The sequence below is a fragment of the Dasypus novemcinctus genome, chromosome 21 (assembly GCF_030445035.2).
Source record: "Dasypus novemcinctus isolate mDasNov1 chromosome 21, mDasNov1.1.hap2, whole genome shotgun sequence".
NCBI classification, from domain to species: Eukaryota; Metazoa; Chordata; class Mammalia; order Cingulata; family Dasypodidae; genus Dasypus; species Dasypus novemcinctus.
Window position 1 is genome coordinate 16,825,540 of NC_080693.1, and position 72,089 is coordinate 16,897,628.

The following is a 72,089-nucleotide window of genomic DNA, read 5'->3' on the forward strand; positions in this document are numbered from 1 at the left end:
TTTCACACCTGTGGCCTTTAGCCCAGGCAAAAGAAAACCACATAGTAATACAGACTGCTTCTTTATTTAGCACTGAAGAAATTTGAAAAAAGTAAAGGAGTAAAGGAAACCAAGGTTTCCTCTAGACTCTGAAAGCTGCCTGCCTGGAGAACAGCTTCTGTGCCTCCAGGACTCTTGCAAGAATAGATCTAAGCGAAGCCACACTCAGCCTATTTATGACCAAATTGATCCTGTTTTTGGAGGCATTTTTAGATAACAGACCCTTCATCTCATTCCTTTGTGAACAAATAAATACCTGAAGAACATTGGGCCAGATCCTCATCTTCAAGAATTTGTACTTTGGATCTGGAAGTGTAAAGAGGAGCTTGCACCTTGAGGAAAGGCCTTCTTAGTTAAGTTTATTTACATATTTCCCATGCAGACCCAGAGCAGAGATTGAGATGTTGCTTTCAGACTAATATTATGATTCTTGCTATTTATCAAATATCTCAAACATGTAGCAGGGGATCAATTTTCTTAGGGATCTGAGCCCAGGACAGGGTATTTTGGTTGGAGGGAGTGGGGTTAAGCAAACACATGGCAGTCTGAATCTTCTCTGAAAGTGAAAAGGAAAAGTGGCTCATCGATGACTCTGTATGTGTTTGATACCCTGAATGCTCACAGGAGTGGCATGGATTGTGGGGTATAACTTCTTGGTGCCCCCCCCTCTTTCCCTCCTCCCTTGATTTCCAGTCCCTTTCTCCATTAACAGAAGCAGAATCTCTTAATCTCTACAGGTAGCTCCAGTCCCCAATGTCCTTTCTCCTTCACCTCTGGGATTTCATGTGATCGATCACCTGCTGCTACTTCATCTATTCTCCTGTGTTTACTTGTGTCTTACTCAGCACCCACATGTTCCACCCCTGCTTTTCTGACAGTTTCTTTGTATACATCTTGGCCATTCTATCTATGGCTACCCAACCCCTATTTAGAAGTCTGTGGGATAAATTCCACATTCCTTAGAGTGTCATTCAAGACATTTCCGCCTCTCCCCAGCTGCCTTTTCCAGTCTTTCCCTGCCCTGTAGCCTAGTATGGGCCTCTCCTTTAGCCAGCCTGCTGGGAAGGGAAGACTTATTGTGATGTGCCAGGCTCTGTGCTCAGCACTTGGCAAGCATTATAGCATCAAATCCTCCCAATAACCCCATTAAATGGCTTCTGTTTTTTTTACATAGAAAAATATGAAATTTGGAGGAATTATACAAATTTTCCAATGTCACCCCACTTATAAGTAGAGAGCTAGATTTTCAAGCCTGTGCTCTCCCCTCTGCAATACGCTACTTCTTACTCCTGGGACACTCTGAAACTTTGCTCACTATATTATCCCTGTGGAGAATGACTCTTCCTTCTTTTCACTTCCCTAAATCTTACCTGTCTTTTGAAGTGTAGGTCAAGTTCTCCCCTTTCACATAGAAACAACTGGGCAGCGCAAAGTCTATGAATTTTGAAGTTAGACAAAAGGTGGCTCTGCCTCTTACTAGCTGTGTGTCCTTGGACATATCAGTGATCCTCTGAACCTCAGTTTTCTCATCTGTAAAGTGGGGATTATTACATTGACTTCTTGTTTTTTTTTTTTTTTTAAGTCAAAGGCTTAAAAGGGGAAAGACAATAAGAGATGCAAGAAACCAGGGAGCTGAGGTGGCGTAAGTGATAGCGCACCTCTCTCTTACTCCGAAAGGTCCCAGGATCGGTTCCAGGTGCTGCCTAAAGGGAAGAGAAGCAGACACAGAAGAATGCACAGTGAATGGACACAGAGCACAGCCAGTGAGTGCAAACAATGAGGTGGGGATAAATAAATAAATAAGGAAATACAAGGGGAGAGCAACAGGCTACTACAGAGGAGTGGGACGCCCAGGGCAAGTTTTTTCCACTGGAAAGCAGCTGACAGTCGATGCTGAGACTGGAATCCTCAGAGAAGTCTTGGCTTAAAAAAAATCTGAATCATTTAACGTTTTCCTATTGTCTCCATCATTTTTGCCACTGATATGAAGTATCATCCAATGTAGTGAAACTGGAAGAAGTTAAAGTGTGGCATTTTAGTTCTGAGTCCCTAACATTCTTGTCCGTGGCTTACTCTCCTCCAGGCCCAGCCCGACTTACATGGCGGCACTAGAGAAGGTGCTAGTGCCCCACCCGAAGGGGCCTGTTCCAGGACCATCCCATTCAAGGCTGCCCTGCAGGTGCTTGAGCTCAACTCAGCAAATGTTTACTGAGTGCACTTCCTCAATGCCAGGTGCTGTAGGAAGCAGTTTTGTTTAAAAGAGTCTTACGACAAAGTTCTGGTCTGAAAAGCTTGCAGCCCAGTGGTGGAGACAGCCTGGAGACAACCAACCATGGCCGATGACCCTGTCACATGGGCACACCCACCTGCTGCTGTGGAAGGAATTGCAGCAAAGGGCCTTTTTAACCCTGGCTTCCCAGGTAAGTGCCATCCTGGGAGGCCGGGAGGTACACATCCTTAGGCTCTCAGCACCTTGTTCAGAAGGACCTGAAGTCCTGCTATGAAGGTGTGGCCCCAAGAGAGCAGTGTCGCTGCTTCCTCAGGGGCTGTCTGTCCACCCCTTCGTCAGTGTCCTTGACTGTTGCTCGTTCCTCAAATTCTTTGTCCTCCTGTGTCCTAAGTCAAAATAATTGCAAGGGGGAAAGGCCATTAATGAACCCTTTTACTCTCTCTATCTAGATACCTTGCTTCTCCTTTCCATGCTGATTCTCAGCTAATTAGACTCCAAAATCTGTGATCTAGTTTTCATTCTTCCTTTCTTTAAGGACATGTAAATTCGTTTTCCAGAGCCTTTTTCTTTTGGTGGCCCTATTGTGGGTGAGGAGAGAGGAACTGCATTTTATAAACTTCTGCTTAATTCACACAGCTTTTCTGAATGATAGTAGTTATCTCAATATTGAGAGTGCTATTTGCTTACAGTTTTGAGGCTAAAAGAAAGTCCATATCAAGGTGTCGTAAAGGCAATTTGGTTTTCCTGAAGGAGACTGGAGTTCTTGGACTGGCTGCCAGGAATTCTTGGCTCCTTTGTCACATGGCAAGGCACATGATGGCATCTCTTGGCCCTTCCCTTCTCTTCCAGGTTCCATTGATTTCAGCTTCTGGCTGCTCCTTTTGTGCCTTTTTCTCTCCCTGGCAGAATTTCATTCCCTTATAAGTAAAGAACTCCAGGAATAGGATGAAGACCCCTCCTTGTTGAGGTGTGTCACACCTTAACTGAAGTAGCCTCATCAGAAGGTCCGACTTAAAATGGGTTCACACCCACAGGAATGAATTAAGTTTAAGAACATGGTTTTTTTGGGGGACGGACACCTCTAAACCACCACACCCGAGAAGGGTAGAAGTTCAAGGGCCCTGAAAAAAGGAATCTCCACGGGGAGTTCATGTTGGAGAACCACAGGAATCTGGTCTTTGAGTAAGAAGAGATTCTCTGTTTGACACTCCATCTTTCTATTGGACCAAATGGAGCTTAGGGATCAGGGATTTATAATTTGTATGGACCCATTTATGGAGCAATTCTATCCCCACTTCCAAGTCAAAATTCTGCTCCTTATAGAGTGAAAATTTTATATTTTCATTGGGCAAAAGGATTTTAGAAGACATAGTCTTAAGTCTGGGGATCTTTCAGTAACTGCTTTGACAGTATGGTGCATCTCTATATATGGTGCATATCTATCCAAATGTTTTTATATGTACTGTTACAGATATCAAGGATACATACTTTTTAGATAGAGATATAGATATAAATTGCTATATAATAAAAAATAATACAAAGTTTATGGGAGCATACCTTTCATTTTTGAAATACGTTTTTTCACTTTGTACAATACACACTTTTGCCTGTGTAGTTACATATTTTTCTATGTAATTTTAAACAGTTATAAAAAGGGGAGTGGATGTAGCTCAAGTGGTTGAGCACCTGCTTCTCATGAACCTGGGACCTCCTAAAAAACAAGTAAACAAACAAACAAACAAACAGAAAACCCAATTCTCATTGGGGTGTGGATGTAGCTCATTGGGCACTAATGTATAGATCCTCAGACTTAAGACAATGTCTCCTAAAATCCTTCTGCAAATACTTCCATTCTGTCTTCTTTTCGATCCGTATTAGTTCTATGAGGAGGTGTATCTCAGCATTCTTGTGAGCACAGATATGAGCCTTCCTCAGCTACTTTTATAATCATATGCAACTCCCTATATTGCACACTTTCCAAGAGATTGATGACCAAATTTAATTCTGTAATGTGGTTTTTTTTTTTCTCTTGGTTTCCAAGTTGAAGTATGCTTCACTTTTTTTTAAGTTAGAAAGTTGTAGGTTTACAGAAAAATCACATAAAAAATTCAGTGTTTTCATATAACCCCCCATAACTGACACTTTGCATTAGTATGGTACCTTTGTTACAGTTGATGAAAGAATATTATAATTGCCCTATTAACTATAGTCTGTATTGTAATGACTTTTTGTCACCAACATGGTGAAGTCCCATTTCCATTTTCCTGAACAGGGCTTGCAGTTCAGGACATGATTTCCCAGTTGGAGGAAGGAAAATAGGGTAGTGAGATGAATTTCAAGAGATGAGTAGATGAGATGTTAAGATTCACTGCAAGTAAAAGCCCCGGTTGCTATTCAAAATTTCAAAAGTTATCTTTCACAAGAAAGTCATCTGTCTTTCTATTTGGCATCCCTTACTTGAAGTCTTATCTCACATTATTGCATGCTGACTTCTCTGTGTCTTTTTTTTTTTTTTTTTTTAAAGATTTATTTTTATTTATTTATTTCCCCTCCCCTCCCCCGGTTGTCTGTTTTCTGTGTCTTTTTGCTGCGTCTTGTTTCTTGTTTCTTTGTCCGCTTCTGTTGTCGGCAGCGGCACGGGAAGTGTGGGCGGCGCCATTCCTGGGCAGGCTGCTCCCTCCTTCGCGCTGGGCGGCTCTCCTTATGGGTGCACTCTCTGTGTCTTGATTCTCATTAGAATCCTTAGTCTGATTCTATTCTGGGGGCACTTTCTGCCTTCAGACATACATATACATTTATAAACATTTTCTTGATTGATCTGATCTGACATTTCCAGCTATTTCTTTTTAAATTTCTTTCAGTAACTGCTTTGACAGTATGGTGCATATCTATCCAGACATTTTTATATGCACTGTTAACAGATATCTATCAAAGATAAATACTTTATACAGAGAAATATAGATATAAATTTCTATTTAATAAAAAAATAGTACAAAGTATGGGAGCATACTTTTCAATTTTGAAAAATGCTTTTTTACTTTATACAATGCACACATTTGCCTGTGTAATTATATTTTTTTTATGTAATTTTTAAAAAGTTATAAAAAGGGGAGTAGACGTAGCTCAATGTTTGAGTGCCTGCTTCCCATGTATGAGGTCCTGGGTTCAATCCACGGTACCTCCTAAAAACAAACCAAAACAACAACAAAAAATTATAAAGAATTCCATTGTTTATAGATATCATAATTGAATAATTCTCCAATTGTTTAACATTTAGGTTACTTACTCCTCTTAAGACACTTTACTGTTCCTATTCTTTTCTTCATGTAAGCATTTTTTCTCTATATTTTTCTCTTCCCAGTTCTTTCTTATTATGTGGCTCCTAAGCCCACTGGCTTTTCACTCTTCTCTGCTCTAATAGTAATTATAATATTAATAAATACCTAAATAGCATTTTACATATTATTAAATATTTGAATTCTCATAACAACTCTCTTACCACTCTGTAGCAGTTTGATATTGTTAATGAATTCCAAAAATAGATATTGGATTATGTTTGTGAACTGGTCTTCTCCTCTGGGCATATTAGATTGGATTGGATTCAGAGGTTTCAATTTTACCTGATTAAATACTGGTTAAGGCTTTGATTGGGCTGCATCAGTAGGATGTTGAGTCCCCTAGAAAATGATATGGCAGAGGAGAAGTTGGAGTTTTGATCCTGGAGCCCAGGAAGTAAGCACACAGAGAAGCAGATACCTGAAGAAAGAGAAAAGGCTCTATTAGACACGGCAGGGGCCCGGGGAAGAGAGACTAGCCATTTGCCTGACAGTTTACAGCTGGCCTTGTGGAGAGAGCAGAGCAGCTGAGCCTGGAGAGAAATGAGCCCTGGGACAGAGACAAGACTTGTCCCAGCCTGTGGCTGAGACTGGAAGAAGGTGGGACAACAGAGATTTGGCAGGAGGAGGAAGGCTGAACCCTCGCAGACATCGCCCACCATCTTGCATCAACACGTGGCAACAGGCTCTGTGTGAGAAAGTACCTCTTATAGTACCTTGAGTTGGACTCTTTAGGGCCTTGTGACTGTAAGCTTCTACCCCAAATAAATATCCTTTATAAAAGCCAACAGATTTCTGGTATTTTGCATCAGCACCCTTTTGATTATTACATACCCCAATTTCATATCTCACTCTTCCTTCAAATTCAAAATATTTAAAGGTGGTTTTGTTACTCTTTTCTTTCCATCTCCCTCCCACTTTGGGCCAAAGGAAAAACAAAAGAAAGAAAAAAAGAAACACATGACTTCAATCTTAATTTCCTCTATTTTGTATGTGGCACCTCTTTCTTTTACCCTATTCTCTTATTCCTCAAAGCTGGAAACCATAGTGCCGTTTTTAATCTCCTTTAAATTGCTCACCTGAATTCACCCTGTTAATGAGACCCTTTAAAATGTCTCTTAGGGTCTTCCTTGCTCATTTCCACTTCTATTACTCCAGGCCTCACTTCCTGCCTTATTGCAATAGCTTTTTGAGGGGTCTCTCTAGTTCTGATTTTGCTTTACTCTGGTCTTGCATTCTGGTGCCAAACAATTTTATCTCTTGCCTTTCATCATGCCACATTGTTTCATTGTCCAAGAATTCTCCCCAGCCTTATTTTCAAGACTGTCCTACTCTAATCCATTTTATTTATTTATTTATTTAAGATTTATTATTATTTTTAAAATTTATTTCTCTCTCTCCCCTCACTCCCACCCCCCGCCAGTTGTCTGCTCTGTGTCCATTCCCTGTGTGTTCTTCTGTGTCTGCTTCTATCCTTATTAGTGCCACCGGGAATCTGTGTTTCTTTTTGTTGCGTCATCTTGTGTCAGCTCTCCGTGTGTGTGGCACCATTCCTGGGCAGGCTGCACTTTCTTTCGCACTGGGTGGCTCTCCTTAAGGGGTGCATTTCTTGTGCGTGAGGCTCCCCTACGCAGGGGACACCCCTGCGTGGCACAGCACTCCCTGCGTGCATCAGCACTGCCCATGGGCCAGCTCCACACGGGTCGAGGAGGCCCTGGGGTTTGAACTGCGGCCCTCCCATGTGGTAGACAGACGCCCTATCCATTGGGCCAAGACCGCTTCCTCTAATCCATTTTAATTGTCATCTGTTCCTCACCTTGTATCTTTTACTTCCCAATCTCCATATTTTCTCATAGTTTACCTTGAGATTGCGACAACCTAAACCGCTGGTCTCCGTTTCCCACTAGAAACTGGCCTTAGCAGCATCCAGGCACAACCGTGCGTAACTGTGGTGATGGATGACGTTTTAGAAGTTGTGCCGCACCAGATACCCATTTGGAAAGTTTGAATTCGTCAATATCCCGATATCCTATTCTTTTAACCATTTCCAATCATATGTCATTAACACATACTTGCAGCTTATTTCTTATTCTTTGATTTTTAAATTTCTGCTCTTTTCTACTTACCTTTCCACAAGCCCTTCCTTCAGACTACTTTCTTAGAACATTTTTCTTCAGTTCTTTTCTACCTCGCCTTCTCCCTTATTAAATGCCAAGTGGGCTTCTACCTCCAGGCATCTCTGCTTGCTTTTCTCTCCGCCTGGAACACACCCTCACCTAAGTGCACTGTGTGCTCCCTCCCTTCCTACAGGTCTCTGCCTAACTGTCACCTTATCAGGCCTTCCCTGACCATCATTTTAAAAAATAGCAACCCATTGTCCCTCTCCACGACTCCATGTCATCTTGCCCTCCTTCCTTTTTCTCCTAGCCCCCAACATTATCTGCCATATTAGATAAATCATTCTCACTTTTATTGTTGGACTCTCCCCACTAGAATGTAAGCTCATGAGGGCAGGATTTTTGTCCATCTTGTTCGTTACTCTATCTCCAGCACTTAGATACGTGCACTCAGTAAATATTTGGCTAATGAGTGAATGAATCTTCCCAGCAACCTCTCCTGTTTGAGGGTGAGTAGAAATGGTTGATTTTTCCATATCTCTTCCTCACTGTTTTTATCCACATGTAGCTATTCAGTCTGAAGAGTTTTTCCTAAATCCCGTGTCTACATTTTGGAGAAAGAAGAGAGATCAGTCTCAGCCTACTCAGCCAGAATATCTCTTCTTGACCCCTGTTCTCTCATAATCATGAATTCCTTCTCATCCAATCACTGCCCCTTTCCTCAGGTATCCATAACACACTTAGGACTTTCTTAATGATTTTAGTTCTTTGGCCTTCCTAGATACAGTGTTCCCTTCCCTTAGTTGCATTTTGGATCAGATAATTACAAAAATCAAACCTTTCTGCATGATATCAGACTTACTACTCCATCTTTCTTACTATATCCTTACTGCATCCTTCTGACTGGTTAATCTACTCTCACCATAATCTCCTGCACTCTAATGACTCCTTCAGCTTCTTGGGTCTCCACTGCTTTCCTATCCATCCTATATGGTCTGCATTCCACATGATTAACTTTTCATTCAAAATTATTTCAGCCCCATACATTTCTTTATTCCTCTGATCTTTCTGTATGCCAATCACAAATTTTGAATGATTTTTTCCCAATATTTAATTTTATATTTGTCTTTGTTGCCTAATTGCTAAAACAAATAACCATACAATGGGTTGGCTTAACAGCAGGAATTAATTGGTCCATGGTTTCAGAGGCTAGAAAGCTTGCTTCCTTTTGAGGTGAGTATCTCCTGCCTGGCAATCTGTGGGGTCTTTAACTTATCTGTCCCATGGTAATGCACCAGTAACATCTTCTCCTTTATTTTCTAGCTTCCACTGACTTCCAGATTCCTGATTTCCTGTGACCTCTCTTAGTGCCCATTTTCCTTTGCTTGTAAGGATTTCAGCCGTATTGGATTAAGGTCCACCTTAATTTGGTTTGGGCACCCCTTCACTAACAATGTCTTCAAACGTCCTATTCACAAATGGGATCACACTCGCAGAACCAGGGGTTGGGACCTGAGCACACCTTTTGTGGAGGACATGATTCAATCCACAGCAGCCTTTGACTTCCAAACATTGTCAGAGGAAGTAGCGCCAATTTATACAGAAATTTTAAGATGTCTAAACTGTCTCTTTCCTTCTTCAGCTAAACAGACATCCAAGAATTCATGCCAGAGAGAAATGTATATATGTCATGAATGTGGTAAAGCATTTTTCAGACATCAAACTTAAAAAACATCAAGGAATTCACACTGGAGAGAAGTCCTTGGCTGCGGTGAATGTGGGCAAGCATTCGGTAGTATCCCAGACTTTACAATGCATGAGAGAATTCATACTGGCGAGCGGCCTAGAGATGTAATGAATCTGAGAGAGCCTTCAGAAATAACTTGGAGGCTTATTCTACACTTAGAATGCATGCAGGAGAAAAACCCTATGAATGTAAGGAAGGTGTCATAGCAGTTATTTGTACAATAATCCTCATAGAACAACAGAAAATTCATAAAGGGGAGAAACCATATAAAACATAATGAATGTGGGAAAAACTTCAGAAATAATTGAGCCTTACTGTATGTCTTAGTGTGCCAGATGGGCTGGTTATGCAAAGTTCCAGAAATGTGTTGACTTTTATAAAGAGGATTTTTTTTTTTATTGGATAAAAGCTTACAGTTCCAAGGCTGTGAAATGTCCAAATTAAGGTGCCATCAGAGATGCTTTCTCCCAAAAGTCAGCTACTCTTGATCCTGGTGTCCAGCCACGTGGCAAAGCAAGATGATTGCTGATCTCTGCTGAGGTCTCTATCTCTACCATCCAGGCCCACCGTCTCCTGGAGCTCAGCTGTGGGCAACCAAGCATAGGACTTGTCTCCTTCTTAGCCTCCCTTCTCAGTCTCTGAGGGCTTCTCTGCCTTTCTGTATCTTTAGGAAAACCTGGAGTTCTCTCTCTCTCACATGGCCAGGTCAAAATGGCAGAGCTCCATTTTTCTGTGTGTCTCTCTTTCTCTCTCTCTGTTAATATCAGAACCAGCAAGAGGATGGAGACCCAAGTTGGCTCATGCCTCACTCATGTAGTCCAATTCAAAAGCCCTAGAGTAATCTTATCAAGTAATCTAATTGAATGATCTAAAGTGAATCTAATACAATGAAAAGGTACCACATTCACAGGAATAAATTAGTTTAAGAACATAATCTTTTTCTGGGATTCACAAAATTCAAACTATCACACAATACAGTAGAGAATGCATACTGGAGTAAAACCATATACAGTCAATGAATGTGGGAAGGCCTTCTTGTGTTCCTGATCTCTTATTACACATGGGCAAATTCAGATTGAAAAGAAACCTTATTCATATAATGAAAGTGGGCATCATTCAGGCTGAAATCACACCTAACTGTTTATCAGAGAATTCATATAGGGAGAAACTATACAAATATACTGAATATAAGAAAGCTTCACTCAAATGGTAAATCTCACAGAATGTCTGAAAATTCACTTGGGAGTAAAACCATGTAAATGGACCAATTGTTGGAAATCTTTCAAGAATAACTCACACCTTATTGTACATCAGAGGACCCATACTGGAGAAAAACCATATAAATGTAATGAACGTAGGAAAGCCTTCAGGAACTTGTCACAGCTTACGCTGCACAAATGGTATCTCATACTGGTGAGAAAACTTACAAAAGCAGATGTAAAGTCTTCACAAGTAATTCAGGCCTTAATACCCATCAGAATACATACTGGGGAAGCCCATTCATAGGTAATGACTGTGGGAAGGCATGTAGCCAGATGATACTTGTTATAGAACATCAGAAAAAATTCATACTGGGAGAAACCTCATAAATGTGATGTGTGCACAAGTCTTCAGAAGAGCTTCTTACCTTACTGTGCATCTGAGAACTCATACGAGAGAGAAGCTCTGTTCATGGAAGGAATGTGGGAAAAGTTTTATCAATGTATCATAGTTTACTCTGCATTATAGAATCCATACTGATGAGAAGCACTAAGCATGTAATAATTGTGGAAAAGTCTTCAGGACAAACTCTAACTTTACCAGACATTCAGATAGTATATACTGGAGAAAAACCTTATACATGCAAAAAATGTGAAAAAGCTTTCAGTAGTCCAAACCTTACTACATATGAGAGAACACATCAAGGTGAGTGAACATAAAAAATGTTAAGATGTCATTTGATGCCACTTCTCAGAGAACATCAGAGGTGTCATATTGAAATAAAGCATTTACATTTAAGAGTGTGAGAGGGGAGCATATGTGGCTCAAGCAGTGGAGCACCTGCTTCCTACATGGGAGGTCCCAGGTTCAATTCCTGGTGCCTCCTAAAAACAAACAAACAAAAAGCTAACAAAAGAAAAAACAACTCAGGGGAGCTGATGTGGCTTAGCGGTTGAGCACCAGCTTCCCACATACAAGGTCCAGGGTTCAATCCCTGGCCCCAGTACCTCAAAAAAAAAAGTGTGGTAAGGAAAATCATTAGAAATTATTTACCTACTGTTCATCAAGGAATACATTCTGGAGAGTGAAAACTTATAACTATAACTCTCTCTCTCTCTCTCTATATATAACTATATAACCATATATATGGGAAACCACTTAATTTTTGATCAATTCTTGTGATATCAGAAAATTTACACTTGAGACTAACCATAATTAATATGGAAAAGTTTTCTCCTAGCTATCATATTTTATTCTTTCCTACAGTTTTTACTGAATACCTTGGAAACCATTCTGGAATGCAATCATATAATGCAAACAGTATTTTCTTGAAAATATCATCTCCAGGGGTGTTGTTCCTATTGCCTTAGTGTCTTTCTGTATCTGCATTAGTATTTTTTTTCTGGGACACTTTCATACATGTATCAAATCTTCTTTCCATCAATTTTTTCACATCCATTAAGCTTCCACGCCCCCCCCCCCAGGGGAGAGCGCAGGTGCAGTTCCCCACGACCACAAATTATGCAGGCAAGTTTCTCACACTTGGGAAATTGCAGGAGTCAGCACACCAGGAGTGCAATGGATAAGCTTCACCCTGGGAAAACCACCCTTGTGATCAAGGTATCTCCCCTGCCAGGTAAGTATCCATCCATTTTTATAACATAATTTTTCCCTGTATCTTTTAGATTTAAATAATTACTTCCCTTTCACATTCTATTTCTCCTAAGGCCTTATCCAGTCATGTTTATTGTCCTTTTATTCTTTCTAGTTTGGTCGCAATTGCTGAAAATTTTATTCTTGATTTATATACCACTTCTTATTCGAGTTTTTCTAACACTAATTTAGATTGTTCTTTCTTATCTATCATTTTCCTCATTTCTTTTAGCTCATTTTGGAATACTATATGATCACTTTTTTGCAGTTTAAAAAATTATTGAAGTATATCACTCATACATAAACATACATACACAATAAGTGTAAAGTAATAGTTGTGAACTTACAAAATAAACATAAAAACATCATACAGAGCTCTCATACCTCACCCTACCACCAATCCTTGCATTGTTGTGAAACATTTTTAATATTTTGATGAAAGATCATCCTCAAAATATTACTACTAACCAAAGTATCTTACATTTGGTGTATTTTTTCCCAACCCACCTTATTATTATTTTATGTTATTTATACATGACCGTACAGAAACAGTAAGTATATAGTAAAAGTTGTGAACTTACAAAGCAAACAAGCATAACATCATATACAGGGGTCCCATACATCAACCCACCACCAACACCTTACATTGTGGTGAGATGTTAGTTACAAATTATGAAAGAATATCAACAAAATCTTACTTCTAACTATAGTCCATATCTTTTTTATAAAAGATTTATTTATTTATTTATTTCTCTCCCTTCCCCGCCCCCCAGTTGTCTGCTCTCTCTGTCCATTTGCTGTGTGTTCTTCTGTGACCACTTCTATCCTTATCAGCGGCACCAGGAATCTGTGTTTCTTTTTGTTGCATCATCTTGTTGTGTCAGCTCTCCATGTGTATGCTGCCATTCTTGGGCAGGCTGCACTTTCTTTTGCGCTGGGCAGTTCTCCTTATGGGGCGCACTCCTTGCGCATGGGGCTCCCCTACGTGGGGGACACCCCTACGCGGGGGACACTCCTGCGTGGCAGGGTACTCCTTGCGTGCATCAACACTGCACATGGGCCAGCTCCACACAGGTCAAGGAGGCCCAGAGTTTGAACCACGGACCTCCCATGTGGCAGGCGGATGCCCTATCCATTGGGCCAAGTCCGTTTCCCTAGTCCTTATCTTACATTTGGTGTATTTCCCCCCAGTCTACCCTAGTATTATTTTTAAAATATATCTTTATTTCAGAAGTTGTGAATTTACAAAACAATCATGCATATGTGAAGAAATTCACATACAACACCCCTCTATCGACACACCACACCATGGTGAAACATTTATTACAGATTATGAGATAATGTCATCAACTATTACCACTAACCATGGTCCATAGCATACACTGGCGCACTATTTCCATACTCCCCTTTTATCAACACAGTACATCCTTGGCATAGATGCATGACTATTACAGTATTGCTCTTAACCACAGTCTATAGTTTACAACAATCGTATTTTTCACATGCTTCTCCACATTCCCACCACCCTGCAATAGCGACATACATCTGCTTTAGCTCATAAAGGACACTCTTGCATCTGTACCATCAATCACAATTCTCATCCACTTCTAGGTTCATTGTATTATTCAGTCCCTAAATTATTTTCTAGCTTTCCTTTAGGTGACATTTACATCCCTAGACAACCCTTTACAGCTACATTCCCATTTTATAAACCGGTTGTTACTCACCATAATGTGTTACCATCAACTCTATACATTTCCACACTTTTACGGTAAAGTTAATTAAAACTTCTACACACGTTAAGCATCAGTAGTCAATCTCAGTCTTCCTCTTATCTCCTTTAAGAATCTACCACCTATCACTTCTATTTTCTTCTAGAAGCTTTATGGTTCTTGCTTTTATTTTTAAGTTTTTTATCCATTTTGAGTTAATTTTTGGATAAGGTGTGAGATAGGGGTCCTCTTTCCTTCTTTTGGCTGTGGATATCCAGTTCTCTCGGCACCATTTGTTGGATGAACTGTCCGGCCTGAGCTGGGTGGGTTTGACAGGCCAGCAAAAAAAATCACTTGACCATACATGTGAGGGTCTGTTTCTGAAACATCAGTTTGGTTCCATTGGTCTATGTGTCTGTCCTTATGCCAGTAACATGCTGTTTTTACCACTGTAGCTAGGTAATAGTTTTAAAGTCTGGAGATGAGTCTTCCAATTTCGCTTTTCCTTTGTAAGGTGTTTCTGACTCCTCAGGACCTCTTACCCTTCCAAATAAATTTGATTATTGTGTTTTCAATTTATTTTAAAAATGCTGGAAAGTGGACTTGGCCCAATGGATAGGGCATCCGCCTACCACATGGGAGGTCTGTGGTTCAAACCCCAGGCCTCCTCGACCCATGTGGAGCTGGCCCATGCGCAGTGCTGATGCACGCAAGGAGTGCCCTGCCATGCAGGGGTGTCCCCCGCGTAGGGGAGCCCCATGCACAAGGAGTGTGCCCCGTAAGGAGAGCTGCACAGTGTGAAAGAAAGTGAAGCCTGCCCAAGAATGGCGCCGCACATGGAGAGCTGACACACAAGATGATGCAACAAAATGAGACACAGATTCCCAGTCCGCTGATAAGGATAGAAGCGGTCACAGAAGAACACACAGTGAATGGGCACAGAGAGCAGACAACTCGGGGGGGGGGGAGGAGGAAAGGAGAGAAATAAATAAAAAATAAATCTTAAAAAAAATGCTGATGGAATTTTTATCGGTATTGCATTGATTCTGTATATCAATTTGAGTAGAATTGACATCTTAATTATATTTAGTCTTCAAACCCACGAGCATGGAGTGTTCATCCAATTATTTAGGGCTTTTTAAAATTTCTTTTAACATTGAGTTGTAGTTTTCTGAATACAAGTGCTTTAAATCATTGGTTAAGTTTATTCCTGAATATTTGGGTTTTACCTGTTATATTTTATTTTCACCACTCTTTTGACAATTTTAAGTTATTTTTATTGATACAATCTTCATTTCTAGACTCTCTTCCAGGCCTTTCTCTCCTGTCCTTCTTTTTCAGGCTCTAACACACCCTTTAGTATTTCCTGAAAATCTGGTCTCTTGGTTAGAAATTCTCTCAGTTTTTGTTTATCTCTGAATGTTCTAATCTTGCCCTCATTTTTGAAAGACAGTCTTACCGGATATAAAATTCTTGGCTGGAAATTTTTCTCTTGTAATATCTTAAATATATTGTACCATTTCCTTCTTGCTTCCATGGTTTCTGGTGAGAAATCAGCATTTCATCTTATTCGATATCCCTTATATGTTATTCATTGCTTTTCTCTTGCTCTTCTCAGAGTTCTCTCTTTGTCTTTGGTATTTGACGTTCTGATTAGTATGTGTCTCAGAGTTGTTCTATTTGGATTTTCCACCCTGATTGGCTGAGAGATGAATGTCTAGTTATTGCTCCCTACATGGATTCCACTGACACTGGCTTTGCAATCTTTGTGGTGAAAGCCCACCAGGTGGGGATGGAAGTCCAGGCTCCTAATATGGTCTCCATTGATACAAGTGTGTGCCTGGGAGGGTGGATGAAAGTCACAGCTCCCACTTGGCTTTCTCTTTTATCACCCTGGCAGAAGTGTTGGAGCACTTCTTCATAGTCTCGGAATGGTGGAAGTCTAGGCTCTCCACTATGCTTTTGCAGGCAAGTGGTGAGGGACATAGATTTTTCTGTGGTTTTTGGATGGAATAAAATAGTTACTATTTAGAAGTTTTCTGTCTTGGTAGGTTGCTCTTTTCCTGAGCCTTTAACTAGAGACAGCAGACTTTTTGTTGTTTCGATCTTTGGTTTGCATTCATTGGTATTTCTGGTTGTAAGCTTCTCTAGTACACTGTCTTGGATACTTCAGGCAAAAAGAAAACTCAGGGTACTCAACATGGTGTTTTTTTTCCCCAAGTCCTAAGGTCCCTAACTGGTATGTCTTCTCTCTACTTACTAGAATCTTCTAATGTTTATTTTAGATAAGGTCCAGTGTTTTTAGTTGTACTTAGTAGAAGGGATAGGAAAAAGTTCATGTACTCCATTTTCTGAGAAGTGAAGTCCACTTCAAATAATAAAAATATTATTTTTAACTTTATTATATTGTTTGGGATATGTATTTAACTGGGAAATAAATGTAAAGGACAACACTGACAAGTTTGTTGAAGAGGTAGTTAAATTTTCTTCAAAATTTGTATTTTATTTTTTGGCTCAGTAATTCCACTTATTGAAAGGCAGCTAGAATTCTACTGTGGGAATAGGAGAAAATGCCTCATCAGTAGACCAGACCTTCACTAGGTGGTCCCATTCACTGAAAAGGGAATACAGGAAGAGCAAGTTTATTGTAAGGAACAGGTTAATGGGTTCCAATTGAACATCCAAGAAGAGTAATCAGTAAAGAAGTTTATTATTGTCACCCAGAACTCTGAAGAGAAGGCCGAGATTGATATATACATTTGGAATTCATCAGCTTGGAAGCTGCTAATCAAAACCATGATTTTGGATGAGATGACTTAGGTTGAGAAAATAAAGTGAGAAGACAAGAGGGCCATGAAAGAGCTCTAAGGAATCTTTGATTTTAAAGAACCTGGGTGGCAGTAATTAGAGAAATAGGAGAAATTCCAAAAGATTGTAGTGTTACTGAAGCTAATGGAAGAGAGCATTCTGACAAGTAAAATTTGTAGTAAACAGTGTTACGAAAGCATGGATCTAATGGAGGGGTTCTTAAGAAGGGGTCTGTGAAATTAAATTGAAAGCTTAAGAACCTCTGATCTAATGGAGCTAATATAAGGTGAAATATGAAACCTTAGCAAATCTGTGTCACAGATGGGAGGGAGAGGACAGGATATTCTGAGTGAAGAGTGAATAGAGAGCACACAATGGAGGGAGGGGAGAGAAATAAATAAATTTTTTTTAAATGTGAAAAAAAAAAGAGTGAATAGGACTTGTAAAGTGGACATGGGAAGAATTGTCACTTCTTTCAAGAAGTGTGACTGTGATAAGGAGGAAAGGATGCAGCTATAAAACATTTTTATTTTTAGTTAAGAGCTGTTCAACTAACTGCACATATTTCAAGTCTGAAGTCATGATTCCACCCATCAGAAATAATTTCTTTCTTAAAGTTGCTTTCATTTGTTATTTGTTTGCTCTGGAAAATAAAAAACAAATAATTTCCTTCTTTTCCATCTTTTCCCACAACCAATTAGACTTTCCTTTAATTCTTCATGCCTTCATTATTTGAGTGCCCACAATGTTTAGAAAGTGTAAAATCTAATTAAATGTAATAGACTTCTGCATCCCCCCCATACAAATCCTGATTCTTAGAGGCAACCTTTTTATTTTATTTTTTTTTTAAGTTTTATTTTTTAATTTATTTCTCTCCCTTCCCTCCTCCCCCCGCCCCATTTGTCTGCTCTCTGTCCATTTGCTGTGTGTTCTTCTGTGACTGTCTTCTGTGACCGCTTCTATCCTTAGAAGCACAACGGGAATCTGTGTATCTTTTTGTTGCATCATCTTGTGTCAGCTCTCCGTGTGTGCGGCGCCATTCCTGGGCAGGCTGCACTTTCTTTTGTGCTGGGCGGCTCTCCTTATGGGGCGCGCTCCTTCGCATGAGGCTCCCCTACGCAGGGGGACACCCCTATGTGGCAGGGCAGTCCTTGCACGCATCAGTTCTGTGCATGGGCCAGCTTCACATGGGTCAAGGAGGCCCGGGGTTTGAACCTAGGACTTCCCATGTGGTAGGCGGACACCCTAACCTATCCATTGGGCCAAGCCTGCTTCCCTCTTAGAGGCAACAATTTTTAATCATTTCTCTTTATCATTCTTAACTCTAGGTAATACTTTTCATATGTTCAGGCTTTTTTTATGATTAGGGTTTATATGGAATATCTCTTTTCACTGCTTTACTTTAACCTACTTGTTTCTTTATATTTAAAGTTCCTTTCCTGTAGACATCTTATAGTTGATTAAGATGAAAAATTAGGGAAACGGACTTTGGCCCAGTGGTTAGGGCGTCCGTCTACCACATGGGAGGTCCGCGGTTCAAACCCCAGGCCTCCTTGACCCGTGTGGAGCTGGCCCATGCGCAGCGCTGATGCGGGCAAGGAGTGCCGTACCACACAGGGGTGTCCCCCGTGTAGGGGAGCCCCACGCGCAAGGAGTGCGCCTGTAAGGAGAGCCACCCAGCGTGAAAGAAAGTGCAGCCTGCCGAAGAATGGCGCCGCCCACACTTCCCATGCAGCTGACGACAACAGAAGCGGACAAAGAAACAAGACGCAGCAAAAAGACACAGAAAACAGACAACCGGGGGAGGGGAGGGGAATTAAATAAATTAAAAAAAAAAAGATGAAAAATTAGTCATAGATTACAAATTGCTAAATACAAAAATAAAGAATAATACAAAGATTTCAAATCTCTCTTCCATAAATCTAGTCAATTCAGAGAAAATGAAGCCAAACAACATTCCAAAAAATTGGAGTGAATTTATAACTCAGATCTGTTTTCTCTTTAGGCTTGCCCTCCTACATATATTTGCTCTAATACCATATAAATTATTCTTTTCATTGTTCTATCTTCCTTCCTGATACTCCAGTTTTCCTTTTTAAATTGTTTCTTTTCCATTCAATAACTTCCTTTAGCCATACATTAGGTCTGCTCTTGACAAATTCTCCTAGATATCCTTCATCTAAGAATGTCTTGATTTATCCTTCATTCCTGAAGAATATTTTCACCAGATATACTATTCCAAGCTCAGTTGTTTTCCTTCAATACTTGAAAAATGTTTTCCTATTTCCTTCTAGCTTCCATGGTTTCTGATGAGAAATCCACTGTGATTTGAATTGTTTTTCTGTTACAGGTAAGGTGTCATTTCTCACTGTTTTCAGGATTTTTCTTTGTCTTTAGTTCTCAGTAGTTTGATTATTATCTTCTGTGCCTGGATTTCTTTGAGTTTATCCTACTTTTCCCACACTTTCTCAGTCTTGAATCTGTGTCTTTGTTTTTTTTTTACCAAGCTTGTGAAATATTCATTCATTATTTCTTTGATTACTTTTTTAGCCCTACTCTTTTTCTTCTCTCCTTCATGAACGCCAATGGCATGAATGTTAGCTCTTTTGTTTTAGTCCCACATGTCTCAGGGCACTGTTCATTATCTCCTTTAGTCTACTTTCTCTCTGTTATTCAGATTGAGTAACTTCTATCTTCAAGTTGACATTTTCTCTGTCATCTCCATTCTGATGTTGAGCCCATCCAGTGAGTTTTTTTCTATCAGTTATTGTATTTTTCCATTTTACAATTTCCATTTCGTTCTTCTTTATATCTTGTGTTTATTTGTAAAGACTTTTTATTTTTCATATGTTTCAACCATGTTCATGATTGTTCAGTGAAGCATTTTTATGATGACTGCTTAAAATTCCTTGTCAGATAATTCCAACATCTCTGCCATCTTGGTGTTGACATAGGTTATCTTTTCTAATTCAAGTTGAGATTTTCCTCATTCTTGGTATTATGAGTGATTTTCAGTTGTATGCAGAAAAGAGTCAACACAGCAGGCCCAATAATGCTATCTTTAGAATGGTCTGTTTGTCAGGTTGGCCTTTGGCTGGCATCTGAAAACCTAGATTTCAGAAGTATTCCTGCCCTCCTCTGATAAGGGTGGTGTATTGTCCCTAGACCAGGGGTTCTTAACCAGGGGTCGATGAGATTTCAGTGTGTCTGAGCTTGATTTGAAATTTTCAATTTAAAGACATGCTGATTTCGAGAGTCATAAAACTATCTGCCACTACATTCTGAGAAGGGGTCCGTGGTTTTCCTCTGACTGGCAAAGGAGTCTGTGGAACCAAAAATGGTTAAAATTATTGGATTTATGCTAAACACTTGCTTTGCTTCTGGGAGTCTGGGATTTAGTACATGTTAGCCAGAGGGTACATATATGACCAATGCACAATAAAATCCTTAGGTGTAGAATCTCTGATGGACTTCTCTGAGCAATAACTTTGCACATATGATACTGCACTCTTGTTGCTGGAGGAAGCGTGTTCTTTGTGATCTCTCACAGGAGGGAGAGAGCATAAGGAAGTTTGACATGGATTCCTCCAGATTCTGCTTATGTCCTTTTCCACTATGATCTGTGTAGCCTTACTACATTGCAGTGATAAACCTCAGCCAAAGCATAATTGTACATACTGATTCCTACAGGACCTCCTAGAGAATCTCTGAAAGCAGGTGTGGTCTTGGGGACCCCTTCCCCACAGATTATATCCTATACTTATATGATAGTCTTGTACGTATATGTGCATACATGATAGTCCTATTTAAATCTTGTGCTTTAGCAGTCCTCTTTTTTTTTTTTTATTCCCCCTTCCCCAGTTGTCTGCTCTCTGTGTCCATTCGCTGTGTGTTCTTCTGTGACTGCTTCTATCCTTATCAGCGGCACTGGGAATCTGTGTTTCTTTTCATTGAGTCATCTTGTGTCAGCTCTCCATGTGCGGTGCCATTCCTGGGCAGGCTGCACTTTCTTTCGTGCTAGGCAGCTCTCCTTACAGGGTGCACTCCTTGTGTGTAGGGCTCCCCTACGCGGGGGACACCCCAAACAGGCCTCTTTTGATGCTGTTCTTGTGAGGGAAGAAGGAGCACTGCTTGGTTACTGCCAGCAAGGAGTGGAAGTCCATTTTTCCCTCTCACCTTCCACTGATAACCCTGTGGATGGTATGTCCTTGTTACCAGGGCAGGGTTGGAATGTCATGCTTTCCCTGGGCCGCCATGACAACGCCCTGGCTAGGGGTAAGGAGTCACCATATTACTACTTCCCATATGGCCTCCACTGACACTAGTGTGTATCAAGGTGGGAATTTAAATCCCAACTCCCTACATAGCTTTCTTTAACATCATCCTGGAGAGGACAGAGGGGAATCTCAAGACAGCCAGGTGAGGGTGGAAGACTACGTTTTGCTTTTGCTGACAGCGATGGAAATAGAGCCACATTTCTCCTGAAGTGTTTGGCTAGAGAAGAGTTGTTATTTTTTTTTTTTAAGATTTGTTTTTATTTTCTCCCCTCTCACTCCCCCCACCCTGCTGTTTTTGCTGTCTATGTCCATTTGCTGTGTGATCTTCTGTATCTATTTCTCTTTTTGTCTTCTCTTCTCATTTTTTCTCCTCTAGGATTCACTGGGATTTGATCCTGGGGACCTCTGATGTGGAGAGAGGTTCCTGGTCAGCTGCACCACCTCAGTTCCTGGTTTCTCCTGCACGTCACCTTGACTCTCCCCTTTGTCTCTCCCTTGCTGCATCATCATCTTGCTATGTGACTTACTTGCATGGGCACTGGCTCACCACATGGGCACTTGGCTTGTTGTGCAGGCACTTGGCCTACCACACAGGCACTGGCTCACCGCACAGGCACACTTTCTCTTCTTCTTTTTCACCAGGAGGTCCCAGGGATTGAACCCAGGTCCTCCCATATGGTAGGCAGAAGGCCTATCATTTGAGCCACATCTCCTTCCCAAGAATTTACAAATTTTCTATTGTGCAAGACTGTACCATGGTCCTTTGGCTACAGAGAGCAGATTTTTCTTGGGGCTCTTTTTTTGTCTGCACCCACTGGCATTTGGATTGCCAGCTTTTCCAGCAACCAGCCCCAGGATATATGAAGAAAACAAAAACAAAATAAAAAACACAGAAACCACCACCTGTCCTTCCTCAGATCATAAGGTTCTAAATGGCCCGCCTTCTGTCCAACTTTCAAACTCTTCTTTTATTCCTTTGATACATAATTTTGAGGATTTTCAGTTGTACTTAGAAAGAGATATAGAGGGAAGCGGACTTGGTCCAGTGGTTAGGGCATCCGTCTACCACATGGGAGGTCTGCGGTTCAAACCCCGGGCCTCCTTGACCCGTGTGGAGCTGGCCCATGTGCAGTGCTGATGTGCGCAAGGAGTGCTGTGCCACGTGGGGGTGTCCCTGCATAGGGGAGCCCCACACGCAAGGAGTGTGCCCTGCAAGGAGAGCCGCCCAGCGTGAAAGAAAGTGCAGCCTGCCCAGGAATGGCGCCGCATACACAGAAAGCTGACACAAGATGACGCAACAAAAAGAAACACAGATTCCCATGCCGCTGACAACAACAGAAGCGGACAAAGAAGAACATGCAGCAAATAGACACAGAGAACAGACAACTTGCGGGGGGGGGGGGAGTTGGGGGGGAAAGGAAGAAATAAAATAAAATAAAGAAAGAGATATATAGAGAAATATGTCTATTCCATCTTGCATCAGTAGCGGTTTATCTTAAATTTTGAAAAAGATTTTGGTGGATATAAGTCTCTGGATTAACAGGTTTTTTTTCATTCAGTAATTTAAAGGTCCACTCTCTTTTGGTTTGCTTTTTATTTTTCTAATGAGAAGTAATTATTTTGTTCCTGGTATTTACATATCTTTGTTCCTCTGGCTGTTTTTTAAAAAGAGTTTCCTTTTTTACTGGTTAGCAGCAATTTGATTATGTGCTTTGGTGTTGTTGTGTTGTTGGTTTTTTTTACCTTTTTTGTTTAAATTTCACTAAGCTTCTTGGCTCTGTAGTTTTATAATTTTCATCAAATTTTGAAAATGCAAATATTTTTTCTGCTTCCCCACTCTGTTGTTCTTCTGGGATTCTAATTACACACAGTTAGGTAACTTGACATTGTTCCACAACTCATAGATGCTGTGTTCATTTTTCAGTCCTTTTTCTCTCTGTGTTTTTTGTCCAGTTTCTATTGCTATGTCTTCAAGTTCACTAATCTTTTCTTCTGTGGTGCCTAATCTGCCCTTAATTAGATCCAGTATTTTTTTCACTTCAGAGATTGTACCTTTCATCTTTAGAAGTCCAATTTCCCACTTGCATTTCCCATCTGCTAGTTCAAGGGCCACTGGGTTATTGCATATTTTGAGATCTCAAGATCCCAATTCTGCCCAATCTTCACTTTTACTAAGCTTTATATTTCCTTGCAGATCGCCATTGGAGTGGATTTACCCTGTAGGTGGGTCTCACACATAATCAAGCAGCAGGCTGTGTGTGTGTGTGTGCGTTTAATCCAAGGCACACAAGGTAGGAATGGATTAGAGAGGAACTGGATTCATCATTTAGTGAAGTAGCTCTGGAATACTTAAGGATTCTCAGCTTGCCAGCTGTGGAGAATATGACCTTTTGGTCATATTTTTTTGGTCATAAAGAACAATGTGTTGTTGTTGTTGTAACTTGGAGGAGCTAAGGAAGGAAACTCCGGATCAAAGACCCAGAATTTATAATGAAGGCAATATCGGTTTTTCCTCAAGATTTTGGATTTTCCAGTTCTTGAGGAAACAAGCAAAAGCATGGACACATAGCTACAACTCCTGCAGCATCTCCTGACGTTTGTTTTTTTCTGGTCTTTAAATAACCTACAAGAGTCCTATCTGTTCTCTCAGTGGCTTTATTTATCTGTTTTTCTTAGGGAGATAACAGACATTGAACCCAGGACCTCGAATATGGGAAACAGGCTCTCAACCACAGGAGCTACATCTGCTCCCCTGGCTTTCTCTAGTCGCATGTCTCGCTGGTGCTTAAATCCGTGCTTGACTCATGGTGGTAACCTCTTAATAAAAGTTTGTTTAATTTAATTTGCTGATCCATTCCCTGACAAACTCAGAGCGGGCGAGAGCGCCGGCACTGGGGATTCTGGGCAGCGTAGTTCGCTCCCGGGGCTGCGCACGCGCACTGGCGGCCTGGCGGCCTGGCTGGGACGAGCCGGCGCCATTGCTGGACGCGTTCCCGCCGTGCCCTGCCAGCGCCCTCTGTTGTCCTCTCTTCGGCCGCCAGGTATTCCTCGCCCCGCCGTTTCCCTCCGCAGCCGCTGTCCCTGAGCAGACCCGCCCACCCCTGGGAGGACTGGGGCAGGGCCGCCGGCCTGAGTGTCGGCGCTGTCTCCTCGCGGCCTCAGCGCTGGCCAGGGCCGTGGGCTCTCGCCCTCCGCGGCCCCCTCGCCTGGCGCGGGGCGGCCGCCCCTCCCCGGAGGGCCTGGCGGGCGGCGCGGCGCTGGGCCCGGGAGCGCGGGGAGCGGGCCCCGGGCTGTCACTCGGCGAGGCGGGCCGGCCCCTGCCCGGCCTTCTCCTCCTCCTTCCAGGCCGGGGCCTTTGCTGGGGGAGAAGGCAGTTAGGGCTCGAGGGCGAGGCTGGGGGAGAATTTCCGCCCTGGCTTCTGAGCAGCCTGGGACGGACCTGGGTTTCGCCTTTGATGACCAGCGCTACCCGACAGGTGGGCGCGCTCTCGGGCCTCGGATTCACCGGAGCCAGCCTTTCCTTGCTGGTACATGTTATGGCATTCCCAGTAATCACTTGTAAATCGCTCCTCTCTCCGTGGCATGGCCGTGGATCATTGCGTTGGTTGGGAAATGCTTGAGTGGTCTGTGGCGCTGAAGTTCGCAGCAGGAACGTGGACCCATCATTATTTTAAATAATGACACGGGCTTGGCGACCACTGGCAGTGAAGTTTCTCGTGTAGTCTTGAGAAGACGGGATTTGGATGAAGTCAGAACATCCAGAAAAAATATTTGTGAAAAAAATACCCTCCAATACTCTGGAGGGTATTGGCCTAGATTTCTTCTGAATGATGTCGGAGGGGAAAGTGGGCACATAAGATGTGGATAACCTCATTTGCTAGTAAGTTAACAGAAATTGACTGTGCTCCAGTGCCTTGCCTGCAGTCACATTTCTACAGCAGCCAAGTCAAAGATTAGAATCTGGGCGTGTGGACAGCCACCCTGGAATTTTATCCTAACTAAGCTCCTATGTATGTATGAATACTACTTGTGGACTACGTGCAAAGTATGGAGAAGTAGAAAGGTGAACACCTCAATTTCAGGTCTCAGAAGTCTCCCTATCGTTTTGGCTTATTTACTTGCAGTCTTCCCCCCCTCCCCCCCCTACATTTTACACATTTCAGATCAAGCTGAATATATTGAATTTTATTTTATTTTTAAAAATTTATTTCTCTCCCCTCCCCCCCAGTTGTCTGCTCTCTCTGTCCATTCGCTGTGTGTTCTTCTGTGACTGCTTCTATCCTTATCAGTACCACCAGGAATCTGTGTTTCTTTTTGTTGCGTCATCTTGCTGCATCAGCTCTCAGTGTGTGCAGCGCCATTCTTGGGCAGGCTGCACTTTCTTTCACCCTGGGGGGCTCTCCTTTATGGGGCGCACTCCTTGTGGGTGGGGCTCTCTCCTTGTGGGTGGGGCTCTCCTATGCGGGGGATACCCCTGCATGGCAGGGCACTCCTTGTGCATCAGCACTGTGCATGGGCCAGCTGCACACGGGTCAAGGAGGCCCGGGGTTTTTACCATGGACCTCCCATGTGGTAGGCGGACGCCCTATCCACTGGGCCAAGTCTGCTTCCCTCCAATATATTGAATTTTTAAAATAACTTTTTAATTCTAATTATAAAATTTAAAAAATGTTTATTGCACTTTTTGGTTTTAAGCATAGTTGACCAGCAGTATCTATATGGCATATTGCTGAGGAGTTTATTTTCATGACTGATTTCAAAAGAAATGACTTTGTCATTCAGAATGAGTTTTAATGGTGCAGAAAACTATTTTAGTTCTTTGGGACTGAAAATGTCTTATGTTGCTCAGTGTAGGTCAGCTTTTTGTGTTTGGGAAGAAAAGTATTTTTTGTTTTTTATTTCTCTTAGCCCATTTCTTTTTCCCTGACCTTATAAAACTGTACTTCTTAATTTGGGGATGAGTGTGTAGACTTGGCCGGGGGAATCTTCCAACTCCCTGAAATAGGCATATTATGCACACATTCAGAAATCTTTGTGCATTGTTCTGGGAACAAAGTTCATAGCTTTTATAGATTCTCAAATGGGTCTGCAACCTCCCAAAAGTTAAAATCTACTGGTATTGATATTTAGTTGTTAATATTTCTTAGAACAACCTTAATTATTGTTTAATTGTATTCAGATTTGGCAGAGTATTGCTACTGAAATGTGAATGAAGTGTGGTTCCAGATACATTCATCAGGCTTGAAGCAGAAACACTGCTGAAGGAACTAATGCAGGGCCACAACTTTGCATGGGCCCCGGAGTCTTCTTGATAAAACGTAGGTAAATTTGATTTTCAAGTGTGTAAATTTACGTTCAGGAGTTAACATTAGGACAGTATCTCTCAAGGTAAGAACTTGAGTTATTTGTTGAAAATTCAGATTTCTCTGCCCCACTCCTAAAGTAGAGGTCCTGATTTAGAAGAGATGAGATGGAACCAAAGAATTTCCTTTTTAATAAGCATGCCTAGCGAATTTTGTATATCTTCAAATCTGAGACCCCTTTAATTATATGTGGGGGTTTTCTGAGAGAGGATTAATAATTTCATTAGTTTTGCTAAGTGATCCATGACCAAAATAAATGTAGAGAAACACTGGTATAAGGGAATACCACTTTTATTGGTAACCTTGAGGCTTCAATGTAAAAATCCCTGAGATAATTCTTTCTTTATTAAAGTCCTATCTCCATACTGCACTGTATTTTCTGGCAATTTCTTACTGTTTCTCTTCCAACAAAATCTTTTCACTGTGCCTAATGAAACCCCAGTGTCATGGAAAAAAGACTGCATTCTTAAGATATTCGTCTATTTCCTTGATTTGATTTGATTTAACCCCTACTTCCTTGATAACTTGAAATTTTCCTTTTATGACCATTTACTATAATAATTAGGAAATTAGTTTGGCAGCTTTAACAGATGAGATAACAGTTTTTGAACGTGAAAGTTTCTTTCTTTCTTACATGAAAATCTGAGTTAGTAGCTGTCTGGCAGTGGTGAGGGTGGGTAGGTGTAGGCTGCTTCTGATCCATTTGTTGGATCTTCTAGAAACCCAGGTTCCTTCCTTCTTATTACTCTACCATCCCCTAGAGTTCGATGACCCCCTCCCTGTGGTGGAAGTGGGCTCAGAATTGTAGTGTTTGCATTTCAGCCCCATTGGGAGGGTGAAGGAAGTGGAGGGCAACAGCTCCCTTTCAAAGATGTGGCCTGGAAGTTGCACACATCTCTTTTTCTCAGATCTCTTTTGCTGCAATTTAGTGACATGGCTACACCTGACTGCAGGGGAGGCAGGAAGATATCTCACTGTGTGGCCTAACTTCAAGGTGCTGTCAAATAGAAGAGGAGTCTGAATGTTAGAAGGCAATTAAAAGTCTGCTACATTAACCTGTTTAAGTTTTCTGCTGTTTGAGTCAGCTTTAGAAAATTTATTAGTGAAAAAATTTTTTCTTAGGGAGATTTTATTTTTATTGGCATAGCTTAAAAAGGTTTTATTTATTACAATCTCCTACTTATTTGTATTTTGGTTGTTTTTAAGATTAGTTTCTGCTTTCACCTTTATTATTTCTTCCTGTTGAAGAAACTGTATCATTTGACCTGCCATTTCCCATGGTCTTTGTTTTGTTGATTGCATCCCCATGGTATTAAATATTTTTCTGTTTCCTGTTTTTCTTGAAAATTGCTAGTTGGATCTATAGGCTTGATCATCTTTGGCTTAGATGAGTTTTGACAAGACTGCATCATAGATGGTGGTGTATTCATTCCACAGGGGGTATATAATCACAATCAAAATCTTTTTTTGTATTAGGAGTAGCTGTTGGTGTTCAATGCCTAGCTCTAGCTTAGACCCATTAATTCATTTGTTAGCTGAAATACTTGTATAAAAACAAACTTCCTCTCATCTACTGTTTGGTTCCCTTTCGTTACAAATCTTTACTAATTTTCAAGTAATTATTTCTGAACCATTGTCTAGAGATGATTAGTTAAACTTCTTTGCATTAATAGTAACCCATTGCAGTTATTATACCTTACTGACGTTCAAATTGTTCCTATTTTGGTCAGAGGGAACCTCTTCAAATTGTCTCTTGAATCTTTTTGACACAGCTCTAGAAAAATTATTTTGGTTAACCGGTGTGACCCAATATTGGAGGCTCATCTTTTAATATTTTGCCTGCATCTGGAACCAGTCATGGAAGACTCTCATGATTGTATACTTCAAATTAAAACTCAGGACCACGGGGTTATTTTTATTCTTTTCTGTCTTACACTTGTATCTCATTTATTTCACACCTGAAATCTTGGTTCTCAAGGACACAGGAGAAGATAGAATTAAAATATCACATATTTACTCATTTGCTTTTACTTCATTACACGTTTCAGAATAATAATACCAATACTTCTACCTACAGTATGATTTCTGAAAAGAGTTAAAATTTTTTTCTTACATATGCTTTCCTCCCCTCCCTTTCTTTCATTTCATTTGGTATATAATTTACATACAGTGAAATTCACCTATTGTAGCATGCAGTTCTACATGGTTTGACTAATCCATACAATCATGTAACTACCACTGCAATCAATATATAAAATAGTTCCAGCATCCAAAAAAATTGCCCATACTCCTTTGTGGTCAGTTCTTACCCCAATGCCTAGTTCTTGGCAACCCCTGACCTGTTTTCTGTCCTTATATTTCCTACCTTTTCTAGAATGCCATATAAAACCTTTTAAATCTGGTTTCTTTTACTTAGCATAATGCATTTGAGATTCATTTGCGTTGTCACACCTATCAATGGTTAGTCCCTTTTGTTGCTGAGTACTATTTCATTGTATGGATGTACCATAGCTTGTTTACCCATTTACCTGTTGAAGGACATTTCTAGTGTTTGGCTATTATAAATAAAGCCACTATAAATATTTACACATAAGTTTTTGTTTGTTCACATGTTTTCATTACACTTGTGTATATTTATGGGGTTGCTAGGTAATATGGTAAGTATATGTTTAACTTTTTAAGAAATTCCCAAATTGTTTTACAAAGTGTCTGTACTATTTTGCATTCCATTAGCAATGTATGAGAGTTTCATTTGCTTCCCATCCTTGCCTGTACTTGGTGCTGTCAGATTTTTTAAGATCCATTGTAAATTTCCCTAATATTGGGTATCTTAGGTAAAGCCTCTGTTCAAATCTTTTGCCCATTTTTAAATGACGTTTTCTTTTTATTGAATTTTGAGAGTTCTTTATGTAATCTGGATATATGCCCTTTGTCAGATATGTGATTTACAAAATATTCTTCCAGTCTGGTGGTTAACTGTACTTCACAGAGCAGAAGATTTTAATTTTGATGAAGTTCAGGATATCAATTTTTTTTCTTTTATGAATTGTGCTTTGGTGATATATCAAAGAAATCTTTGCCTAATGCAATGTCATGACATTTTCTCCTACTTTTAGATTTTACATTAATAACTCTTACAATTTTAGGTTTTACATTAAGGTCTTTGGTTCATTTTGAGGTTTTGGGTTTTTTTTTTTCCTTCTGTATATAGTGTGAGGTACTAATGAAGGTTTGTTTTTTTAGCATATGACTATCCAATTGTTCACCATTTGTTGAAAAGCTTGTCTTTTTTCCATTGAACTACCTTTGCACCTTTGTCAAAAATCAATGTAGCACTTTGTGCGGGTCTATGTCTAGACTCATTTCTTTTCCATTGATCTGTATGTCTAGCCTTTTGCCAATACTACACTGTTTTGATTACTTTACCCTAATAGTGTTTCAATTTCCTATGCTGCTTAAGCAAAGACCATTAAATGGGTTATCTTAAACAATGGGGATTATTAGGTTGGGAGACTGGGAAAAATGTCCAAATCGAGGCATCCTCAAGGTCATGCTTTCTTCCCTAAGATCAGCATTCTGGGTCGGGCTGCCGGTGATCTTGGGCTCCTCTTTCTCATGGTGAGGCCTGTGGTGGTATCTGCTGGTCTCTCCTTTCTCTTTCAGGTTTCGTTTCAGCTTCTTGCTTACTGTGGCTTTTTCTGAATTTCATTCGCTTATAAAGGACTCCAGTAATAAAATTAAGACCCATCCTGATTAAGGTGGGTCACCCCTTAACTGCAGTAGCTTCACCCAGACGTCCTATTTACAATGGGTTCATAACCACAGGAACGAATTAAATTTAAGAACATGTTTTTTTTGGGATACATACAGCTTCAAATCACCACAGTAAGTCTCCAAGTTTGTTTTTAATCTCAGCTTTTCACATTTGAGGTTTTTGTTAGATGCCTGGTAATTTTGGTTGTTCAGATGTGAGAATGCTCTACGTGTGGAACTTATCAACTGTAAGGTGATTTTTGCAGGGCTTTTTTCTTGGACTGGTCACTCTCCTCATTCTCCCGCCTGAAGATCAAGACCTGGCTGCCTGCATTTGGGAGCTGAGTGGTTGAAAACAGGCTGAGAGTCTTTGTGTTCAGTGGGACAGTCTCTTTATACCTTTATTTTTTGTGGAAATCCCACGCTTATTGTGCCTGGGTCCCCTAGGCCAAAGATTCTATTTATCCTTTCCAGACAATAAAACCTCCAGATGTCTGCTAAGTTAGGGGAGAGTGTGATTCTGACATGTAGAGAGGGGTGTAACTACTTTTGAATCAGCTTTCAACCATTCCTCCGTATTTTAGGCCTGTTTCCATAGGTAAGGGACCACTAATTTTTTAGCCTTTTGTGGATTCTGATTTTAGTGGAGCTTGTTCTTGGCTTTTCCCAATGAAGGTGGAGGTTTCAGCTTTCTCTATTCTGTCGAGTAAGTTACCACCTGTCTATCTGATACCCACCTTCACAAACGATTGTTGTTACTTTGGCCTCTCCTGTTCTCCCCATCTATGCAGTTTTATGGCTTGAAAACACATCCCTCTGATTTTAGTGGAATTTCAGAAGAGAGCAAAACTTGATGCATATGTTCAATCTACTTTTCCCAGAAGTAGCCTGTTAACTTTTCAGATCCTTTTTAGGATCATCAGTTGTTCCTACTCCCTTGCTAGCATGATCAAGAAAATACAGGCCACTGTACCCTAGGCCACTTTACCCTTGACATGACCATTATCCACTAGGCCCAACAGGTAGGGAAACAATGCAGGAACATCACTGATACACTTTCCCAGGAATACCTTCTTTTAAGACCCACTCATTTCACACCACAAGCCCTCTCTACTTTGATACTTTAATCTCCCTGGCACCTCTTCCAAAATAACTGGTGGTGGTAGAAGGAAAGACTCTTCTTTCCAGTTCCATTTTTCATTTTGACTTTAATGTTTTGGGTAGGGCTATGGACTGGCTAGTAAAGACTACACATAACACATATACACGAACTCATACTCTAATAAGGTTTACTTAAGGATGGGAGTCCTCTAATAAAGACAAGGCTATAGATTCTTAATAGAAGTAAATTGTCCATAGAAGGGAAGGTTGGATGCAGCATAATTCAGCATAGATTTTTTTTGGTACCCAAAGGCTCTAATGGGGTGGTGTAACCAGATTTTTTCTAGGTTCTTGACTATGCTGCAGAAATGAATTTCAAGAGCATGTCGGATTAATTAGGCCAGTAATTTATTAAGGCAGGAAGGGAAGAGAATGGGAGAAAATAACAGATCATGGGCCCCAGGTTGAGAGGAAGGGACTGAAAAGTGATAAGGAGGGCTGATCTACAGACTACAGTTTCCCATTATAGATTATGAATGTCCAGGTTTTACTTGCATGGCCATTATGGCAGGGGAAAAATGGCAAGAGCAGTGTGCAGAAGGCAGGAAGAAGCACCAGGACAGGGCAAAGACAAGACAGCAAAAAGCCTTCTTGTTTGCTTTTTAAACTATTAATTATCTGCCCTCCCTTTGCTAATAACACAGGAGGAGTCCCAGCTGTTGACTTTTTGACTGATTACCCCACCATCAGTCCCCTAGGAGGGCTCAGTGACAAGGCCCCTGGAGACTATCTGGTGCTTCCCTTGGCTTCTGGAGGAAATCTCATTCTGGATGGCAGAATCTCGTGAGGGTTTTCCAGCAGCCATTCTGGGGGTAATGAATGACACGTGGACTTTTTGCCAGGTTCCAGATCTGTCTATTGATTCCTTATCTTACTAGCCTGCTTCAGTGGGGGCAGGAGTAGACCTGCCTAGGAAACAGTTCTTGCAGAGCAGGATCTCACAAGATCTGGAAAGTTCAATTCTTGCTATACCATAGCCCTTTTATACTCTGGACTTGGAGCATCATTCTGGAAGGATTTATGTAACCTGCGCATTAAGGGAATGTCTATGAACACCAGGCTTTTCTTGTTTTTGAATCACACTGAGCATAAGTAAGGCTGATAATCCTTATCCAAATGCAGAAAAGCAGACTTAGTGGCCAGGGGTGCTTGAACAAGATCTCTGCCACCCTGTTTCTCCATAGCATAAAATCTTTATTAGGTATATATCTTTTCAATATAAAAGGACTTCTGCTTAATGCTTTTGTGCATTGAATTTCACTTTTCCTTATATTATTAGTGTTAATCCCTAATTCCTTTTTATTTAGGTTTGCCTGAAAGGAAAGGATAGATGAAGGTCTATTTGACTATGAGATTGGGAGAGGTGTGTCAGGTTTCTTGTATCATTTAAATTTGGAAGTCCTTGTGTTCTCTTTACATAAATCTGAGGTTTCTGAGAATTTCAGCAAATTGATTCATAACAGTAAAGGCAGGAAAAAGAGATTCTAGAACTTTCATTGTTAAATGAGTAGGTGGTTGTGGCAAAAAAAGAATGAATTCTTTCACATCACATAGCAAATTGATTTAGTGGGAGGAGTGTGTCTGCATGGTCTCGGATAAGTAGATTAATTTTCCTAAGCCTCAGTTTTCCTCTTCTGTGGAGTGGAAATAGAATGCCAGCTGGATTGTTATAAAGATTCAATGAGCTATTTTAAAAATCTCCTCGTGGAATGTCTACCCTGCTAAGGATCTTTGTCCCTCACTCATCTTGGGGACTACTGTAGTGTTCCCTTAAGGGGAATAGGGTTCATGTGAACGTTAGGATTTCTAGCATGGTGAGTCTAAGCTTTCCAAGGCAGGATTGGTTTTCATGTCTTACTTCTCTTCCTCAGATATGTCTTTGTGGGATTCCGTTCTTCCCAGAAAGGGGAACACAGAGGAAGAGATTATGACTGCTGTGGTTTTTTCAGTTGGACCTCTGGTAAGTTGGGATTTCTTCTGTTTCCGAATTACTTTCCTGGGATGAGAGCATTTCTACTTTTCCTGAAGTCTTGTGACTTTTCTACCTCTCCCACTCCCCATGTGGAAACAACCAAATTTCTTGACCCATGAACTTGAGTTCATCATAGTAAAGTAAAGGTTTTAGTCTGTAGGAGGATTCGCTATACTTACTGAACCAAATATTAGGACACCTGGTATTTCAAAGACTATCTGGGCTCTCTTTAGAGATGATAGGCAATCTCTTTAGAGACTCTTTAGAGTAAATTTTGGAAATTTACTTTTGATATTAAAATCTTCTTGTTCCCAGGAAATTTCAGTTATTTGGGGGTAGTAGAATGGAATATGTTTTTAAATTGGGAGGTTTTTTTTAGGAAGTTTTGGGAAAAGATCTATGTATACACATATACTCTTAATTCATAAGGACTGTTCCCCTTGTGCCCACTCTCAGTGATCTCCTCTTTTCTACCCATTAAGAAGTGATCAAGTTTAATAGATGACATGGAGAAAAAGAAAATGTGTAAGACACAGTGCTTCACTGTGGAGAGCTTACAAGGCATACAAAGGAAATAGTTAAATAATTTGTTGGTAGTTGCTAAGCAGTGTGATGAAAATGATCAATGCTGTGAAGGGAGGAAATGGTAAATTAGTGTAGGCTAAATTGGTCATGGAAACCTCATGGAGATAGTTAGATTCAAGTCAGTACTCATTTATAATTGGGATTTAAATAGTAGTAAAGTATTTGTTAGGGTACTACAGGTGAGTAGGGAGTTTAGGGGCAAGGCTCTGAGGGAGAAACCAATGGGTAAGCTGTCGATTCAGATTAGAAAGCTTTGGAAAATAAGCCTGGAAATTTGTTATTTAGGCTGAGTCTTTTAATCTTTTCCTGAAGGCATATGAGTGTGTGCGTGTGTATGTGTTGGAGGTGGATATCAATATGACAAAAGCTGTGCTTTACTAGTGATTTTTCAAAATAGGAGATTCAGAAGAAAGTTAATACCATTAAATCTAATTCATTATAAGTTATGATGTGTCATACTCTGTAGTAATAATCTTCTATTCTTTGTAGCCAGCATTTAGAACATGTAACTAGTTCTTAAAGCATAGCCTTGAAAAATAAATAATTATTTCATATCGGGGAGGTCATACAATATTTTTCCTTTTGTCTGGCTGATTTCACTAGCATGATGTCTTCAAGTACAGTTATAAAAATGTTCTTTCATTAATCGTAACGTGCCGCAGTAATGCAAGGTGTTATTAATAAGGTCATATATGGGAACTCTATTTTATGCATGATTTTTCTGTAAATCTACAAATTCTCTAATAAAAAATAATCTTGAAAAGATAAAAACCAAAATGTTGCCTTTGATCAGTAGACCCATCCATATTTGTCTAGTCATGTATTTTGTTCTGATCAAACTCATTTCTAATTAATAGTAATTAAGGTTCATATTATCATTGATTTTCAGGAAAATGAATATATGTACCTCTTTAGACAAGAATTCAGAAGGAGGGAACTAGACACTACACTTGATCTTAGCCAAAAGCTGAGACATGATGGAGGGGGGAACTAAGATAATATTTTTCCCAGTTGGATTTATATAAATAGTTTTATTACTCACATTATATTCATAATATTTATCTACTTTAGGTTTTGTGCCACTTTAAAAATTACATTTCATTTATAAAATCATGCTCTCGTGGCAAAATAGTTTATATTTTATTAGAGAAGTTGTGAGTTTACAAAACAAATCATGTATAACATACAGGATTCCCATATATCACCTTACCACCAACACTTTACATTGTTGTAGAATATTTGTTACAAGTGATGAAAGAGCGTCATCAAAATGTTATTGCTAGCTATAGTCCATAGCTCACATTTGGTGTGTTTTTCCCATAAGCAATATAATTTTTAAGGTTTGTATGAAAACAATATTATGGGAGGTTCCTCAAATATTTGCTAAATGGCTACTTGACACTCAAATGGGTTTTCAGTTGTTTAAGAACTATGTTGTTAGTAGCTTTTGAATATTATTCTTGAATAAGACAAATACTTTCTGAAAAAGAGATTTCATCCCAAATGAAAAAGGAGGATTATATAGTGTCTGAAGGCCTTTATTGTACGTTTATATTGTTTGGTAATTATGCTATATCAAAAGTTCTCTGTTAAAAGCTGCCTTTAAAAATTATACAATTATATATATATCAGCATGTGTATGTTTATTATTGTCTCAAACAAGATGAAAGATTACCATCAGTTGTTAATGATGGGACCTTAATTTCAGCCCTAAATCAAACAATAAAAGCGGCCCTCCATGTACACCCCCATCCACAGTGGTGCTTGTTGAGGCTCTGCTGTAGGTCATAGGCAGCCTGTCACTGACAGATCTTGTGTATTCCTTCAGAATTCTGAAGCTACCCAGCCAGATGAAGATCTTCAGTGTCAAACAGAAGAACCAGAATTGGTAAAGGTAGTACCTAGCATTGCATGTAAAAGGAAACAAAGAGAAAGAGCCTCTTTTTACTGTCCCCTAATTCTTAATGTTCTAGTCCATTATAGGTTTACAGTGCATACAATATTGCTTATTAGGTGTGGTATCCCCAAGGCTGGCAGCACCAATCTGACAGCTTTCATTTCTCTCAGAACTGACAGCCCTAATTTGATAGTCGCATCATAATTGCTGATGATAAGTATTGAATTCTGTCATCTAATAGTCTGATTCTTGCTCTGATTTATGAGACCCAATGCTATTAAAAATACCAAAAAATACATCAACATTAAGGGAAATATTTTTAAGGTGAGTTTAAATTAGTTTAGATTTTTTATTTTACTATATTGGCTAAGTTTACTTTCTTATTGTGAGTTAGAAACCACCTGATCTTTCCAGAAAAAATTATCTAAAACTTAGAAATAAGGCAAAAGATAAATGTATGCCCTTTCATTCTCATATTCAACTATTGTCTCACCAGCCTTTCTCCGGGTCATCTGACATAGAAAGAAGTGGCTACATTGTTTGACTTATTATTTCCTATTGATTTATATCCAGGCCCTCAAGATGTTAACTTGTAGAACACTGATAAATTACAAAGTTATGGCTGATCTTGAGACTCTGTATAATCAAGAAGTGATGACTAAGGCAGAATTCCAAATGGCCTGCTTAAGAATAGAAGGTGTGCTCCAACATACATGCACAGAGCCCTTCAGAAAATATTGAGAGACTTGTAAGTCCAGGTGTGCCCCAACATACATGCACAGAGCCCTTCAGAAAATATTGAGAGACTTGTAAGTCCAGGTGTGCTCTAACATACATGCACAGAGCTCTTCAGAAAATATTGAGAGACTTGTAAGTCCAGGTGTGCTCTAACATACATGCACAGAGCTCTTCAGAAAATATTGAGAGGCTTATAAGTCCAGGTGTGCTCCAACATACATGCACAGAGCCCTTCAGAAAATATTGAGAGGCTTGTAAGTCCAGGTGTGCTCTAACATACATGCACAGAGCTCTTCAGAAAATATTGAGAGACTTGTAAGTCCAGGTGTGCTCTAACATACATGCACAGAGCTCTTCAGAAAATATTGAGAGGCTTATAAGTCCAGGTGTGCTCCAACATACATGCACAGAGCCCTTCAGAAAATATTGAGAGACTTATAAGTCCAGAGCATGTAAAGAAATATTTTCCCAATAAGTAGCTAATCACTAAGTTAACCAAAGAGTGATTTCAGTGGCTACACATAAAGAATACAGACTTTACAGACTTAGTCCAGGAAAATCACTAAACCTTGGAGAGGGGGAAAACTCTAATTTCCGGAGTTGCCACATCATGTTATTTGAAACATCCTGTTTTCAACAAATAAATTATAAAATGTGTGTGTACACACACACATATAGGAAAGTATGGCTGAAACACAATAAAAAACAAAAAACAAAAGCAATCCATAGAAACTTCCTGAGAAAGCTAAGGCATTGTACTTACCAGACAAAGACTTTAAATCAGCTATTACAAATGTGTTTAAAAAATTAAAGGAACTATGTCACCTAGAGGTGAGAGCTGAGGGACTTAAAAGGTCTTTCCTGGGACTTAGCTTTTGGTGATGGGGAAAAAAAAGTCCCAGTAAATTTGTATAATTTGTGTTACATCTGAAGTGACCAATGCTAACATTCTGAACTGTCATCATGCCCCACACTAGCCATTATTTTTAGCAGAATTATATAAAGCATGTTTCACAGACTTTGGATCCAAATAAATCGATTTAAACAGTTTGACATGCATAAATATCTAAATGGCAGAAAATCACCCCAGAGGAAGTCTTATTCCTTTAGATGTAGAACGTACCATAGCCTGATTTGATCTAACTTTTGAGACCTTTTCCTGATTAATTAGGGCTCTTCAGTTAGCTCACTAGTTTACTCAGTTCACTACCTTATAGCTTACAGTTGTAAGCAGAAAGAGTTGTCTGATGAATCCCATTTATCTTGCCTGTCTTCAAAAATTGTCAACTCAGGGACAGTCATATTTCCTCTCTAATCCACCCTTTCTCACTAATTATTTTGAAGCAAGTGCAAACCATACTATCTCATCTATAAATATTTCATTATATATTTCTAATAGATTATTTTTTAAAATAGTAGGTATAATTTGACTGTTAGTAGTAACCCTTCATGTCATCAAATATCTAGTTAATACTTGTTTTCCCAGTTGATTCATATGTTTTAGGTCACCTTCAAGAGGTTTCCCCTCTAGCTCCTTCTTTTTCCTATAATCATTTATTCAAGAAATTAGGTCATTTATACTTTAGAGCTACACTATCCAATACAGTAGTCACCAACCACATGTAGTTATTGAGTATTGGAAATGCAACTAGTCCAAATTGAGATGTGCTGTAAATTTTTAAAAACATCAGCCTTTATGCAAAAAAGAATGTAAAATACCTCATTAACAATTTTACATGATTATAAAAATTATAATATTTTGAATATATTGAATTAAATAAAATTACTGTTAAAATAAATTTCATCCGTTTCTTTTTGTTTTTTTCAAAGTAGCCATCAGAAAATTAAAAATTATGTATGTAGCTTGCATTTTATTTCTATTGTACAGTATGGCTTTAGAATTTCCCACAGCCTGGATTTTACTAATTACATCCCCATGTGTTTATTTAACATGCCCCTCTGTTCCCTATATTTCCTTTATATTGTTAGTTTTGAAGGCTTGAATAGATTCAGCTTTTGATTTGTTTTTGTTCTGAAGGAGAATATTTCTTATTGGTAGTATATACACCGACTGGGGTACATAGTGTCCAATTGAGTCCTAATCTGGTACGTTGGCAGCCACTGATAATCATTGCCTAGATCCTTTAGTTCATTAGAAGTTGCAAAGTGGTCATGTTCTAATTCTGTTATTCCTTCTTCATTTATTAGTCTGAGTACTTCCATAAGGAGAATTATCTTCTTATCAAATATTTGATTATATTATTATATAGTTAACATAAGAAAGGAAGGACAAAAGGTTGATTCTTTCTTTTTATTTACCAGTTTCCAAACATCCTCCAAATATGATAAATGAGTTCTTATTTAAGTATCATTTTCAACTCCTGAATTTAAATGTATTAGGTATTTTTCAAATCCATTGCAGTTATTATACTTACTGATGCTCAGATCGTCCCATCATTTACTTGAGTCTTAGACATAACCCCAGTGTTCTTTGATAGCTTCCTTGCTTTTTAGTATGACAGAATGTTCCTGGTTCCTTTTTCTGGGACGTATTATTTAGAGGCCACAATCTGGGTTGCATAATGCTCCTGGATTGCTTTTTGTTCCTAGGTCTTTTCAGTGGATGAAGCTAGGAAATATTTTTTTAATGTTTTTTTCTTTTATTTTTCCTTCAAGATGAAACAGTTCATATGATTATAATTATGCTTCCAATTCAAATTCAGAACTACCGTGTTTTTACCTAATCTTATCAATATTATTACGTCTATATCTTCTTTCTCCCATGCCAATTTACTAGTTTTCAGTGACTTCAATATAATTACCAATTTACTCTATCTGACACCACACACACAACACTTAGCATCAGCATCACTACCACCAACAATATGATTATTCACTGAGAACAGTTAATTTTTTAGCAGTTCTTTTTTTCCTCAGGGTATATGTCACTGGGAATATGTAGTTAAATTACTGTGTTTTAAAGGCACCCCAGAGAGTTCTTCTTGAATGGATATGTCACCAACTGGCTTCGTTTTACTTTTAACTTTTAGTGTTTCTTTTTAAATTTAAAATTTTTGTTTTATACTAATGGAGAGTATTTACATGGTTGAAAAGATCACTTCTACAAAACAAATATTCAAGAGTCTGGTTTCTTTTCTAGTTCCCACAATTTTCCCTCCTTGCCCCATAGATAACCATAAAATTTTTTTGTGGGTCATTCTTCCATTTTTTAAATACATATCCTTACCAAAGATATTCCCCAAAGTCCCATGCTTTCTTATTTTTCTTTCTCAGAGAGGGAATTTATAGGATTCTACTTAGACCATTTTAATTACAAACTATCTTTTATCAAGCCATGTTCTACATATTAGTAATGAAAGATAGCTGATAATATAGATAAGCCTGGGTTATCCATAACCCAGAAAAGATAATTTGGATAAAAACTACTAGTTGAAAAGACTTTCTAGGGAAGCAGGAAACAATCCTTTTTGATGCCAGATAATATAGTAGAAACAGTATATACTTTTTTAATCAGAGAATTGTGGGTTTACAGAGCAATCATACATAAAATACAGGATTCCCATATATTACCCTATTAACACCTTGCATTGGTGTGGACCATCTGTTACAATTGATTAAAGCCCATTTTTATAATTGTACTATTAACTATAGTCCATGTCTTAGGGTTCACTATTTATGTAGGTCCATGGAATTTAAAAGATTTTTATTCTGTTACCTATGTACAACTCACCTAACATTTCTCCTCCTAACCACATTCAGTTATATACTTCAGTGCTGCCAACCATGTTCACAGTGTTATTATTATTATTATTATTTTAAAGATTTATTTATTTATTTGATTTCTCCCCCTCCCCTGGTTGTCTGTTCTTGGTGTCTATTGGCTGCGTCTTGTTTCTTTGTCCGCTTCTGTTGTCGTCAGCGGCACGGGAAGTGTGGGCGGCGCCATTCCTGGGCAGGCTGCTCTTTCTTTTCACGCTGGGCGGCTTTCCTCACAGGCGCACTCCTTGCGCGTGGGGCTCCCCCACGCGGGGGACACCCTTGCATGGCACGGCACTCCTTGCGGGCATCAGCGCTGCGCATGGCCAGCTCCACACGGGTCAAGGAGGCCCGGGGTTTGAACCGCGGACCTCCCATATGGTAGACGGACGCCCTAACCACTGGGCCAAAGTCCGTTTCCCTGTTCACAGTGTTATGCTTCCATCACTGCCACCCATTACCAAAACATTTCCTTTCATCCCCAATGTGTTGATGTTATAGGAAGCAGGTGTAAATTAGTCTGAAAAAATCCTGCTAACAACTGAAACTCTGAAAATGGAATGGGCTTCCTCTTCATATTTTGAACTCTTTTAACTGGAGAGATTCGTACATTCTAGATGGATGAGCTGGTTGATCTCCATAATCGTTTGGTGATTCTGATTTCTGGAGTTCTTCTGCAGCTTTTTATGTATTATTTTGCCTAATATGTCTTGTATAGTACCCGGGCAATCCCATTATATTTGTTTTAGGACTCAGTAACGTTTAAGGATGTAGCTATAGATTTCACATTGGAGGAGTGGAGGCTGATGGACCCTACACAGAGGAACCTGCACAAGGATGTGATGCTAGAGAATTACAGGAATCTGGTCTCCCTGGGTAAGGTTAACTTCTCTTCTGTGTTTCTGTATCTGTCTGTTTAAGCAGGTTTGACAAAAATAGAGAGGCTCTAATACTTAACTGACTTTTGGTTCAAAGTTTAGGCACCAAAATCTCATAATCATGAGGACACATTGTTGGATGTTATGCTATTCCTTATCTCAACTAAAGACTCTGGTCATTGTAGAGTAAGAAATACGTTATTTCATTGGAATATTGGAGATTGTTGACAGTCCTCCAAATATAGAACCAGTCTTTTCTACACACTTCAATAAATGGAAGTAATTATTAATATCAGTGTAAAGAGGAAAGAATGCGTTCATTTCTTTTCTAAACTTAAATTATCCCCATGATTTTTTTTTTACCACATCAAGTCTTGGATCATAGTGTTAAAATCCTTTGAGATGCCTTTTTTAATTTATTTTTTAGGTACCAGGGGCCAGGGATTGAACCTGGAACTTTGTATGTGGGAAGCCAGTGCTCAAGCATTGAGCCACATTGGCTCCCCTGAGTTGGTTCCTTTGCTTGTTTTGCTTGTTTGTTTTTGTTTTTTCTAGGAGGCATTGGGAACCAAACCCAGGACCTCTCTTGTAGGAAGCAGGCACTCAACTGCTTGAGCCACATTTGCTCCCTGAAATGTCTTTTAAATTCTCTAGGGTACAAGTATACATTAGCATGTTCTGCTCTGCTATCCAATATGGCAGTCACTAGCCACTTGTGGCTTTTGAGCACTTTAAATTTAGATAATGCAACTGAGGAAATGAATTTTAAATTTTATTTAATTTTAATTATCTTAAATTCAAATATAAATAGCCACATGTGGCTAATAGCAACTGTATTAAACAGTGCAGCCCTGGGACTCCCAAAAGTAGCCACTCTACACAGATGATTAAGAATGAGACTGAAGTTGAGAGTAGTTTGCACTCACAGCCACAGTGAAATCCCAATGATTTGTCTCTGACAGGGCTTGCAGTTTCCAAACCAGACATGATATCTCATTTGGAGGATGGGAAAGGACCGTGGGTGCTAGTAAGAGAAATTTCAAGAGCTCCCTATTCAGGTGAGTGAATAAGAACCAGGAGAAGGGATTTATTTCAATGAATAAGTCTAGGATGGAGCAGAACATCTGAAATATTTTTCTTTTGGTAACTTTACTCAAAGCTGTCTGAGGGAAAAAAGATATCTTCTCTCTCTTCCTCTCTCCCTGTCCCTTTCTACTAATTGCCCCCACCCTCTCAGTTCTCTAATTTTGGTTCCCATTCAATACTACTCTGCGTTTTCGGGGCCATGACTTGCATAGTTACCCCTTCATTCCTTCTTCATTCAAGCATGTATAAAATGTTCACTCTAGGTAATTTTAAGTTTTACTCATTTCTTTCACCATTTTCTTTCTTTTTTTAAAAAAGTTTGCCAAACATGGAATTCTTTTGTTTTATTTTTTTAAAATTTATTTTTAATTTTTATTTCTCTCCCCTTTCCCTATTGTCTGCTCTCTGTGTCCATTTGCTGTGTGTGTTCTGTGTCCACTTTGCATTCTTGTCAGTGGCACCGGAATCTGTGTCTCTTTTTGTTGCGTTATCTTGCTGCATCAGCTCTGTGTGTGTGGCACTACTCCTGGGCAGGCTGCACTTTGTTCGCATGGGGAGGCTCTCCTTGCAGGGCGCACTCCTTGCGTGTGGGGCTCCCCTACGCAGGGGACACCCCTGTGTGGCACAGCACTCCTTGCGTGCATCAACACTATGTGTGGGCCAGCTCACCACGTGGGTCAGGAGGCACAGGGTTTGAACCCTGGACCTCCCATATGGTAGGCAGATGCTCTTATCAGTTGAGCCAAATCCACTTCCCCTCTTTCTCCATTTTCTAACACCACTTCTTTAGTTTTCCTGAAAATGCTTTCTTCTTAATACTTTTAAGTTAAAGCCATTTACTCATTGTTTTAACTTTCTTCACCTGCATGTGTGTCAAAACTTTGGGGGAACCCTCTTCCTGTCCTCTAGGTTCTTAATCAATTCAGAGTACAAACTAGGAATTAATTGAAAATCAGAATTCATTTAATAAATATTTTTTGAACATATATATGCTGTAAATTTGGACTACAGTAATAAAATAAGATGGACCAGGTCCCTGCACTCCTGAAGATTTAATTCTGAGAAATAGATAATTAACAAATAATACATGTTAAATACTGGTTGCAATAAGTTTTACCTATGAGATACATTAAGGGATATGAAAGAGTAATTGAGAATGGGGTGAGTTTGCCTCCTTTAGATCATTGGGTGGTCACGAAAGGCTTCTGAGGTGGTGACACGTCAACTGAGACTTGAAAGGTCAGAAGAAGCAAGTAATGGGAAGAGAAGGAGAGGAACATTCCAGGTAAAGGAAACAGCGATGCAAAGGACCTGATAACAGAAAATAATGTAATGTGTTCTAGAAATTAAGAGGAAGCTGCTGCAACTAAAGCATAACTTGAGGGGAAGGAAGACTGGTGTAAAATAAGATTAGAGAATTAGATAGGAGCCCACCCATATAGGGCTTTGTAGATGATGGTAAGGAATTTGAATTTTAAGTACGTGGGAAAACATTGAAAGATTTTAATTAAGGATTTTAGATGACAGCATTTAAGAGGTTATTACAGTAGCTTAGCACATATGAAGATAATTAGGGTGATGGTTTAGTGACAAAGGAAAAAGGAATGAATTCTAGTTCATTTGGGTATTGAGTTTATTATGAGGCCATCCATAACTTCCTTACATATTCCATGTATTTTTATATATCAAATACTATGTGTTTTTAAAGAATGAATAAATGGTACTGGAGGAGATTTAGAGATGATGTTTTTCTTTATTCCATGTGAATAGGAACAGAGAAATGGGGCAGCAGCTAGAGAAAAGCATGGAGTCAAGAAAAAAAAACTTCTATTTTTGATGGGAGTTCTTATGGCATGTTTGAAAGCTGACAGGAATGTCCAAAAGAGAAGCAAAATCAATGTTGCAAGACAGATGACCTCTGAAGGACTAAAGTCTTTGAGATAATTAAAGGGGTAGAATCTAGAATGGAAAAGAAAAGGTTTATCTCTGATATACAGTGCAGCTACTTCCTCTGTTGTAACACAAGGAAACATGGAGAAAATGGGTACAGATGTAGCTCAGCTGGTGGCGGGATTTTCAAGGCATTCATTCCATTAAGATAGCTTCTCTGTTCTCAGTAAAATAGTAGGCAAGATCATCAGCTTATAGAGAGGGGGAGAGAGATGTGAGAGGAAAAGTTGTATTTTTTATGGTACATAGAATTCAACAGAGAAGCCATCTTGATCTGAAACATTTATTGTGGAAGGTGTTTAATTACAACTTCTATTCCTTTAGTAGTTTTAGGACTGTTCATATTTTCATTAAATTTTGTTTCCATTTAGTAAGTTATGTTTAATCTAGGAATTGGTCCATTTATCTAAATTTTAAATTTATTGGCAAATATATCCTCTGTTTATCTTTTAAATGTCTGAATGGATCTGAAATAATGTCTCTCTCATTCCTAATTTGAATTTTTGTGCCTTCTCTCTTTTGTCTGAGTTGGTCATGCCAGGGTTTATCAGTCTTATTTGTCTTTAAAATTTTTTTTTTTTTTTTTTTTTTTACTTTTTACATACTTTCCTACAGTATTTTCTGTTTCATTACTTTGTGCTCTTATCTTTAAATGAACTTCAGAGTTCAGGCACTAAAAATTCATAATTTTACTTTCTTAGGGTTTAATTTGCTGATCTTTTCTAACTTCTTTAGTTGGATGTTTTACATCATTGATTTTCAGCCATTCTTTTTCTAATAATGTATCTAGGGCTATCAGGACATATCACTTGTATTTATTAAGTAGCATCATCATAATTATTGAGTTCAAAATAGTTGATAATTTCAAACATTGTCATGTCTTTTGACTCTAGGGATTTTTGAAAGAGCTTTCTTAATTTTTTACCATATGGAACTTTTCTAATGATATTGTTATCTTTAATTCTTCCGTGGTCAGAGAACTTATTTTATGTGATTTCAGTCTTTTCAAATTTCTTAAAACTTGCTCTATAGCAACTATTATAAACATCTTATATGCCTGTGTAAATAATGTGTAGTCTGTAGGTATTGAATACAGTGTTCTAGATAAGTCAATAGGTCATGTTTGCTAATCATGCTATTAAAATCTTTTATGTACTTATTGTCAGTTTATTCTATCAGTTACTGATAAAGGTTTTTTAGTTTCCAAGCATTAGTACATATTTGTTTGTTATTTTAGTTCCATCAAATTTTGCTTTATATATTTTGAAGCTGATATATTAGGTAAATACAAAGAACTGTTACATCTTCCCAGTAAATAGGACATTTTATTTTATGAACAGTCTCCTTTATCTATGATAATACTTTCTATCTAAACTCCAACACTTTCTTTTGGTTCTTGTGTGTGTGGTTTATCTTTTCTCATCAGTTCACTGTCATCTTGTCTATATTCTTATATTTTATGTGTTTGTCTTATAATATCATATTCTGAGATTTTTTTCCTCCTTTTCAAACCAATCTGACAGTCTTTTGTTGTTTATAGTATTTAGTTAATTTATATTAATGTAATTATATAATGTGTAAATCTACCTCTTAACTATTTTCTGTGTCTCATGTTTTCTGTGTTCTTTTTATCACCATTCATGCTTAACTTTAGATTTAAAATCTTTTATTTCTTAGTCTTTGTTTTATCATTTACTCTTCTCTTTTCTCCTATCACGTTAATTATAAATTCTTATTTGTTAAGTGGTTAACCTAGAGATTAAAGCACATTGAGTCAGCAGAGTCAAATATATAAATTTTTCCCTCTTCCCAAACAATGCAAGGATCTTAGATCAGTTTATCCCATTTACCTCACATGTTATTGACATTATGTATTTAAATTATATATATATGTCAGATCCCATAAGACATTATTATTAACTGCCAATTTTCAAGCAGTTAAAGCCATGTATTCATTTTAGGCCAGTTTTCCATTTTACTATTCTACTTAGTGAGGTCTCCCCACCTGAGGAAATAGAAGTCATTTGATTTTTCTCTCACCCACCACAGGCTTGGAGACTAAACTGGAAACCAAGGATGCAGTACCAATAGAGGATATTTCTGAAGATATATCACAGGGGACCATAATGGAGAGACTCACAGAGAGTGGTCTATGGGATTCCAGTTTGGGAGGATCATGGAAATGGAATGACAGGATACTGAGATTGCAAAATGGCCAGGAGAGTCATTTGAATCAAAGAATAGGTACATACAAGAAAACTCCCACTGGCCACAGGGGCTTTAGTTTTGAATCTATTCTTTTCCAAGAATCAGTGGAGTCCTACAGCAAATGGCCAACATATAAGAAACATTTCACAGACAATTTAGATGTGATTAAAAATACCCATTTGAGAAAGAAAGTTTGCAAGGATACTGAGGGCAATAAAGGCATAATGCAGGCTTCAGAACTTACTTCCGAAAAGAAAATAAATAAAGAAAAACCATATAAATGTACTACATGTGAAAAAGCCTTTCGTTATAGGTCATTACTGATTAAACACCAGATAACTCATACTAAAGAAAAACCTTATGAATGTAAGGAATGTGGGAAAATGTTCAGTCAGCTTTCATATCTTAGCCAACATAAAAAAATTCACAGCGGAGAAAAACCCTATAAGTGTAATGAATGTGGAAAGGCCTTCATTGCTTCTTCATCTCTTATGGTACATCAGAGAATTCATACTAAAGAGAAACCTTATCAGTGCAATGTCTGTGGAAAATCCTTTAGCCAGTGTGCCCGCCTTAATCAGCATCAGAGAATTCAAACTGGGGAGAAACCTTATAAATGTAGTGAGTGTGGGAAAGCTTTTAGTGATAAGTCAAAACTTGCAAGACATAAAGAAACTCACACTGGAGAAAAACCCTACAAATGTAATGATTGTGGGAAAGCTTTTAGGAATAAGTCATATCTTAGTGTACATCAAAAGACCCATACTGAAGAGAAACCATATAAATGCAATGAGTGTGGGAAGTCTTTCAAGAATACCACAATTTTTAATGTTCATCAGAGAATTCACACTGGAGAGAAACCTTTCAGGTGTAATGAATGTGGGAAAGCCTATAGAAGTAATTCAAGCCTCATTGTACATATAAGAACTCATACTGGGGAAAAACCCTATGAATGTAATGAATGTGGGAAAGCATTCAACCGAATAGCAAATTTCAGAGAACATCAGAGAATCCATACAGGGGAAAAACCATATAAATGTAATGAATGTGGGAAGGCATTCATTAATTATTCATACCTTACTGTACATAACAGAATGCATACTGGAGAGAAACCATATACATGTAATGAATGTGGAAAGGCCTTCGTACGGTCTTCATCTCTTATTATACATCAGCGAATTCATACTGAAGAGAAACCTTATCTATGTAATGAATGTGGGGAATCTTTCAGAATAAAATCACATTTAACTGTACATCAGAGGATTCATACTGGAGAGAAACCATATAAATGTACTGACTGTGAGAGGGCATTTACCAAAATGGTAAATCTCAAGGAGCATCAGAAAATTCATACTGGAGTGAAACCATACAAATGTTATGATTGTGGAAAATCATTCAGGACTAAGTCATATCTTATTGTACATCAGAGGACCCATACTGGAGAAAAACCATATAAGTGTAATGAATGTGAGAAAGCTTTTACTAATACATCACAGCTTACTGTGCATCAAAGAAGGCATACTGGAGAGAAACCCTATAAATGTAATGAATGTGGGAAAGTTTTCACAAGTAACTCAAGCTTTAATCTTCATCAAAGAACACATACTGGAGAGAAACCATTTAAATGTAGTGATTGTGGGAAAGCATTTAGCCAGATGGTACATGTCACAGAACATCAGAAAATCCACAGTGGAGAGAAACCTTATAAATGTGATGTCTGTGGGAAAGCTTTCAGGAGGGGTTCATACCTTACAGTGCATTGGAGAACACATACTGGAGAAAAACCCTATACGTGTAAGGAATGTGGAAAAGGTTGTATTACTCTATCACAGCTAACTCTACATCAGAGAATTCACACTGGGGAGAGACCCTATAAATGTGAAGATTGTGGAAAAGCCTTCAGGACTAACTCAGACTTTACTGTACATCTGAGGATGCACACTGGAGAAAAACCCTATAAATGTAATAAATGTGGAAAAGCCTTCAGGAGTAGCTCAAGCCTTACTGTACATCAAAGAATACATCAGAGAGAAACTCAGTTTATATAGAGAAAAAGGATTCATTTAGATGTCAGCTCCACAGGAAAAATCTTAGGAGCTATATATTTTCATGAACATGGGAAAATTCTCTAGAGTAATTCACCAGAAATACACACTGAAGTGATATAAACTTAATGAATGTGGAAATTGATTTAGCCATATTAATCTTTGAAGTTATAAGAAAATTCACACTAGAGAAAAATAATGGACAAATGAAAGCCTTCAGGTTCATACTTTTTTAATTCAACATGTTATCTTCTGTGGATTGCCTAACAAAATTTTTTTGCCTATTTTTCTGTTGGTTTGTCAGTCTTATTATAAATCTCTGGATACTCTGTATATGTTAATCCATCATGTGTTGCATATATTTTTCTCAGTTAACATTTGTCTTTATACATTTTTTATATAGCAAAGGAAGCCACAAAGTTATTTTATAGTAAAATATTTATATCTTTTCCATTTTAGATTCTTGATTTGCTCTTTTAGATAGAAGGTTCTCATTAATCTTTAGGTTATACATGGTATCCTTAATTTAGTTTTAAGATTTTGATTATTTTTTTTTATACTAAAGTCTTTAATCCATCTGTACTAGGATGGCTATTCATAGAAAAACAACTCCAATTATATATGAGAAGATCTTCAACCTAAATAGTGCTCAGGGAAATACAAATTAAAATATCAATGAGATGTCACTTGAGCCTTATTGAGTTGTTAAAATCAGATCTTTTGCTACTGGAGTTTGATAAATGGTGCACTCTTTCAGAAAGGTTGGGTCAACTTATATTTGCACCAGCAATTCAGCAATATACATTGAAAATTTAAAAATATACATAATCTTTGACTTAGGAGTCTCACTTCTGGGAACTTATCCCATTGAAATAAAAGCTTCAACACATAATACATAAAATTAGGATGTTTATTGTAATATTGCTTTTAGAGGCAAAAAACCCCACTGTAAACAAATTTAATACACATCAATAGGGTAGGAATTGAATAAATTGTGATATATCCATACTATGGGTTAACATGGAAGTCATTAAAAAATGAGATCTATGCCTAGATGACTTCAAGGAGTTTCCACAATGTTCTAACAAGTAGTTTCTTTTATTACAGAGCTGTGTATATATTTAAAATTTCATTTTTTCCTAAAATAATGACCAGCCCTATATATGTATGTGTGTGTGCATGAGAGAGAGAGAGATATTAGATGAGCATTGAGAGATGTATGGAGGTAGGCGCCAGTATGTTAATATTGGTTACATTGAGGGGAGGCAGAAAATGGGAAGTGGGAGATACAGGGGAAAAATCCATTAAAACTGTAAAACGAGAAAATGTAAATGTAGTATGTATGGTATAAAACAATGTAAAATGTATTTGTATTTTTGAGGAAGATGAATGAAGGTATGTTCTCTAAAAAGATGATTGTTTCAAGGTTGGTAGACTGTCTTGTGTTTTTATTTATTTTCTGTGCTTTTCTTATTTTTAAAGTTTTCCTTTGAAATAAACGTAATATTTACATAAACAGGGAAAATTTATTTTGCTTGTGAAACTTATTTATTGAGCACCTCCGATGCACCAGGAACTTTACTAGGGGCTGGATATACATTACGGTGTGGGTGTGGGGGATGAGCGGTTGGATATTGGAACCTCATGGATCCAAGAGTATAGGAATTGGTTCTGATGCTCACCTAGATCCCAAAGAAGTACCCAGCACCTCACTCCCCTCATCCCGAGAATTTCCTTTGGAGGAGGGTGCAAACAAAGATGATGGAAATTCCAGTAGATTAAAAATATATCTGGGACTTTTGTCCAGGCTGTATACCAGGAAACTGCAAACCATTTTCAATGTGGCATTTCAACATGACAAAGGTCACAACATCTAAAAATTTTTTGCATGTACTTTGAAAGAAACCCTTACCTTCTATAGGCAAGAGTTGTTTTCTGAAAACCAAACCCAGAGTCTTATCCTGTGAATGACTAAATTACAATGCAAGTTGAATTCCCTATCTCACAAGGTTTATTTGCTGTTAAAGTGAAGCATTGTTTCAGAAGGAATGGGATCCTGAAAACTGGAGTGGGGACGTATGTACAGATCCAATATAACTGGGAATATTGAACTCCTTTAGGCTGCTGAGTCGTCATTGCTAATAGAATCAACCTTTCTATACCCTGTCTGAGAAATCAACTCTCTCTTGTCTGATGAACCTGTAATGGTATCCACTGTGATAGCTGACTTGCAAAACACTAATGATTCTCTTCAGAACCCACTGCTTTTCTCTCAACACTATAATTAGACTGAAGTCCCAGCAGGCTGTGAAAGTTGAAGTACAAAATGTGACCCCTGCTGCCACACATTTCTGGGACTGTTCTCGAATTGGGAATCAGACTGAATAGATCAGATGGCTTCCAAGCAAAATATTGCTCTCCTTGGAGAAGTGGCAGAAAAATCTTTTTCTTCCTATTCTTACAGACACTTAAATGCAGTCCTAGTTTATGCTTTGGAATTTCCCAGTTACACCAGCCATCAAAATGCCATTAAAAGGGAAGCGGACTTGGCCCAGTGGTTAGGGCATCTGTCTACCACATGGGAGGTCCGCGGTTCAAACCCCGGGCCTCCTTGACCCATGTGGAGCTGGCCTATGTGCAGTGCTGATGAGCACAAGGAGTGCCGTGCCATGCAGGGGTGTCCCCCGTGTAGGGGAGCCCCACGCACAAGGAGTGCGCCCCATGAGGACAGCCGCCCAGCACGAAAGAAAGTGCAGCCTGCCCAAGAATGGCACTGCACACATGGAGAATTGACACAACAAGATGATGCAACAAAAAGAAACACAGATTCCTGGTGCTGCTGCTAAGGATAGAAGCGGTCACAGAAGAACACACAGTGAGTGAACACAGAGAGCAGACAACTGGGGGCGAGGGCAGAGAAATTTCAAAATATTTTTGAAAAAAGTGAATCTATCGTGTAAAACCTGCGTACCCACTCTAGGAGTGTCCAAAGGACACACCTTTCACCACAACTGTGAGAAATATATTTGTGAGGGGAGTCCCAGCATCCTTGAAAAACTCTGGTTGCCCCTGTCTATAGGTCAGAAGTTATCACGGGAACTGCTCTGACTGAATTGGCATCCTTAAGTGCAATGGGGGTAATTGGATCCCAGAGTGTCAGGGGCCAAGTGGCAGCACCTAATCATCAAAGACAAGGTGGTTACAATGGATAGCAGATTCAAATCAGTAGTTAAACTAGAGTCTGGCATGCAGAGACCTGTGGCATTGGCTAGTTGTGCCTACAAGCAAAATAGGTTAGCGGTCTACTTGATCCCCCTCTCCAGATGGCTCTGCTTGCTCTTTGTGCTTCTCGTCTGCTCATTGTGTCTGCTTGTCTTTTTTAGGAGGCACTGGGAACCCAACCTGGGACCTATTATGTGGGAGGCAGGCACCCCAACTGCTTGAGCCCATCCACTCCCTTGATTTTCACTTGATTTGTATAAGTGGAGAAGTTCTAGTTCAAGTGAACGTAAGTCTAACTCAAGTTTCCAAAACAGAATCAGTCAATTTCCAAGTTTGAGACAGTTGACAGTTGCAGAACCTCTTGAATGAAAGGGAGACAGGGTTCCCATGAGGAAGGACCCTCCTATAGTGCCACAAATTTGTACTGTTGATGTTTCTCCCAGCTTTCCCCAGAGGGACCTATGGCCTTTTACCAGAGTGATTGTTTGATGAAAAAGAAATAATCAGACTTCAGGGGCTTACTGAACTGGTACTAATTCCAGGAGACCCAAAACATCTCTGGCCCAGCAGAGTAATGGCTTATGGAAGTTCTGTGATCAATGGGGATTTAGCTCAGGGCCATCACACAGTGGGTCCAATGGATTCCTGAATGCATCCTGTGGTTATTTCTCTAGTTTGGGAATTCATAATTGCAATAGACACAATCAACTGGCAGGATCCCCACATTGCTTCCCTGACTTGTAGAGTGAGGGCTGTTATGATAGGAAAAGCCAAATGGAAGCCACTAGAACTGCATCTACCTAAGAAAGTAGTAAACCAAAAACCATACTGCATTCCTAGAGGAAGTGCAAACATTAGTGCCACCATCAGGACTTGAAGCATGCAGGGGTGATGATTCCTACCACATCCTCATTCAACTTACCTAATAATCCTGTGCAGAAGACAGATGAATCTTGGAGAACTACTGTGGTCTGTTGTAAATTTAACCTGGTGGTGACTCCAATTTCAGCTGCTGCTCCAGATGTGGTATCATTGGTTGAGCAAATTCACACATCTCTTGGTATCTGGTATGCAGCCACTCCTCTGGCAAATGCTTTCTTCTTGACACCTGTTAGTAACGACCCCCAGAAGTAGTTTTATTTAAGTTGGCAAGGCCAGCAATATCCCTTCACTTTCCTATCCTAGTAGCATATCAACTCTCCAGCCCTACGTCACAATTTAGTCTGCACGGATCTTAATCACCTTTCCCTTCCATAATACATCACGCTGGTACATTATGCTGATTGGGCCTAGTGAGCAAGAAGTAGCAACTACTTGACTTATTGGTAAGAAATTTGCATGTTCGAGGGTGGGAAAGGGAAATAAATCCAACAACTCAGGGGCCTTCTTCCTCCGTAGAAGGGGTCCAGTAGGATGGAGGATGTTAAGATATCCCTTATAAGGTGAAAGAATATGTTGTTGCCTACAACCAAGAAGGAGGCACAACACCAATGAGCCTATCTGTGTTTTGGAGGCAACATTCCTTATTTGGGCATGGATTGTAGAGCAGAACCCTGTCAGCTTCAGCGGATAACTACTCTCTCTTTGAGAAATGGCTTTTGACTTGCTTCCTACTGGACTTCCTACTGCATACTTATCCACTGGCCACCAAATTACCATGCAATCTGAGCTGCGCACCATGAACTGGGTGTTGTGTGACCCACAGAGCCATAAAGTATGCATGCACAGAAGGACTCAGTCACCAAATGGAAGTGGTGTATACAAGATCAGACTCAAGCAGGCCCTGAAGGCTTAAGTAAGCTACACACGGACGTGGCCTAGATGCCTGTGGCGTCCTTTCCTGCCACACTACTTTCTCACTCATAACCTGCACCAATGGTCTCATGGGGAGTTCCCTAAGATCAGCTCACTGAGGAAGAGAAAACTGGGGCCTGGGTTTACAGATGGTCCTGCATGATGTACAGTCACCATGTCAAAGTGGACAGCTAAAGACTATAGTCCCTTTGTGGGACATCTCTGCAAGACAATAGTGAAGGGAAATCCAGTAGACGGAATTTCAAGTAGTGCACCTGGCCCTTTTTTTTTTTTGGAAGGAAAAATTGCCAGAGGTGTGGTTACATACCAGTTGATGGGCTGTGGCCAGTGGTTTGGATGGAAATTTTCAAAGGTATTTTGAAGGAACATGATTGGAAAATTGGTGACAGGGACGTTTGGGGGGAAAGTATGTGGATAGACCTTTTTGAACGGGCAGAAACTGTGAAGATATTAGCGCCCTATGTTAGTGTTCACCAAAGAGTGACCTTAGCAGAAGAATACTTAATAAGTAGATAGGATGACCCATTCGAGATACCATTCAACCTCTTTCCTCAGCCACTGCCATTTCCACTGGGCTCATGAAAAAAGTGCCATGCATGGGCTCAGCAATGTGCCCTACATGTCTCAGACTTGCCATCCCCCACAATCATGTGAGACAATTATTTTAAAAATCTCTTCTGTTTCTGGAGAACACTGATCCATTGCTATTGTTTTCGGCAATATTTATATTTACCACATATTTGCATTTTGGTACTCTTTATTCTTTCCAAAAGTTCCTTGTTCCAACTAGAATTATTTTACTTCTGCCTGATTTACTCTACTGGGCATTTCTTATACTATATGTCTGCTGTCATTGTATTATTTCAGCTTTGTCTGAAATATCTTTATTCTGCATTCATTTTGGAAAGATATTTTCATTTGGGATAGAGTTCCAGGCTGGCATTTTTTAAAAAAACCAGGCTTCTGGCTTCCAGAGTTTCTATTTTTTTTTTTAAGATTTATTTTATTCCTCCCCACCTCCCCTCCCCCCGCCAGTTTTCTGCTTTCTGTGTCCATTCGCTGTGTGTTCTTCTGTATCTGCTTGAAGAAATCAACCTGTTCCAGGATCCTGGGGCCTTCTGGAGTGGGAGAAAGGCAATTACTCTCTTGCTGCACCTCAGCTCCCCTGTTCTGCTATGACTTCTTATTCTCTCTTGTTGCACCATCTTGCTGCACCAGCTCTCTGCATTGGCTGGCACTATTATGCAGTGTGGCTTTCCCACACAGGGCGGCATTCCCACGCAGGGCCACATCCCCATGTGGGTTGGCACTCCACGTGGGTCATCTTGCTGTGTCAGCCAGCTTGCCCTCAGCAGGAGGCCCTGGGCATCAAACCCTGGACTTCCTGTTTGGCAGACAGGAGCCCAATTGGTTGAGCCACATATGTTTCCCCAGAGTTTCTATTAAAAGTCAACTATCAATTCAGATTTTTTTTGAGCTGCTTTTAAGATTTTTTATTTGCCCTTAGATTGAATCAGTTTTACAGTGATGTAGCTAGGCATGGAGGTGTTTTTAAAAACTCATTCTTATACCTTGTAGACTTTCTTGAGACTGCACTGAGGTATTTCACCAGCATGGGGAAAATAGCCAGTGTTTCTTAAAATATTGCTTCTGCCCTGTTTTCTCTCTCCCTCATTCTAGGGTTCTGATTATGCATATTTTAGACCTTTTCACTATGTGTAAGTGTCTTAAAGTTTTCTGTATTTGCCATCCTTTTTTCTTTGTGTACATTAATCTGGATACTTTCTACTGACATGTCTTTCAGTTAACTAATATTTGTTCTGTTTTTAACCTGCTATTAAAACTGCCATTTGAATTCTTAATTTTAGCTAGATTTTTAATTTCTGTAATTTGTTTTTTTCTTTTTGCATGGATTCTAGGTATCTGCCGAAATTCTCCATTCTTTTCTTTCTTTTCTTCAATATGCTAATATTTATTTTAAACTCACTGACTTAACTACAGTATCTGAATCATGTTTGTGTCATCTTTTAATAATTTTAATGAATCTTTAATTTTAATTCTTTTTTCTCCTTATTTTATCTTTTTTTTAAAAAAATATATAGATCACACAAAATTTACATTAAAAAACATAAGAGGTTCCCATATATCCCCACTACCCCCCCCACTCTTCCCACATCAACTTCTTTCTTCAGTGTGGCACATTCATTGCATTTGATGAATACATTTTGGAGCACTGCTACACTGCATGGATTACAGTTTACATTGTAGTTTACACTCTCTCCCAGTTCATTCAGTGGGTTATGGCAGGATATATAATGCCCTGCATCTGTCCCTGCAATATCATGGAGGAAAACTCCAAGTACTGAAAATGCCCCAATATCACACCTCTTCTTCCCTCTCCCTACCCGCAGCAACTCCCGTGGCCACTGTCTCCACATCAATGATAGTTTCTTCCATTGCTAGAGTCACAGTATTTCTATAGTAGAATACAAGTAAATCCACTCTAATCCATATTTTATTCCTCTATCCTGAGGACCCTGGGATGGTGATGTCCACTCCACCTCTAAATTGAGAAGGGGCTTAGATCCTACATGGCTGATGGATGCGATTCTCCTGCTTGCAGTTGTGGATGCTCTCAGTTCCCTGGTGTGGTGGTTGACCATCCTCCCCTCCCTGTTAGCTGACCTCGGTAAGTTCAAAGAACTGGAGAATAGGTGTTGAAACTCTGCTGAGGCTCAGGGTGCAGCTGGCACATACAGTCCAGAGATTCAAGTCTCCTGAGCATACACCAACCCCAGTGCCAACCGCAGGTTCAGAAAAAGTGACAGAAGAGGCGTGTGTAGAAAGGTCACATCTGAGTCCAACTCCATCACACTCAGGAGCACAAATTCCAAAATAGGGCCCACTGGCAAGGCACTGAACTCCAGAGCCATCTGTCATGACCGTAGTGTTGCAGCAGAGCCAGGAGTTCTGAATGACAGAGAAACCCAAAATGATACTCGGAGACGTGGAGGAACAGATTTATCATGCGCAGGCTCAGAGGAGAGTCAGTCTCCAAATTCTGAGCCCGTTTTTCAGTTTTCACAGGTTTATATAGGATTTTATGTGGGATCAGCATGACTTTTACTCATTGGCTAATGCATTGTTAGGCAAAATTTTGCAAGTGGGGTTACAGAAGCAGAAGGCAGGTGCAAGGTCTTCTGCTGATTTACAGAAGTGGGGGCTGAAGTGCTTTGTTAGATTACAGAAATGGAGGCCAGGAGTCGTTCTGTGATATTATCCTGCAAGGCCATGTTCTCATGGGCTGATTTGTAGAAGCTGGGGCAGGAATGGCTCATTAGATATTTTTTTCTGCAAGGTTATAGTTTTTATTTCTCAACAGTAGGACCTGGATGTCTCTGTAGCCCTCAGGAGCACCACTACTTGGGGTGTGTCTAGTCTTATATTTGTTATTGCTTTTCTTGCTGTCTGGTCAACTGATTCTGGTTTTCATCATACTTTATACATTTAATTTGACCCTAGACATTAAAGATGAAAACTTTGTAGAAACCCTTACTTATCTCCCTCCAATGAGGGTTGTTTCATTTCAGCAAATAGCTACAGTACTAGTGGATCACCCTCATCCCATCTATGATGGATTTTAGGCTTTGTGAAACCTGGTCTATTTCAGAGTTGCCCTTTCTTCTATATTATGATGCGTCTGAGGTCTCAGTGAAAATTCCTAGGTGTTTATGAAGCCCCTCTAACTTTCGGGGCTTGATCTTAAACTGTAATCTCTGTTTTGCCAGCATTGGGCAGCTGTTGAAGTCTGTGCTCAGTGCTTTAACTCCTTAGCTTCTGCTTTCCACTGGGTTTCTATAATTCTCACAATGCACTTGGACATCTTAGGAGTCAGCCAAAGAGTTGAGGGAAATTTTAATGAAAATTTTAGGGCTACCTCCTCTTGGATGTTGCCCCTTATTTCTAGTGGCACACCTAAAGTCTGAAAGTAAAGTTGTTCTTAATACTTTCCGTTTGGGCTCAGTAAACTGAAAATTGCTAGTAGAGGAAAAGCCAGGTAAATGTAGATGTAGAGCTCACCTTTTTTTTTTTTTTAAAAGATTTATTTATTTATTTCTCTCCCCTCCCCCCCCACCCTGCTTGTCTGTTCTCTGTGTCTGTTTGCTGCATTTTCTTTGTCCGCTTCTGTTGTTGTCAGTGGCACGGCAACTGTGTTTATTTTTGTTGCGTCATCTTGTGTCAGCTCTCTGTGTGTGCGGCACCATTCCTGGGAAGGCTGTACTTTCTTTCGCGCTGGGCAGCTCTCCTTACGGGGCACACTACTTGCACGTGGGGCTCCCCTATGCGGGGGCACCCCAGCGTGGCACAGCACTCCTTGCGCGCATCAGCACTGTGTGTGGGCCAGTTGCACACGGGTCAAGGAGGCCCGGGGTTTGAACCGCAGACCTGCCATGTGGTAGATGGACGCCCTAACCACTGGGCCAAGTCCGCCCCTCTAGCGCTCACCTTTTATACTTCCTGTCTTTCAAGATCTTAGTTGACAACAGCCAGCTACTATCATCATCCACATGGTGCTGGCACAATGGAAGCATGAATGGAGTACTTGTGGTGCAGGGATGGAGACTATACATATACCCGACAGTATGGGTGGCCTTTTTACAAGAAAGTTCTAGCTACTGCAGCTGGTGAATGTCCAGCCTTCCCACATCAGAGACTAATGCTAAGTCCTCAGTGTAGTTACCATACTACTAGGAGATCAGTCAGATGCTTGGTGGCAAGTTGGCTACATTGAATCTCTGGGAGCGGCAGAAATTCATTTGACCAGGTTCAACCCATATTCTGGGTATGTGTTTGGCTTTTCTACCTGCAGAGACTAAGCAAAAGCACTCACTATCTGGGGGTTTAAAGAGTGTTTGATCTCCTCTCATGGGATCCCATATAACATCACAAAGGATCACACTTTATAGGAATGGAGGTGAACAAGTGGGCATATTAGCATGGATCTACTGATCATATCTCATCTCAAATCTCCCAGAAGATGCCAGCCTAATAAAGTGGGGAAGATGAAGTGACCTATTGAAGGCATAGCTGAAATGCCAGCTTGGAGGCATACTTTGTATGGATAGGGCACCATCCTTAGGGTGCAATGTATACTTTGAAATAACTAATTTATATGGTTGTGCACCTATTAGGTAGAATGCATCAACTGAGAACCAGGGGGTAGAAATAGAGTCCTTGCTTACCATCACACCCAGTGACCCATTTGAGAAATACGTACTTCCCTATCTAGCCAATCTGAATTCTACAGGTGTGGAGGTCCTGATTCCCAAAAGGGGAACAATTCCTTCAGTGCATGTATCTGTCAACTTTTCGTTATATAAGCTACAGTTGCCAAGGGACCAGCTGGCAAGAAGAGGCATCACCATATCTGGTAGGTAATGGCCCTGATCTTCAAGAGGAGGTAAGGCTACTGTTACCAAATGGGGGAAGGGAGCAATAGGTTTGGCACCCAGGCAGTCCACTTTAATGCTGGAATGCCTCTTGGTACTATCTTGCTCCATTTTGATAGTAAATTGATAAGTACAGTACCATAGCCTGAGATACATACCATAACCTGAGATACAAATGGTATCCAGGGATTGAGGAATGAGTGTCTGGGTCATGCCAATAGCAAGTCACCAAGACTAGCAGAGCAGCTAGCTGGGTTGAGGGGCATCTAGAATGGATATTATAGGAGGGAAACAGTGAATTATACAGTTGCAGCCCCAAGACCTGCTGCAGAGACAGGGGCTGTAGTTCATCTCTGCCTCTTATAAGTTTATTCCAGGAAAAAGGATCCAGTGTAATACTTGAGTTTCTTCTCCCAAAATGTATATGAAGAATTGAATACAGGAGATGAAAAAAGGTCTGAACTATAGTGGGTGCTGTGACATGCTACCCAGTTTCACCCTTGAGAACTGAAGAATTTTTTCTCTTGCGTCGGGCAGGCAGCCGTCAGGTGAAGAACATGGCCTCACCCAAGAGCACACCCCACTCCTGGGGCTGCACATCCAATGACTGGTTGACACAGGGATAGAAAGATCTGGCCCTCTCACTCTCTTTTACTACCTATAAGTTCTCAAAGGAAATGCATAAAATGGAATGATAAATCAATGGTTTTGGACTCATAATGTTTTACACGTGTCATTTGTGACAAGAACTACGTAAAGGTAGAGGATGAAGGGTAAAGGAGCATGCTTTATGTATGCTTTTGAAGTAATTAAGCTGGTATCAAAGCAAGTGAAAATGTATAGATTTAGGTTGTTAAATTTAAGCCCCAGGATAACCGCAAAGAAAAGATCTCACAGAGGCAGAAGGTAGAGTACACGTTTCCAGAGGTGACTCTTGTGCTGTAAGCTGCAGAGGTGGGGGGCAGGGCAAAGGAGAGTTATTGCAAAATGAGAGATTTTCTGTTTGGGGTGAAGAGAAAGTTCTAGTAATGGATGCTGGTAAGGGTTCTGCAGTGTTGTGAATGTGATTAATCCTAAGGATTGGAATGCTTGAGAGGAGTTGGAAGATTTATATTGTAGACGTGTTTCACAATTTAAAAAAGAATCTAAAGAGATAATATCAATTAATGCTTTACATGATTCTGCATAGGATATATTAATGGAGGAGAAAAGGCTCAAAAAGATGTTGTTGGAATATAAGAAAAAAATTGGAATATAGAATGGAAGCCATATTAAATTTCTTGAATTTGATAACTGTACTTAAGGTGATTATGTAATTGAATATCCTTGTTCATAGGAAATGTACATGGAGGTATTATGTGTTCAAGGATTATGATGCATACAACCTGCTCTCAAATGTTCAGAAAATAGATGAGAGAGAGAGGGAGGGAGGGAGGAATTCCAAAAGTGGTAAAGTGTTAAAATTGGTGGATCCGGGTATCTGGGGTGGGTGGGGGTATGTTGGACTTCTCTGTATGGGGCTTGTATTGTTTTAGCAACTGTTCTATAAGTCAGAAATTATTTCAAAGTAAAAAGTTAAAGTATGTGCATGCTGTTTCCAGTTTTAGGACATTTTTAATTAACCTTCTATGAATATTTGTGGATAAGTTTTTTTTTTGTAGACATATCTTGTCATTTCCTTTAAGGAAAAAACCTAGGAATGCAATTACTGAGCCCTAGGGTAGGTATATGCTTTGTTTATAAGAAGGTGCATTTTACATTCCTACCAACACTGTCTGAAAGTTATGGTTGCAGAAAATTCTTGTCATTTGGTATTGTCAGACTTTTTAATTTTAGCTATTCTGGTGAGTTTGTAGTAATATCTCATGATGGTTTTCATTTTCATTTCTTTTGAATGTTGACATAACACTTTTTTTCCACGTGCTTTTGGGGCATTCATATATCTTCCTTTGTAAAGAGTCTATTTAAAACTTCTGTCCAATTTTATTACTTTAAAAAAGTTATTACTGAGCTGTAGAAGTTCTTTATATATATCCTTCTGTCCAATTTTATTACTTTAAAAAAGTTATTATTGAGCTGTAGAAGTTCTTTATATATATCCTGGATACCATTTATTTGTTAAACATATGTTACACATATTTTCTCCCAATCTGTATTGCCTATTCCTTTTCTTAATGGTGCCTTCTGATGAGAAGATTTTAATTTCAATGAAAGTCATTTTTCTTTAATAACTATTGCTTTCTGTAACCTAAGAAAATTTTGCCTTTACCCAAAATATGAAGATGTTCTATTTTCCTCTAAAAGCTTTATGATTTTAGCATTTATATTTAGCTGTATAATCCAACTCGAATTAATTTTGGTTTATGATGTGAGGTAGGAGTCAAATTTCACTCTTTTCCCATGTGAATATGTAGTTATTCTAACAGTCTTTGTTACTGACTTTCCTTTCCCCATTGGTTTACTTTGGTGTCTTTGTTGGAAATCCAATGACCATAAAAGTGTAGGTGTTTTTCTGGGCTGTCTATTCTGTTCCATTTATCTATTTGTCAGTACTCATGCCAGTCTCATAATGTTTGGATTACTGTGATCCAAGTGTCCATCAGTAGAAGACTAGATAAACAAATTGTGAAATATTTGTACAGCAGAATACTATTCAGCAATAAACAGTGGTAAAGTATGGATACATACAACAAAATGAATGAAAAACAAGTTGCGTGAGAAACTTTAACAAAAAAAGTACATACAATTCCATTTATTTGAAATTCTAGAACAGATAAAGTAATCTATGGTAGAAAAAAATCAAAACAGTGATTCCATCTGGGGGCTAGCAGTGGAACTGACAGGGAACGAGCATGAGGGAACTTTCTAGAGTGATGTCAATGTTCTATATCTTGACAGGATCTTGGGTTACACAGGTATTTGTATTTGTCAAAACTACATCCTTAACATTTGTGCAAGTCATTTTTTGTAGATTTAACCTCAAAGGAAAAAAAAACGTGAAAATTATTGAACTCTAGTTAATGTATATATGCTGAAGCTTTTAGGAGGAAGTGTATTAATATCTGCAATTTACTTTGTAGTGCATCAAAAATAAGATGGATTGGTGGATGGATAAATGGATAAATATGTGATAAAGTATAGTAAAATGCTAATAGTAGAATTTAGGTGGTGGACATATGAGCATCTATTGTAATCTTCCAACTTAGGTGTATGTTGAAATTTTTTCTTAAGATGTTGGAATAATCAATGTGGAATAATCAGAGAAATAACACCAAGGATATAGCTTTGATCAACGTAACTATCCAAGTTGTCCTTGGAGTATAGAAAACTCCATATAACAAATGTGAGATGCACAGTTTTTCAAGTGTACACAGCAAATTTATCAAAATAGGCTTTATAAACCATATAATTTAAATATTTTGAAATTTATTGAAACTTGCTTTATGGCCCAGCATAAAGTTAATTTTGTCAAAGGTGTCACCACACTCATGCAAGATGTTATTAATAGGGGAAAATGTGAGAGGCAGAGGGTGTGAGAGGGGGAGGGTGTGGTATATTTTCTATGTAAGTTTTCTGTAATCTAAAACTTAAATAAGTTTATGTTTAAAAAAAATGTTTAAAAAAAAGTTTTCACGTTGTAAGAATTCATTAAGCTGTATGTTCGTGAGGCTTTCCGTAACTGCTATAATCAACAGTGAAAAGGTTTAAAAAACATAGGTGGACACGTGTATACTTGGGGAGAAATCTAGAAAGAAATACATAAATATATTAAGAGTGGGTGGTTGGGATAATTGATTTAAAATTTTTACACTTTTCTAAAATAATGTCCACATTTCCTAAAATAAGTTTTAGTTTTATAACGCGGGAGGAATAATGAGCCTTCACCAAGTCGCTTCCCAAGTGTGACAAGGGCCCACTCCGCTCCCCCTTTATTTATTTCGGCAGGGACGGGACCTCCCGGGAGGTGGAGCATCCTCCCAGCCCTTATCTCCTGGCGCTCCTTCACGCAGCTGGTTTTTGTAGCCGCTTCCTCCGCGTGCGGTCCGGCCTCGCGCAGATGGGCAGACACCCGCGCTGGGCCGCCCAACCCGGGGTCTGCCGCCCAACCCGACGGATCTGCCGCCCAACCCGACGGATCTGCCGCCCAACCCGGGATCTGCCGCCCAACCCGACGGCAGCCTCGGCCGCTGTGGGGCCCAGGCACCGCCCGGGCCGGCCCCCACCCCGCCTTCTGCTCCGAGGCCTCAGGGCGCGAGTCCGCCCGACGCCAGGTCCCTGGGGCGGCCGGGACCACGCGGTGGCGCCCACTGGCCGCGTCCTCCCCGGCAAACGCGGGGCTCCGCGGCGCCCTTTTCCTGGTTTTCTGTTCTCACCTAAAGCGAGGAGACCGCCGGAGAGGCAGGCGGGAGCGTCCTAAAGGGCCCGCAGCCCCGGCACCTCCGCGGCCCCGCGAGGCGGCGCGTCGGGCTCCAGAAGGGAAGGTCGCGTGTTCCGGGCGCGCGGCGTCCCCCGCCGGTTTCTCGCTGGTGCCGTGCGGTCTGCGCCGAGAGCTCGACGTCCCTGCGGCCGAGGCTCTCAGACCAGGACCGGGAGACGGCACCGTCGGGGGATTCCTTGCGGAACGCATCTCCCCGGCGCTTCCCCGAAAGCGCGCGGCCCGCGACTCCTCTGTTCGCGGAGGCGCCCCGGAGGGCTCGGGAGGGAGGAGGCGGCGCCCGGCAGGCCGGGAGCCCCCAGCCCTGCTCTTGACCTCGCCCCTGCCCGCGGGGGCACCGTGCGCTCTCGCAGCCCGAGCTGGCCGGACGCAGGAGGGTGTGTGTTCTTCGCTCCGACAAAGCCATTTATTAGAACACCCTTAAAAAATGTTTGTAAAGAAGCCAGCTTGAATATTTGATAAATACAATTATGTAGCTGACCAAGGAACAACCCCCTCCCCCCGTATTTCCCTGTAAAAAGTTTTTCACAGACCCATGGACCCATGGAGCTTGTCTCATTTCATTCTTCCTGATGAAAAATTCCAAACATTCAGAGAAGCTGGGTCGTGCCAGACTCCCTCCGCCCCAGTCACCGAGGCGACTTGGAAAAACGGGCTTTGGGACTTCTTTGCTCCCGGCGGCGTTTTGGGTCTCAGGGAACCTCTGAGGTTAAATTGATATAGCCTGTGCATTAAATCAAAATTATTTCCAAGAGTACCTAGTCTCCAAGATGGCCAAATAAGTAATATAGGCCCTACAGTCTTTGAATGTTCAGAAGGGATGTGAGACTGTGTATTCAGGGCTGCCTCCAGACCGATGTGGAAGATACGCTAATCCAAACTGGCTTGGATGTGGAGAATATGTAACTCACCTGGAGGAAATAACCAATCTGATACTAAGATCAAACACTGAAGAACCTAACCAAAGGTCTGTTTACCATCACTGTTAGTCTTCCTAATCCTATATCCTCTGTATAAAAGGGTCTGGAAAAGGCTGTTCGGGGCTCGGTTTTTATTAGGACAAGAGTCCGCCGAGCCCGGCCGGTGGAAATAAACCAACTTCCTTCTCGGTATTCTCGTGTCCTGGCCTTCGAAACCGCGCATACCCGAATTTCTCCACTATAAAATCCAAAGAGAGAGTCCCACTTTTTGTGGGTCCAAGAAATACCCTTCCTCCTGCACCGGGAAGAGGGAAGCAGAATATTCTCCTGCCCGCTCACAACACCCGCCAGCGGGGCGCTGCGCCCTGGAGCACGGGGGAGGCAGCCCAGCTGCTCGCACACCTGGCAGAGAACCTCAAACTCTGGGACCAAAACACACCTAGAACACTCAGAAGAGGTGGACTCAGCAGCCGTCAGGGCCGAGTGCTGGATCTGAGAAAGCCTAAGCAGTTGGCCCAGGCTTCACCCCATGACCTGCTCAGTCCTGGAGAAGGAGAGGGAGGGGACAGACACGAAGTCCAGGCAGAATTAGCCGCCGGGGGTGGGGGTGGGGGGTGTTAAGCAGCCAAGTGGATAAAAACATCAGTGTCACTCCTTTTCTGCTCTGCCTCCAAAACCTTATGCTCCTGTTTCATGTTTAGAAAAGAAAAACGAACACAGCTGACCTGGGCTAACATGCATATCTATGACCTTCCTGCAATGGAGGTTGTCTTGAGAATACCCTGTGGTAAACGAATGGTCCAGCGTAGCCTTAGTTTGATTAAATGGCATTGATGTTTGGTCTTTGTGCCTTTCTCTTCTCTTTTCTACTTTCCCACTCCTCCATTCGAGTTGTACAAAAATAAGGTTGGACTTACCTGCAAGACCAGACTCAAGGGTGAGCCCCCAGAAGGTTTAGGGAGATGTTCCTATGATGTCTCCTCATGGAGGTAAAATAGAAAATGCTCCCCCGACTCCCCAAAAATGAGAGGCTTTGATGCTGGTGGACAGAAGCGAGGAGCCAGTTTTCTTTTCCAATTTGTGGGCTCTGGTCCCTGCCACCTGGCATGGTAACCCAGGGAAGCAGGTGGTTTCACACATCCTCTGTGGCCCCAAAGGGTGGGCGGCCATTGCTTTTCCAGGTAGAAACCTAATATTTGCTGCATTGAATGTTGTGGGAGGGGATGAGAGTGGAACTAAGAGAGACATAACTCTCCCATAGAGATGGGTTAAAAAAAAAAAAAAAAGGGAGTCAAATCACAAGGAACCTACGTAAAATCTTAGGATTACTTTTGTTAGTAACTCTGTTTTCACATGGTTTAATTTTGTTTTGAGAATTTTGTGAGTTTTGAAGACTAAAAAGTGTTTAAGTATGCATGTGTGTTTTTAAAATGGCATTTGCCAGAAAGGGGATAAAAAATGACTATCTCCTTCGAAAAGGTGCCTTCTAAATGGAAATGTTTAGATAACCAAGGCATGAAACTGGGCTACGGGGTGCCGAGCCTGCTTTCCTTTTTGCCTGCGCCTCTAGTTGGTCCGACCCCACGGGGGAACAACGAGGCTGATAGGCACAGCCTCAGGCTTCCCCTAGCGGGCCTAGTGGCTGCTTGGGTGGAGAGGGTGGGAGATCAGGGACTCCCAAAGGAGAAAGACTGAATAACCACAGGCAGGGGAGGTCTGAGGTTCCCCTGTGAGCCAGGAATTTCATGCGTGATTCTGAATTTTGTTCCAGACGAGGGGATCCCACAGTCTGTGGGTATTTCCTACAGTGAACGTGCAGGGTGGTGGTGGTTTTTTTGTTTTGACTTTTTCCAGGATGGAGTCAGAAGTCCAGAAATGTTAGGGCAGTGGCACAGCAGGAGCTGAGTATTCCAGCTCTGGTGAGATGGGTCCTTGTAGGGACTTTGCGACAGGCTAAGAGGCCCCAAAGGAGGCAGGGGCTGGGGTGGAGGACAACAGAGTCGTGCTAGAATAGACTGCACCTGTTCCTTCCCATTTGTTCTGCCAGCAAATACTGTCTGAAACCCGAATTTTTAATGTCATAATTTTCAATTCCATCAGAAGGATGTGCCATGGTTGTTGATGCTATTTTAGTATCCTTATCCTCTGAGTTGTAATAAGACAACTAATAAGACACAGACTAAACAGGCTAAAGGACTGCAATGTGAAGTAACAAAAGGGAAATAAACTTATTCATGGTGTTTTTTTAAACTAATGGTAATTGTAAAGTTCATACACATAAACAAACCTGCAAGAACAGACATGGAAATTCTGAGTAAAAGAGCTGGATACTAAATTTTGACTTTAAGAATACTAATTCTCCAAAACTCATAGAACTATACACTTAAAATAGATGAACCTTATTGTTTGTAAATCATAATTCAATTAAACTGTTTGAAAAAAGAGGCTGGAATTGGAATACTTAGGCACTGTCACATGTAAATATGGTCCAATGGAACAAAATAGAGTCTGAAAATAGTCCCAAATAGATATGAGGAATTATTATGTATTAAAAGTGCCATTTCAAAATCAGTAGGGAAATTATGGATTATTCAATAACTGGTGTTGGGACAACTACATAGCCATTTTAAATTCCAAAGAGCTCAGTAATTTAAATGTAAAACTCACACTTTCTAAGCATGCCGTAAAACTCAGGATCTAAGATTGGCACATGTGAGAAACTAAAAGCTAACAAATTCTATACATCAGAAAATACATTAGAATTAAAAGAACAAGCTAAAACAAAAACTTTCTTAATCCACATTCCTTTGGGTGAGAGCCCAGGTAAAGAGGACCTTGGATGCTGTTTTTAGTTACCATGGGACCCAGCTGAGCAAGGGCGGGCTTGAATCCTCCTGACTGGAGGCCTTGTGAGGAGAAACCAGAGCCAGCAGGTGGAGCAGGCCAGATGGAGGAGCCAGAGCCTGACATCAGCGGAAATGACAGGTGGCAGGTACAAGTGAAGAGCACCAAGGATTGACAGCAGCCAGTGCAGAATATGATATTTCCTGGGAGACACCAAGCCTTGCCAAGACCTTGATTTTGAACCTCTTCTAGCCTCAAAACCAGGGGTCAACAAATTTCTGTGGTTTTAGCCAGCCCATTGTGTGGCACATCATAGTGGTTCTGGCATGCTAAGACAAAAGGTAATGGACAAAATCAGTTCCCAGAAAATGAAAGAGAAATTATGTTAAACGTACGAAAAGGATCTGTGTCTTTCGGGAGAGCAAATTATAATTCAAATTGCAATGAGCTATTTTAAACTTGTGATATTAGCATGATTGAAAAGTTGAATGGGGAAACGGACTTCGGCCCAGTGGTTAGGGCGTCCGTCTACCACATGGGAGGTCCGCGGTTCAAACCCCGGGCCTCCTTGACCCGTGTGGAGCTGGCCCATGCGCAGTGCTGATGCGCGCAAGGAGTGCCGTGCCATGCAGGGGTGTCCCCCGCGTAGGGGAGCCCCACGTGTAAGGAGTGCGCCCCATAAGGAGAGCCGCTCAGCGCGAAAGAAAGTGCAGCCTGCCCAGGAATGGCGCCGCCCACACTTCCCGTGCCGCTGACGTCAACAGAAGCGGACAAAGAAACAAGACGCAGCAAAAAGACACAGAAAACAGACAACCGGGGAAGGGGAGGGGAATTAAATAAATAAAAATAAATCTTTAAAAAAAAAAAAAGAAAAGTTGAATGGCATGGCCGAGGCTATGGGTAAGCAGGCACTCTCATATATTACGATGGCAGAATGAGTTGGTGTAGCAGTTTGATATAGTTATGAATTCCAAAAATAGATATTGGATTATGTTTGTAAACTGGTCTGTACCTGGGCATGATTAAATTATGATTAGGGTTTTGACTGGGCCATGTCAGTTGGGTGATGAGTCCCTGCCCCTTGGCATAGCATGGCAAAGGACAGAGTTGGAGCTTTTTGATGCTGGAAGGATTTTGATGTTGGAGTTTTGATGTTGAAGTCTTAAGCTGGAGCCCTAGGAAGTAAGCACAGAGGAAAGAGAAGCAAGCCCTGGGAAGAGAGGAACCCAGGAAGCTTGAACGCTCACAGACGTCAGCAGCCACCTTGCTCCAACATGTGAAAACAGACTTTGGTGAGGGAAGTAACTTACGCTTTATGGTCTGGTATCTGTAAGCTCCTACCCCAAATAAATACCCTATATAAAAGCCAGTAGATTTCTGGTATTTTGCATCAGCACCCCTTTGGCTGACTAATACAGTTGGTATGGCCACTTTTGAAGGTAATTTGTTAATAACAATTAAGATTTAAAGTGCAATAACCCTTGAGCCAAGATCCAGTCATTTAACATCTAGAAATCAGTCTTACAGAAATTATTGCACATGTGCATAAGAATAACTAAATAAAATGTGTAAATAAAAAAACTTGCTGAATAGTCCTGAAAAAACTAACAAGCTGATTTTTCCAGCAGTCTGAATTATTTAAAAAAATATACAAGTATTCACATGCAAGTATATGCTATATACATATATATTCATATACACATATAATGTATACATGTATGTACATATACATGTAGTCATATACATTATGTATATTGCATATATTCATATACAGCATATATGTAAATTCTGGTTACTGTGAAGATTTTTTTCATTTGGCAAAAATAGTAAAAATATATTCAATATATCAACAAAAATGGCATTAAAAAATAACCTTAACAAGAAACGTGTAAGATCTTTGTAAAGAAAGTTATAAAACTTTCTGAAGCTACACAAACCTTGAAATCATAGTACTCTAAATATTTTGAGGCTATCCTTTTCCCCACTCATTTTAGGCTTGACCCAAACCCAATCAGAATAACAAACGAGTTTGTTAGAACTTTACACGATTATTCTAATGTCTTTTGCAAACTACTGACTACCTAAAACAAAAAAGAAAAAAAAAATGGAAGAGTTAATGGTGCAAACTTTTATTGGTTTGGAGTAACAGGCCCAGAAACAAAGGCTGGTTAGGTTAATAATGAAATCTGTAACAAAGGAGGCACCCCAAATCAGCGGGAAAGGAAAGAATTAAGCAGTCCACACACAAGTAAAATTCATTAACCATTTTGAAAATAAAGAGAGCCCCACTTCACACCACAAATCAACATTTATTTCAGCTGGATTAGAGTAAAATAATCTGGTCACTGAAAGCATATGAAAGAAAAGACACCCCAGTACATCTAGTATCAATATCTTAGTTTCTAAATACTACTTCCTATTAAAGGAGCCAGATTCTTTATGTCAGAATATATGGAAGGACATAGATTAATGGGCTCATTTGGACAGAGCCGGCTAAAAGGATGTCCGCTGACCAAAATATGCTAAGTACGAACAAAATATGCAAATATATATTCATACTATGCATACATGTGCAGGTGCACGTATATACAAACACATGCATACATGTGTCTGACTATGTGTATGTATACACATGCCTACATTTCACAGTGCTGTCCATTCAAAGTCAAAGCAGGCCAAAATGAGCTGAAGCAGGCTGGTCTAAAAACCCTGCATGGCTGCATGACCAGAGAGGGGGTGCCAGGAGCCTCTCCTCAGGCTGGCCTGTGGCCTGCACACGAGGCCGGTCACCACCATGGCTGTGCTCTGCTAACTGCCCACAAGGGCTGCCACGATGGGGTCAGAGATGTGACATCATCACAGAGCTGAGTCTGTCCCCCATCTTCCACCAAATGCCCTCACGTGGGCTCTTGGTGCCCAGGCACGTCCTCCTCTCCCACGGCCATGGTCAGCTCTGTGGTGGGAATGTGGTGACCTTCCCACTTAAGGACGGTGGACTGGACTCCCTGCCCAGGGGTCAGGGAAGGCTCCTTCTGGGGCTGCAGGACACAGAGTGGACTGGGGACTCCCTTTAAGATCCTCCAGCGGGGGCTGGTGGTGACTGGGGGGCTGGCTGTCCACCCCCCACGTAAGGGCAGAACTGGAGCTTAGGGCACTGAGCAGGGGGCTGCTCTCCCAGGTAGATGCTCACAGTGAGGAGATCCGTTCCTCCTGACTGGCCTCGTCCACGTCACAGCTCTCGCGGAGGCAGGGCTTGGGGAAAACCTGCTCCTGCCTGCCCGCCACGGTCGTCCCAACAGGCACCTTCTCCAGCTGCCCGTCCTCAGGACGTCGAAGCCACAACCTCCACATCTCCACAGAGCCTGGAGGGCCAAGCCCTCCTGAGCCAAGCCACGCTCCGTCCTAACTGCCCAGTCACCAGGCAGTGTCCTTGAGAACATTCCTGGTTGCCCTGACAACAGCTTGGTGAGGGCATCACCAGGAATCACAACCTGACTGGACAAGCAAGAGGCCAAGGTTCCCAAGGTGGGGAGACCTGCCTGGGACCCCACAGGTGGGAGAGCCAGGACTGAACCCAGGACCTCATGTTCCGGTCACTCGGCCACCTGGGGACTTGGATTCCCCTTGTTTGAACCCTCTGATTCTCAGTTGCCTGTATCGTCAACATGGGCAGAAGTTGTCAGCCCCAGCCAGGATTTTTTGTTTTCATTTAAAATGTTGTGAATTTAAAAAACAATCGTATATACCACACAGGCTTCTGATACATCACCCCACCGCCAACCTTATAGAGTCATGACATATTTCTTAAAATTGATGAAAGAACATCATTATAATATTACTGCTGTCTATCATTCATAGCTTTTTTTTTGGTGTATTTTCCCCACAAACTACCCTATTATTAACACTAGGTTTTAGCATTGTATGTATATTTATTTTAGTTCATGAGAGAACATTGTGATATTTGTACTGTTAACCAGTCAATCAGTCATCACGGGGTTCACTGTGTTTTATGGTCCCCTGTCTTGTACAATCCACCCAGCATGTACCCTCAGCGGCTGCCAGGTTCATCACAGAGTTGTGCTGTCATCAGCTCAGTCCACTTCAGAATGTTTTCCTTACTCCAAAAGGAGAAATCCCCGGGGTAGGTGTACCGAGTCAGTCAATGGAATATTCCTGAGGGACTCAGCTCCCACCTGACCTCAGGAAGGAAGGAAGGGCCCATCTGGTTGAGGGGAGCCCATGGGGTACATACCCCGTTCTGTGCGGCAGGCTAGGCTGGGAGGGCTTCTCTCCTGCCCACACACCCCCGGTAATAGGACGACCGTCGTGGATCCCTCCGTGGCTCAACTCTTACTTGTAGGTACGGAGCTCAGAGCTCTGCAGGCTCCATGGGCACCTCAGGGCTTTCATCCAGCCTGTGGGGCGTGCGCTGGGACACACCCCAGCCAGACAGGCAGCTGGGAATGACCAACCAGCACCCCGAGGTCCTAGAGTGAGGCACAGGAGAGGCCCGGACTCAAACTCTGTCAACTGGACGTCACATATGTCCCAGAGTCAAGGCCCATGTCCCCATTCCCATCTATTTGGTTTCCACCTCCTGAATTCAGACAAAATGAGTGGGAACCACACGCTCTAACACTCTGTGGAGCTTTTTGTTAGTTTCCTGGATCTGGTGTGGGTGCTGAGCCATTGGCTCGTTTCCTTTCTGCAGGTCTGTTTTTATCTCTCTTTTTAAAAAATATTTTTAAAAAATTTTAAAAGAAACTTAGACTACATAAATGTTACATAAAAAATGTCAGGGTTTCTCATATACCATACACCCTACACCTCCCACACTTCTCACATTAACAACATCCTTCAATTGTGGGGTAC

At 40.4% G+C, this 72,089-nt stretch overlaps 1 protein-coding gene, 1 non-coding gene and 1 pseudogene across 9 annotated transcripts; 2 read left to right on the plus strand and 1 right to left on the minus strand.

Annotated features, from left to right (window-relative positions):
• Positions 1-10,452: 10,452 nt before the first annotated feature.
• Positions 10,453-11,381, plus strand: LOC139437243 (zinc finger protein 624-like; annotated as a pseudogene).
• Positions 11,382-12,149: 768 nt separating this feature from the next.
• On the minus strand, positions 12,150-12,312 carry LOC111764007 (U1 spliceosomal RNA). The gene has a single exon (XR_002796726.1). It is a non-coding gene; the product is annotated as a U1 spliceosomal RNA (small nuclear RNA).
• Positions 12,313-24,052: 11,740 nt separating this feature from the next.
• Positions 24,053-50,056, plus strand: ZNF624 (zinc finger protein 624). Of its 8 annotated transcripts, none has more exons than XM_058283430.1 (7): positions 24,055-24,159; positions 26,298-26,436; positions 33,267-33,355; positions 35,781-35,846; positions 41,114-41,240; positions 42,205-42,300; positions 46,328-50,056. In XM_058283430.1, the coding sequence occupies exons 2-7, from the start codon at positions 26,409-26,411 to the stop codon at positions 48,532-48,534; spliced, it is 2,613 nt and encodes an 870-aa protein (XP_058139413.1). In that variant the 5' UTR covers positions 24,055-24,159; positions 26,298-26,408; the 3' UTR covers positions 48,535-50,056. The 8 variants fall into 8 exon arrangements, with proteins under 8 accessions (XP_004446585.3, XP_071066400.1, XP_071066402.1 ...); XM_071210297.1 differs by having other exon boundaries at positions 35,781-35,840; XM_071210298.1 differs by having other exon boundaries at positions 24,074-24,159; positions 26,298-26,440.
• The last annotated feature ends 22,033 nt before the right edge of the window (positions 50,057-72,089 follow it).

Bases quoted from the DNA above. Each gene is read 5' to 3' on its own strand.
- ZNF624 (XM_058283430.1), top strand. From the start codon at position 26,409: ATGGGCCCCGGAGTCTTCTTGATAAAAC. The intron at 35,847-41,113 runs GTAGTACCTAGC...TATTTGTTTTAG, and splicing joins AAGAACCAGAATTGGTAAAG to GACTCAGTAACGTTTAAGGA. The intron at 41,241-42,204 runs GTAAGGTTAACT...TGTCTCTGACAG, and splicing joins CAGGAATCTGGTCTCCCTGG to GGCTTGCAGTTTCCAAACCA.